The 72,089-nt window shown below is 37.4% G+C and overlaps 1 long non-coding RNA gene and 1 pseudogene across 1 annotated transcript; one reads left to right on the plus strand and one right to left on the minus strand.

Annotated features, from left to right (window-relative positions):
• The first annotated feature begins 28,431 nt into the window (after positions 1-28,431).
• LOC147492912 (uncharacterized) lies at positions 28,432-29,555 on the plus strand. Its single transcript, XR_015200323.1, has 4 exons — positions 28,432-28,510; positions 28,603-28,653; positions 28,743-28,866; positions 29,447-29,555. It is a non-coding gene; the product is annotated as an uncharacterized LOC147492912 (long non-coding RNA).
• Positions 29,556-31,022: 1,467 nt separating this feature from the next.
• Positions 31,023-36,631, minus strand: LOC147492913 (uncharacterized; annotated as a pseudogene).
• Between the last annotated feature and the right edge of the window lie 35,458 nt (positions 36,632-72,089).

Here is a 72,089-nt window from a genome sequence, read left to right on the forward strand (position 1 = left end):
AAATGCATGCTTTGTCTTCTTGCGTATTCCTGTGATGTTCTGAATGTGACTTTCGTGATGTTATTCCATCTGCTTAGCTTTGTAGGTTTCCCCTGGTAAGAGTTGGTGAGGCTAAGTAGCCAGTGAGCCTGACTGAGCGTCCTACTCTTTAATCGGTCCTACCGTTGTGCTGAGAGAGGACCTGAGAGGGAACTTGCCTGAGAGGTCGAGTGAACGTCTTGCGTGTATAAAGCGCTCTCCATGTCAGAGCGTTCTGCTGAAAGAGGACCTTAGCACGTGCGAGGCACGTGTGGGGATACGAATAGTTGGACTTCCATGTGGCGCGTCGGTTAGAATTTGAAGAGACGGTGAGCCATGTGGCGCGTCGGTTAGAGTTTCAATGTTTTTATGATATGTCTTGGGAAGAGACACAATGGAACATAAGACAAACTTTGGTAAGAAGCTCAGGGGTATTGGCTTTGCATTATCTTCAAGCTGCTTCTCCGAGGTTCTTATGCAAGCATTTTGATCATTTCAGGTTTGTTTTGTGAACTGCTTTTCCCTTTTTTTTTAATAATAAAGGTTGGCCTTCTTGTTAACTTGCTGAACATTGGTTTGTTTGTAGAGTGCATGATGGCCAGGCGATGTGAAAATGCTCATGACGATGGGGGGGGGGGGGGGGAGGTTTCCCCCTTGTGATGGATGAGATGGAATTTATACCTCGTCGTCGGTGTGATCGTGGTAAGCGGAAGGTGGTTGCTTCTAGCTCTAGGAACACCAAACGGTCCAAAGCTAAAGGTCGCTTTACTGCTGGTTCGCGCGAGCGAACTGGTGTGGTGTTCAAGTCTCCTAGTCGTAGGGGTAGGAGCAACCTGAACACGGAGGACTGTGGTGTACTGGGCAAGGGAAAAGGTATTGCTGGTGAGAACGCTGCGACTGGGTCTTTGGGGAAGCATGCTGGCGACCTGGGGAGCGAGTTCTTCTATACTGGGAAGATAGGGAAGAAACGTATGGTGAAACGTTCTGATTGTAGCTTTCACTCGGCACACATAGCGACTTGTCTTTTGGAGGGGGTTGTTTTGGATAGTGACAAAGAAGAGCTTGGGGATGACTCTGGAGACCATGGACATGGCTTGTTGTTTGGTAAGTTCTTCACCTTGGTTGTTTTCTTATTGTTTTAATGGCAAACGTAACATTGATTGTTCTACTTGTATTTCCTTGCTGGGTATGATAAGTTGAAGAAAACCGTCCACCGTGTTGATAATGTCGAGAGTAATGTGGGCAATGCCAAGGAAGAACTGGTGAGCATGTGAGCTACGTGGGAGGCTGATAGAAAGAAACTGATGGCTTTAAGGAAAAAACATTAGAACGTTGTAGATGAGAAGTCATTGCTGGTAAGTTCGATGATTGATTTGCTGAAGAAGCTTGGTGTAGTGATTGAGTACACTAAGCATTGTCAGTCAGTTGCACGAAAGGCTTAGAGGGTGTATGACCGAGTGTGTGAAGACTATGCAATGTTGGAGGAGACATACTTTCACTTAAGAGAGGATCGTGATTGTGGGGCTCTGGGTATAAGTGTGCTTATCGTACCAGGAGATGCGAGTAAAGCTCCTTCGACCAGTGTTGTTCCCGCTGACGATAAGCACATTACTTCTGGTGTTTGACCATGGCTGCTGGATGTCTTCGTCTTTGGTGTAAGTTGTGAAGTATTTTGACTATTTTGTCTATGTTCAATTTTGTAAGCAATTATATAACAATAGAACTGGTATCCTAGGCTTGCCTGGGCGGTTCGCCTTTCTTTATATTGCAAAGATACCGAACGAACTGGTTTCCACGTAAGTGGCAGTTCAATAGTTTCAAAAACTTGTAATCAGACCGATCTGGATTTTTGGGTAGACCCAGTAGATTGGTGGATTTATGAACTGGTTTCCTGAGTTTGTTCAGGCAGTTCAAATTGTGGATGTTATGGAATGCATGTATTTTGCTGATGTCCAACTGCTTGTACATATTGTTTTGTCATTTCGTCGTTTCAGCCTAGGGTTATAGGTCGACAACAAATACGAAATGTAAAGGCTAAGAAGCCTGTGAGCTCGAGTGAGCGTGTTAGCTTAAGAAAATGTGTTGCTCGCGGAGAACATTCTCGCTGAGTTGAGCCTAAAGTTGTAGGTTATCAACTAGTAAGAACTGTAGAGGCTAAGAAGTATATGAGCTCGAGTGAGCGTGTTAGCTTAAGAAAGTGTGTTGCTCGCGGAGAGCGTTCTCGCTGAGTTGAGCCTAGAGTTGTAGGTCATAAACTAGTAAGAACTGTAGAGGCTAAGAAACATATGATCTCGAGTGATCGTGTTAGCTTAAGAATGTGTGTTGCTCGTGGAGAGTGTTCTCGTTGAGTTGAGCCTAGAGTTGTAGATCATCAACTAGTAAGAACTGTAGAGAGCGAGCTGTGCGTGTGTTTGGAGATTGTAATTACCAGTTTTGATACTGAAGAGTCGTTAATACATGGTAACAACAATAATAGTAAAAACACAACGGAAATGAAAAAGAACTTTATTGATAAAATTTCTTTAAAGAGTAAGTGTTCCATGGATGTGGTAATGCTTGACCGTCCTGTGTTTTGATCCAATAGGCACCATTGCCAACAACTCGCTCTACTATGTAAGGGCCTTCCCATGTTGGTGCCAGTTTGGAGTCATCCTTAGTATTTTTCAGGACTAAGTCACCAGGCTGAAAAGATCGGGGGTTGACTCGCTTATTGTATGAATTCTTTAGAGTCTGATGATAAGATGCCACTTTGGTGGTTGCTAGGTCACGATGTTTTTCCAGTAAGTTGACCTCTTGAGTGAGAATGGAGTAATTCTGCCCAGATTCGACGAGCTCTGACCGAGTCGTGGTGACTGTCAGTTTGGTAGGAATGATGGCCTCTATCCCATAGCATAGTGAGAATTGTGATTCACCTGTGCTGAAACGAGCTGTAGTTCGGTGAGCTCATAGGATGTTCTCTAACTGATTTGGCTATTGGCTTTTGTTCTTTTCAATCTTTTTTTTCAAATTTTCCAAGGTTGCTTTGTTTCTAGCCTCTGTTTGGCTATTGCTTTGGGCGTACTGGGGAGTGGAGAATGCATGAATGATCTTCCACTTTGCTAAAAACTCCTTGATTGTTTTTCCCTTGAACTGGGAACCGTTGTCCATTACTAGTGTGTGGGGTAGACCAAATCTGGTGATGATGTGTGTCCAGATGAAGTTTCTGACATGTGACTCTTTGACATGAGCTAAGGGGACCACTTCTACCCACTTAGTGAAGTAATCAGTGGCAGTAAGGATGAATCGAAATGGCCACATATGAATGGTCCCATGATATCTAAGCCCCACATATGAAATGGCCAAGGGCTAGCGATGTTGATTAATTTGCAAGCTGGTTGGATGATACTGTGGCCAAATGTTTGGCATTTGATGCATTTTAGTACGCACTTCTTGGCATCGATCTGCATTCGTGGCCAGAAGTAACCTTGGGAGGTCGCTTTGTGAGCCAAAGAGCGACCTCCAGCATGGTTCCCGCATTTGCCCTTATGGATTTCTGCAAAAATCAGCTAACCTTGTTCTGGGCTTATGCACCTCAAGTGAGGTCTGCTCGCAGACTTTCTGAATAGTTTGTTGTCTACCAGGTAGTAGCGACGTGCCTGATATTGAACTTGTCTGGCTTTGGTACGGTTTTCTGGGGTTGTGCCGTGTTGGATGTATTCTATGATGGGTTGCATCCAAGTTTGACTCATTTGAATGTCAGAGAGTGGGCACAAGTCGCTGATTGCCAGGATGTTCTCATCTTGATAAGCAGGTCGATCCGTTACTTCGATGAGTAATTGTCTAGGGGCGCAGTTCGGTGTTTGAGTAGCCAGATAGGCTAAACTGTCCGCATGGTGATTTTTGTCACGCAAGAAGTAGTGTATGGTGGCTAATAAAAGCCCAAAACTCTAGTTTTAACCCCTTAACAATAATACTTTTAGACCAATTATGCGAGTAATAAATAAGAGTTAATGCTAATTACGTGCTTTTATGTATTTTAGGCATTGAAGTCAATTATGTACAGAAATGTGCCACTTTGGCGAGATAAATGAGCAAGGGTTGGTTGCTAAGAAGTTCTGTGATTAAAGACCAAGATTCAAGGAGAAAAAGCCTTTGTAAAACCCGGTCAGAAGCTGAAAAGTCAGAGTCAACGCGGGCAGAAATAGCACACAAAAGTCAGTAGAACTTTCAAAGACCGTATCTTTGGACTCAGGCCTTGGAATTAGGCGTATCTTATGTCAAAACGACCGGCTTGGAAAAAGCTTTCCAATGGTCTAAACCTTGACCCAATAAAAGGAGAAAAAGTGGACGAAAAGCTTGTTGAAGTCAAAGCCAACTGAAAAGGGCCTTGTGGACTGAAGAAATTGGGCTTTGGGCTCGATTTTCCGGCCCAAAACATGGATCCTCAGCCCATGCACGAAAATGTGGATCTGGTCTCCTCCATTTCCACACACAAGGCTTAGCTCTTAAGTATCATTTAGCTTAGGATAGAAAGTAGCCATTAGAGAATAATCTAGATATAGTTTTGAATTAGTTAAGTAATTAGTTTTCATTCCATGTATTAGTTTCATTCCTTGTTTTAAATTACTTATTGGAATTATTGTTTATCATTCATTAGATAAATAAAATAGTTAGTTCTTAATAATTTTGATTTTGTTATTTAAAATTGCTTAGATCTAATTTCAATTCTTGTTGGTTAATGATTTCTTAGTTGTTAATTTAGATTTCAATTATTATTTAGTTGAATTTAATAAAGTTAGAATCTTTATATTATGTCTTATTCAATTTCATATGGAAATGATAGTTTGATGAAGCAAGGCTAAACCTCCATTAGAGGGGTTTGATGAAGCCTTGATGAAAACTTGATTGTGTAGTGTAGAATCATTGTAAGAGTCTATTCCATTCTAGAAGGTCGTTGATTCGCTATGAGAATGGGTTGGACTTCCTCACATGCTAGTTATGAATTGGTAGAGATACCATGTATAATTAGGGATTAGAACGACCAATTCTTACCGTAAGAACGTAAGAATTGGATTACAATAATCTATGCTAGTTTATTAAGTTGGATTCAAGGTGGATTCAATCCCCCCTAATTCTTTATCCATATTTGATTCATCTATATTTAATTACTTTAGTTAATATTAGTATAAGGTCAATTGATAGTATTATCTCGTAGTATAAATTCACATCCATAATTATTGCTCTCACCATTGTTCCTTGTATTTGTTCAATTGAATTTGTTTAAGTCTTGAGAGTTAAGAGTGGAACGAATCCGTATTCTATATATATTGCATGAATCTATATGTGAGAGTAGGAAATAAATAATTGATACCGTAAGAATAAGGTTAGAGTAATCTAGTTGAGTTTTTACGGGTTATCAGTGGCTGTCTTAAAAGAAGGAAGTAATTGATAAACAACTTGAAGGTATTTAGAAAGGTTACCTTCATGGGTAATGTATTCTTTAGAAATCTGGTGAACAACCAGTTGCGAGTCACTAAAGACTTTTAGCTCCTGGACACTGAGCTATAGTGCCGTTCTAAGTCCCATAATTAGAGCTTCGTACTCGGCCTCATTGTTAGAGGTCACGAAGTCGATGCGAACTACTTTCTCAACCATAGTGCAATCTGGTGACACTAGGACGACTCCGATCCCGCTTCCTCTAGGATTGCTAGAACCATCCACAAAGAGTGACCAAGCTGACTTGTCTAGGCTGTTTGGTGGATGTGATATCTGTTTCTGGCTCCCAGTTCAGGTCGTCAACAGGAAAGTCTGCTAGGAAGTCAACAACGACCTGCACTTTTTGAGAAGTTCGCGAGACGAACTCGATGTGATGTTCCCTGAGCTCTTCTGCCCATACAGCCATGCGAGTTGTCTTGTTGTCCCTAAGAATGATCTTCTTCAGTGGGAGGTTGGTGAGTACTTTGAGTGGATGTGTTTGAAAATAAGGCCTGAACTTCCTTGCAGAGTATAACAATGCGAGTACTCACTACAACAGAAGAGCTCAATTGCAACACCATCTGACGTTGCTACAAGGACGAAAATGTGTTGCAAATGATTAGTGGCAACTCCAATGAGGGCGTCGCAAAGGCGCTGCAAAAAATTGGGTCACAAAAACTAAATTGAGACGGGGCAATTAGCGTAGCAAAAGCTTGAAGGTTATTGCAACGCCTTGATCTGTTACCATTACTGTATTAGCGTTGCAAAAGCATTTTTCCAAATGAAATGATTTTGAAAATATTTGTAACTATTTGCAGCGGTGGGCGTTACAAAAGGTTGGTTTTAACCACACCTTTTAACGTTGCAAAAGGGTTTCTTTTAGCCACACCCTTTGCCTCAAATAAAGAAGAGCATTAGCTGCAACATCTTTGTCGCAAAAGTTTTAAACCATTAGTTGCACCAAGGGCATTGCAAAAAGCGTGCTTTTAGTTGCCCCATTGTTGGCGTCACAAAAGAGTGGTTTTAGACACACCAAATGTGTTGCTAATTGTTTAAACATATTTGCAACATCCTTATTCTTTTACAACGAGCTCGGCGTTGCAAATATATATATATATTAGGTATTGCACATTATTTTGAATAATTTCAATTTATATAAACCTGTCCAATACAATTTATGATAAAACTAAAAACCCCAATCAGAGATATTCATAATAAATCATAGCAAAAATATATTTCATTAATTAAGATCATCCACAAAATTATTTGAGCATCCACAAAATTAGTCTTTGTCAATACACTGAATTACATAATCTTCTAAGCTATAAGCCATCAACTAAATAAAATTAGTTCTTCAAAATAAGATTTTAGCCAAATTCCCGTAGTTCGCCGATTCAAACAGCATCCACCCAAGTTTTCCTTATCAATCTACCACCAACCAATCGGCTAATCTGGTACAAACAACGAATTTAAAAAAAGACGTAAGTATACTTATCCAAAAGAAGACTAAAGTAAAATGCAAGTAAGCAATGCATGTGAATATTTTAAGAAGTCCAAATATTGTGCCATCAACGACATAGAGATACCTCACGCAAATAATACCTAAATAAAAATAAAGCTCAAGTCAGAAGTTTTCTTATAATTAGCTTAAGATCTTGACTCACTTTCGCTCTTTAGCACCTTATTAGAGGATACTCAGTATACCAATTTCACACCAAATCGTGTTATGCTTACATAGTTTATAGTATCCACAACTGTGTGACTCACAATCTAGCATGTAGCTTTCAAGTATATATCGTAAAGTGAAACAGATTCTCTTGAGACTAGAGGTTCACATTTAAGAAACTTCCTCCTGACCCTTAATGAAATAGTTGTTTTTCACAAAAAATAAAGTGTTTCACTATAAGGTTCAGGCAGCCTTAGCACAAAAACAACAAATGAAATATGTATCTCAATATATGTATATCCAAATGGCTCGAACTAGGGAGCTGCCGGCGAGTGCAAATTTGAGGAAAAAATATCGCAATCACTCAATCCATTATCATACTCAAGCTAGTATGAATATTTGAAACTACTATATAAGGACTATTTGAGTTGTTGCATCCACAATATAACTTATATTCCTAGATCCATCACTCTATGACTATATGAGTGCAAATTAATGCACGGTCCAAATGGTTTGAAACCTCTTAGCGGTATATGCCTGTAGGCATGCTCATATCATCTTCCAAATGATTGAGCTATTTTGGTCCACAATATATATATTTAATAAACAAAAATTTAAAAAGCTGAAAAGGAAGAAAGTTTGATCAATGATGCAGTGCTAAGTTGTACATGTTTGCAACAGAGGATCTGTTTTAACTTTACATTACTACTTCTTGTATATGTGTGTTATTGGGGGCTAGGATTAATCCATTTTATATATAAAGCCAAATTTAATCATAAAAGGTAAGACATATGTAAGACACGTATATATCTTATTTATATAGTAGCTCTTCATGACTACTTCTCAAGCTAATCCCTAATTCCTTTTTGATACGCTGGCCAAAACCTATTTGGCAATTGCATCCAACTCTTATCCATTTATGTGTTCCCTACTACGAGATAATAATTGTACATCACAAAATAAGAAAACCCAAACATTTAAACTAACCAAGGACAGTCCATTAACAATCCAACTTCCTACACCACTATTGATAGAAATTAATTTAGGCATGCATATAATAATAATATACGAACAATTACCAGAAATAGTGTGTACTTTAACATTGCATTCAACCAGAATTCAACTGCCCTTAAAATGAATACACATGATAAAAAGATTGAAAATCAACCAAAATCGGAGAAAAAGGGCCAGCAGTCATCACCGTAACTCGGTTATAATACATAAGTCATCTTAGCAAGCATGCACACACATTACGGAAACAAGCAAGCACATAATTCACCCATAATATTTGAAAAAGATTAAAAATATTAGATTGTCTAACCAGAGATGCAAGTTCAAGATCAAGTATTTATGGTTTACCCCTTGTCTGTCCCATTTCCCAACATAAGATGCTTTATTAGTAGCATATACTTATTTTTGTTTGTTTGAGAGGCATGATTAAATGATTTATTGAGCTTGTTTATTGCGTCCTGGATGGTTTGATTGTTATTGGTTCGTTAAAACGATGAAATTACCAATTTACTTATGCTTACATTGGAAAATATTGCCAGTTTTTTTTCAATAGTTATGGCATTTGATTAGATTTTCAACTTTTTCAATCAAAATATAAATAGTGAAATTAAATACACTACAATAGAGGAAATCTCATTGTATGTAACTAAACCAAGTGCATAATAAGAGTCTGTTGTGGTGGAGATACAAGTGCAAGTGCAAAAGGGGATTTAGTGACGTCATGTTCGAATCTCACTCCTTAGGTTCTTATAAGAACAAAACTGAGAGGACATCAGATGATCCTACAAGCATCAAATGCTTGTAGCTGATGATCCCATTAGCTAAAAAAAAAAAAAATCCATCAAGTATGATACAAAATAACATAATTACAAATACTAAAACTTAGGTTTGCCTAAAAAATACGAGCAAGAGGATTCGGTTACATGGTATGTGACAATGAAAACCAATGAACAATTTTCTACACCAATAACCTGGCATACTTGAAGTAAAATGAATTTAACGAATATAAAGTAAGGAGAATCAAACAAAGAATTCAATAATGAAAAACCAAACACCCAACGAAATAATCATACAACAAAACAATGACAAAAAATCAATCATACTCATAAATTAACGAAAATATTACAAAGAAATTTATTAGAACATGAAACACTGCGGGAATTGTGTATAGAAACAGTGGAGAGAACCTCAATTCCTGTAGATAAACACTAAAAAAAGGTAAATAAATTACGACTAGGGGATAAGAGAGAATGGAGTATATATGAAATAGAATAAACCATTACCAAATATTCGAGTTTGAAGTAATAACCAAAGCTTCAAACTTTAATTCCAAAAAATACAAAACCAAAAATCAGAACTTGATGTATATAAGTCAGGATATTTTCTAAATTTAAAGAACATACCAGTCGAGAATCAGTAACCAAAGAAGCTTTGACATTGTTGATTCACCAGATTTAAGCTAAAATAAGACCAATGGTCTAAGATTAATGGACGAAATCAGTAAGAGAAAAATAGAAAGAAAAAAAAACGATGATGAAAAAAATGGCTTTTAGCAATTTGAAGAAGAGATTATCTTAAAAATCCTTATTTACAATTTTTGTGGTACACTCGGCCTCCTCAGTCGATGAAGAATGGGGGTTTTTTTTTTATCCTTTTTTTATGAGTAGCGGTAGTTTCTTTTCTAGGGTTTCTTTTGGTTTCCCAAATTGTTAGCGCATGCAATACGAATTACTACTTGTTTGTGAAGTACCATGGTATTGGGAGGTGGGCATGGCACCTAGTGTCAGAAAGCGAGAGTGACCGCCAAAACAATTCCCAACTAAAATCATCCCGCCCAATACCCTTACGTAACACCAATGGGACTGCAATTACAATCGTATAGAAAAATAGAAATTGGGTGAAAAAAAGAAATTGTAATATTAAATTTATTAAAGACGCCAAAGGCGTTGCCAAAGGAAAAATACTTTTTTGCGGTCACTACGTCGTAGCTGGTGCCCAATTTTTTCATTAAAAATGAAATTTCACTTAAACAAAAATTTTAAACAAATGCTTTTGCAACGCCAGCTAGATATCCCAATCAGGTGGTGCTTATAAGACAGAAATGTTTGAGCAGTGCCATTAGGCGTTGCAAATGCTATGCTTTACCAATGAAAAGTAGGCGCTGTAAAAGGGTGCGTTGCAACAGATCCCTTCTGTTGTAGTGAATGCTTTTTCAATGTAAGAGTATTTCTTTTCAGCTGGTGTTAGCATCTTGCTTGTGAAGTAGATTGGCTTTTCTGACCTTTGGTCCTCCTTGAAGAGAACTGAACTGATAGCAAAGTCAGAGACCGCGAGGTAGAGTCCCAATGTTTCACCATCTGTTCGTTTTGCCAGGACAGGTGGTGTTGTTAGGTACTCTTTTAGAGTAGAGAATGCTTGCTGGCATTGGTCGCTTCAGCATTTGTTTGACGCCTTTGATATAAATCGGTTGAGAGCTGCCACCATTCCTGATAGTTTTTGTATTTACTTCTTTGTCTTTGGATCGGGCATTTCCAAGAACGCTTGGATCTGGTCTGGATTGACTTCGATTCCTCGTTATGACACCTGATACCCAATTTTTTTTTCGGAGGACACTCCAAAAAGGCATTTTTCGAGATTCAGCTTCATCTGAGTTCGGCATAATCTGGAGAACGCCTGCTCGAGGTGAGTGAGGTGATCAACCGCTTTCTTGCTCTTGACCACCATGTCGTCTATATAGACTTCCATGGTGTCACCTAACATGTCCTGGAACATGCCAGTGACGAGCCGTTGGTAGGTCGCGCCAGCGTTTTTGAGGCCGAACGGGAGGACGTTGTAGAGTAGATCCCTTGCTCTGTGATGAATGAAGTTTTCTCTTTCTTCTTCTGCGAGTGGGATCTTGTTGTACCCACTGTATGTATCCATAAATGACAGGAGCTCGTGGCCACAGGTCTGGTCCACGAGTCGGTCGATTCTTAGCAAGGGGAAACTATCTTTAGGCGTTTATTGGTTGAGATTGGTGAAGTTTACGCAAAAACAAATTGTACCATTTTTTTTGGGACTGCTACTATGTTAGTGATCCACTCTGGGTAGTCTACCTTTCTGATGAAGCCTACTTTTTTGAGTTTATCGACCTTATCATTAATTGCTTTTTGAAATCATAGGGATAGCTTCCTAGGTCGCTGACGAACTGGCCTAGCATTGGGGTTGACATTTAAATTATGACGTGCAATACTAGGATCTATGCCAGGTACATCGATGTACGACCAAGCGAAAGCTTTTTTATTCAATGATAAAAATTTCACAAGCTGTGCCTTGAGAGTAGGGTCAAGGTTAGCCCCTACATAGACAAACTTGGGATCGTCCTCAGTTCCTAGGTTCACTCGCTCTTTTTTTTTAGTTTGAACTGCTGCTTTAGAAGCGGAAGCGACCTCAGTGGAGCTGGTCGCGGGTGATGCTTTGGCAACTGGAGGAATGGAGGTCTGGGCAACAGGAGTTGGTGCAACTTCTGTGGTCATGACAACAGGGGCAGGTGCGACCTCTGTGGTCATGACAACAGGGGCTGGGGCGACCTCTGGGGTCCTGATTGGTGGAGTGACTTTTTTGACAAAGCCCCAAGCGTTCTCCTTTGGTGTTTTGGGTTTGACCTCAGCGATTAAGTCTTTGGCCATCGTGATGCTGGTGAGCTCACTCTTGGTTCAGATGGAAGCCCCAGTGGCCATGTTCACTGAGAGGATTTGATTGCAGTGGTAAGCCTCGAGCTGCTTGCTGCGAAGCTCCATCATATCTCTGGGGCTGGGAAAGCGGAGTACCTGATAGAGTGTTGATGGTATTGCTTGCATTTGATGGATCCAGTTGACCTTGTCTTCTCGAGATCCAATGGAGACGGGTAGTACGATGTCGCCAATTGGATCTGCTCGAGAGCCATTGAATCCATAGAGTGGGACTATTGGATCTATGAAGACCAATCTGGGCAAGTTCATCTCTTTGATGGTCTGATAGAACAAGATGTCACATGAACTACCTGGGTCTACCAGGACATGTTTGACTGTCCAGTTGCTGATTTTGACGTAGACAGCTAGGGCATCATTATGGGGGAGGCAAACCTTGTTGAGGTCGGCTTCCGTGAAAGTTATGTCGCCTGAATTGCAACCTGAACTGCGTGGGGCAGGTGCTTCCTGGGAGGAGAATTGGTAGACTTCCTGGAGAGCGCTTATGCGTCTTTTTTTTTTCTCTAGTGGATGTAACAAAATCATCCTGGAACGTGATCATGTTGATCGTCCTGTTGTTATCTCTGTCAGATGAGTGTTGACGACGGTCATGACGGGAACGGTCGTTGGGGCATCCTTTGCTTCGGGAGCGAGCTTGACCATTGTGGCGAGCTGGAGATCTGCTACGCTCTCTGCAAGCCATAAGCTTATGGCGCAAGTCGCCATTGGTGATATTGGTATAATGCTTGGTATGACCTGACTTGACGAGGTCTTGGAGGTAGTGCTTGAGCCTCCATCACTTGTTAGTATCATGACATTTTGCTCTATGGAAGGCACAGTAGGGCTTGCCTGGTCGATCCTCTGGCTGCCGCACTTCAGGTTGGTAATACACAACTTTCTTGATATTTTATAGTATGTAACTGGGAGATCGAGTGAGTACAGCGAACTCACGGCTGTTGGGCGTTCTGTTTCCAGATTTTTGTTCTTGTTGTCTAGGTCACTTTTTTAAAGGTGGGGCATCTTCAGAGATTGCTGCCACTTGTTGTTCTTCTGTTAGGCCTTCACATTTCATGCCTTCTTGCAACTTGATATACTTGTCTACTCGAGCATATAACTCAGATAAAGTTTCTAGACGTTCTTTCAAGAGCTATCTGAAGAGCTCTGTGTTGCGTACACGACAGGCGTTGGTGAATGCCAATGTGGCAAATGACTCTTTGAGGCCGCTCTCCATGCATAACAGTTCGGTTTTGAAGCAACCTAAGAAGGCACAGATGGTTTCATCTTTGCTTTGTGAGAGCTGGAAAAGTGAATCTAGGTCTGCTTTTTTACGCATGTTGTGGACGTACTGGCTAGCAAATAGATCGGTGAGATTCTCGAAGTTCTTTATCAAGTCTGGCTCGAGTGAAAAGAACTAATCGAGAGCGCCATCTTTAAGGCTGACAGGAAACAAACGATAGTGGAGAGTTGAACTCCTGGGCACTATAAAGTGCGAGGCTCTGAATGTAGCGAGCCATGTGTTGACCGGGACATGTGCTGCCATCGTACATTGCAAAGCATGGTTGGATGAAATTCGGAGGGGAAGGTTTACTGAGTACCTCAGTAGTAAAAGGGGACGCTCGGTACGTTTTTAACATCTTTTGAACGATCTGAGTGGTGTCCTTCTTGACTGCACTCTGATCGATTATTTACGACAGCTCGTTAATATGATGTTTAACTTCGTTGATACCGTCCTCTGCTATGGCCCCAGGTGGATTTTGTGCGTCCACTTGTGCACATAATGCAACATTCTCCTGCCTGAGCAGGGTGATGTGCTCGTTCATTGTACCTAGTTGACTTGCTAAGCTCTGGATTTGAGCTTCGAGGCTTGCCATGCTTCGTGGGCTTGAGGAGTTTTCTTATTGAGTGATTTGTGAAAGTTGCGAAAGTTTCTCAAGAAATCGAGATCACAGACGGTGCCAATGTAAATGGGTTAATTAGTTTGGGCTTTACAACTATGATTAAGGTGGAGGAGAAGGGGATTGTAGATTTGAAAGATCGAGTTTGTTGAAAGCGAACTGCCTACGTATCTATCTCTCGTTTCTGTGGAGAGAATAGAATCAGTCTGGTGTAGTTCATACAGGTGGTATTATAGTTGTTGAGCGTGAAGATCCACTCGACACGTGTACTGACAAGCATAGATGTATGGTTGAGATTGAGAAGGAGTGCATGGATGGTGTTGGTATGAATTCTGTAATAATGGGGAGTGGTTACAGTGGTTCGTATTTTGCGATAATGGATTGTGTAAGTATGACTTTGGTAATAATTGCATTTAGAAGATGGATGATGTCATTAGATGGAACGTTTTGCGTGAGAATGTGCAAGCTGAGCCACTCTGGAGCGATCTAGTAGATTGGATGCGCGAGCTGATGATGTGAGTCACTCTGAAACCAGCTCGGAGGACGAGGGCATGAGGTCGGTATGGTATTTCTGTTATGCTGGACACGTGCATGATATACCTGAATGAGAATATCATTCCCTCACACGTCGGTATGGTATTTCCGTTATGCTGGACACGTGCATGATATTCCTGAATGAGAATATCATTTCCTCACACGAGTTATTTATGTTCTCATTCTTGTCACCAGTTCGAAAAATCCGCAATAATTTAATAGCGAAACTGTAATCATAGATGAGAAGACAATGTTGCTCTATATTATCAAAAGTAACAGGGGAAAAACCAAACCCTGTAGATCTTGTGATAAAAAATTTCAAGCAATCTATAGCTCCGCATCTGATTGAGATGGACCAATATAAACACGCCACTCTGTGAATAAGCAGGGGGTGATGAATTAATGAAAAATATGCATACTGCACATAGAATATTCATTCACCTTCCACACAAAAAAAATCACTAAAAGTAAGCACATCACAATTACTCTTGCGGTTCTATAGGCATAATAACATAACCTGGTAACGTGGTAAGGGGTTAGAAGTCTGACGAATTAATGCTTCAAAGCTTATGAAGTTGGGGAAGACGAGGAACTCGCCATAAAGATTTCAGATGATCTTTCTCCTTATTTTGATTCATTCCTTTTTAATCTTTGTGTGAGGTTTTTTCTTCGTTTCCGTCTCTTTTTTTGAATGACGTAAGCAATAGATTGGCAACGTGTTAAATTCTTATTGGACAAGGACCCAATGAGCGAACTGCCCAAGAAGCAAATTTTTTCTCAGCAGGTTATGGAGTAATTAATAGGGACTGCGGTGGCGAACGCATAACGCCAATCACAGTAAAGATCTAAGCTGCAGCAGGAAAGCCTAAGAGAAATTTACGAAGGAAAACCCTCGTGACTAAATTATTCTGAAGGTCTTAAAAGTATCCTACTACAGATTTTCAGATCTACTAGTGCTCGTTTCAGGAAAGTTGTAAATGTGGCGCAGCATCTCTTATTAGTTTTGGTATGAACACCATTCTAGACATTCTTTTCTCGTGAAAGAAAAGCTCATAACTAACCAAGCACGATGTAAGGATATGTATGTAAGTACCTTCAGTTTTGTGCTCATGTCACTACAACACATGTGTCCACACCAGGTCGTATCTACACCAGCTCATACCACTTGAACAACACGTCATAACTACCCAATCTCAGGTCGTCCCAAATCTTAGTTACCGCCATATATGGAAGTAAATTATCTAGCGCAATCCTGAAGTTCAGTCAACGTACCAATCAAGGAGACAACGGCCTGAAGCAAATAAGGCAAGTCAACTCAAACATCTATAAGTAGAGAGAGATGAACTACGTAAAACTTGATTCAAGTTTATCCCAAGAAACTTGATTCGTAGACAACTCTTGTTCCAAATAAGAGTGCAGTCATTCCCAATCAAACAGAACATCAGGTCATAGACCCAAAATACCAAACATCTACATTGGCGCCGTATGCCGATTCGTTTCTTTGAGAAAGCACACAAACTACTTTCTCAAGCCCACGAAACTGGTAAAAAAAAACCACCATGGAAGCACAGCTACAAGCCTTAGCAGACCAAATGAAGACTCTCCAAGATTCGTTCATCGCCCTCCAACAAGAAAACCAAACAATGCGCGAGCAAACAACTTCCAACACCAACAACGACACTCCAGACGCAGTGGAGAACAACGCTGTCACAACCCTCACCACCACCACCAATTAACGACTTGAAGACTTCGCCTAGAAATTAGAGAAATCAAACAACAAAACAAACACAATCTAGATCGCTCCAGTCGTATAAGGCATCACCTTTCACCATTGAAATCAGAGACAAATCTATGACTTTGGGTTTTCTTTGTTAAGAAGTTTTATACTTGTGTTGATTTCAGTTCTCAGAAAATTGTTGCGTCGTTGGTTGGAAAGTCAACTTGAGGAGATTGAGGAATGTTCATAATTGGAACATGTCCGATGAGGAGTGAGGACAGAGTTTCTCCCTCACAAATCATCAGGAAAAGAAGCATTTTAGTTGGTAATTTGGATAAAGTGGTCTCTCGTCAATTTGAGAAAGTAACTTGGTCTAGTTAATGCTAGCAAGATTTATTCTTCCATCTGCTTTCATACTTTCATAGGGACAGGGCCGGTTCTACCCTATAGCAAAATAAGCAGCCGCTTAGGGCCCACTGTCTAAGGGGCCCAATATATCCTAGCCCACCTACAGTCCTAAGTCTATTATTGTTTTATTGTGAAAAAAAAGCTCACTATTTGTTTTTCATTTATTTTAATCCGTTAGATAAACGGTTTTACATTAGAAAATTGGAAATTAGAAAATCGCATTAAACCCCTTCGTTTCCATAGCGTTTTCGCCTTCTCTAATAAATAAACAGGCACGCCTCCATAGCTAATTAAACTTCTTCAACACCCTATGACAATTTATCAAATTGAAGCCAACACTTCGATATTATTTATATCATTCTTTTGCCTTATTTGGTTTTTTTATATTGTTTAATTTAGTGTAGAATTCTCTCTCTCTCTTGTGTCATTCTTTGTTAAATAAATCTATTGAAATTTCAAGTTTGTGACATTGTTGTTTGGCCATGATCTGCTACGATGTTATAGGTGTAGGATATTTTTTTATTCTTCCACTCTTCCTCATGTATGTATGGTGTTTTGTCTTAGATCTCTCTGTGTGTGAGCATCTCCCTCACAACACTTCTATGTTTCTACTTCACTTTGTATTTCTGTTCTTTTTATCAATAAAATTTAATTAAAAAAAAAAGTTTGTGGAGAGACTATTCAAGAAAGAATAATGAAAATGTTAGGATCAATTTTGACAATAATTGTTATCTTCTAAATTTTTTGTTATAAAAAAAAAAAATTGTGGGGGAGACTATTCAAGAAAGAAAAAAGAAAATGTTAGGATCAATTTTTACAATAATTGTTATCTTCTAAATTTTTTGTTATAAAAAAAAATGTTTGTGGGGGAGAATATTCAAGAAAGAAAAAAAAAATGTTAGGGTCAATTTTTACAATAATTGTTATCTTCTAAATTTTTTGTTATAAAAAAAAAATGTTTGTGGAGGATACTATTCAAGAAAGAAAAAAGAAAATGTTAGGATCAATTTTTACAATAATTGTTATCTTCTAAATTTTTTGTTAAATAAACTAAGCGTTTGCATTTATATAAAATAACGTAAACAAATCATATCGATCTATAAGATATAACAATTTTATTGGGACTTTGCTTAGGGCCCCCGATTGCCTTGAGCCGCTCCTGCATAGGGATTAGATAATTGTTTCCTCTGGCAACGAGTGTTTAGTGTTGCATCTTTGAGTGAATTTGAACTGCTGGCAATAGTCTGTGGTTTTCCACTAGACACCAATCCTACGTAAACAAATAGTAATAAAGATTCTCGAAAAAAAAAGAATAAATATAGGGTAACATTTGTTTGGTTTTGGTTGTAATTGGACGTTTACATTATGGATCTCTTCTAGGGTTTGATGAATTGTAGTGCAATATATCAAAATTGGCATATTAAACTTTTAGAGCGATTCTCAAAGTAATGACATTTGTACAATGGATGGAACTACTTTTTTTGTCTTGTTAGGCAGAAATTTAGCAAATGACATAAATAGATAAGTATTGTTTGGGGTATGGATGTATAGTGATTTCATCATAATCTCAAATTAGTGAAATTACAAAAAACCAACTTTAAGGTTGATTTGATGGGCACAGGGGCGGCTCAAGGCAATCGGGGGCCCTAAGCAAAGTCCCAATAAAATTGTTACATCTTATAGATCGATATGATTTGTTTACGTTATTTTATATAAATGCAAATGCTTAGTTTATTTAACAAAAAATTTAAAAGATAACAATTATTGTAAAAATTGATCCTAACATTTTCTTTTTTCTTTCTTGAATAGTCTCCTCCACAAACATTTTTTTTTATAACAAAAAATTTAGAAGATAACAATTATTGTAAAAATTCACCCGAACATTTTCTTTTTTCTTTCTTGAATATTCTCCCCCACAAACATTTTTTTTATAACAAAAAATTTAGAAGATAACAATTATTGTAAAAATTGATCCTAACATTTTCTTTTTTCTTTCTTGAATAGTCTCCCCCACAATTTATTTATTTATTTATTTTTTTTTTTTTTTTTTTTTTATTTTTTTTATATAACAAAAACTTTAGAAGATAACAATTATTGTCAAAATTGATCCTAACATTTTCATTATTCTTTCTTGAATAGTCTCTCCACAAACTTTTTTTTTAATTAAATTTTATTGATAAAAAGAACAGAAATACAAAGTGAAGTAGAAACATAGGAGTGTTGTGAGGGAGATGCTCATATACAGAGAGATCTAAGACAAAACACCATAAATACATGAGGAAGAGTGGAAGAATAAAAAAATATCCTACACTTATAACATCATAGCAGATCATGGCCAAACAACAATGTCACAAACTTGAAATTTCAATAGATTTATTTAACAAAGAATGACACAAGAGAGAGAGAGAGAATTCTACACTAAATTAAACAATATAAAAAAACCAAATAAGGCAAAAGAATGATATAAATAATATCGAAATGTTGGCTTCAATTTGATAAATTGTCATAGGGTGTTGAAGAAGTTTAATTAGCTATGGAGGCGTGCCTGTTTATTTATTAGAGAAGGCGAAAACGCTATGGAAACGAAGGGGTTTAATGTGATTTTTTAATTTCCAATTTTCTAATGTAAAACCGTTTATCTAACGGATTAAAATAAATGAAAAACAAATAGTGAGCTTTTTTTTCACAATAAAACAATAATAGACTTAGGAAAACAATAATAGACTTAGGATTGTAGGTGGGCTAGGATATATTGGGCCCCTTAGACAGTGGGCCCTAAGCGGCTGCTTATTTTACTATAGGGTAGAACCGACCCTGATTGATGGCAAAACTTAATCGTGGGTATGGATTCAATGAAGTAGTTTTTTCATTTGATATTTATTTTGGTGGTGATGTGGTCGGATGTGTGTTCTTCCCACAAGTAAAATCTTATGATTAGCCAGGTTTGGAAATCTATCATCTGCGTCCCCGCTGAAATTAAACATTGTAATGCTCTAAGATGGCTAAGGGTACATTACGCCATAGTACAAAATATCCCGATATATCGCGATATTTTGGGATATCTATCCATATTTCAGAAAAAGATATATAAATATCATGATATGTTTAGAGATATATACGACTGCAAATATCAGTGATATTTCGATAATATTTGAGATATTTGTGATATTTGGGGATATTTTGCGATATTTGGAGATATTTGGCGATATTTTGTATATATAACAAATTTATTTAATATTTACCATTATATTTCAAATAAATATAAATAATGTATCATGATATATCAAGAAATATTCACAATATCCACAATATTTGTCGATATTTTGGATATATCCACGATATTTGTATGTGAAATAATGTCAAATATCCCCAAAGAGGGGGATATATCCACGATGCATATCCAGAAATTGAATATCGATAAATACTCATATCTTGATATTTTGTACTATGCATTACGCTGCATGATATGACACCCATACTCTGTTGATGCATCACTTTGGTCTCTCGTCAATTTGAGAAAGTAACTTGGTCTAGTTACTGCTAACCAGAATTTGCCACTAGTCACCACTCCTAAGTTAATAGGTGGAAATATGTACAATAACTATGTGTAGGTCTTTTATGTGATTCTTAGTTAGGGTTTCATTTTTCTTTTTGATATATATAATTATGGAATTTCTATCAAATCTTCCCATAAGGGGTTCCTGAAATGAGACAAATGTATGTCCTTGAACTCTTGTTGCAGTACATTATTGTGCCAATATCAATTCTTACATAGTTGTTTGAGTTCTAATATTTTTCTTATTTGATTGGTTTTTTTCAGGCAAAGGCAAAATCACAAAGCAAGGCAGAGGCTAAAGCTCACCATTGAAAGATGTATGAACTCTTTGGTTGATAGAAAATAGTATATGAAATTAGTTTCAGGAGACGTCTTTGCAAACGTTTAGTAGACACTAGATTTTTGGATCCATTCAACGAACGGGGACCTTTTTTTATAAATTTTATTATTATGTATCAAAAATATTATTTCCAAAGTATATTGAAACTCATATAGTAAAACTCAAGGAAGGTGGGTTCACGCAATGGAATGGTCTAGTCAGAAGGATTTTTTTGGCTAGTTATATCATTTACAGAAGCCTAGCTCTCAGAAGTTTCTCTTTGCTTGCTTATATGCTTCACCTTACAAATTCTATCGGGTTGTACTTTGTTTTATTGTTTTTTTCAAGTTCAGTTGCAGTTTGTAGCCCTATCTTCTTTCCCTAACAATTCACTGAACGGGTGCTGTTATTATTTAATTTTAGTAAATAAATTTTGAAAAAAAAAAAAAAAAAAAAAAAAACTTGAAATTTTTTTTTTTAATTAAAATGCAAATTAGGGAAAAACAGAGAGTGGTTAGTATGTTGATAGTGTCGGTGTAGGTGTGTACTCGTGTAAGTAAAAAAGAGTGACATTGCCTCATGAATTCTACTGTCAATGACAATTAGCACAATACTTATTATAGAACATTCTCAACCCTATATTTATGAGTCCCTCATATATATTGGTGCTTTATACAAAATTAGAAATCATACACGTCCAAGTACATAATACTTGTATTTAAGTAAAATCTAATGAAAGATTGTTAAAATAAATAATTAATTTCATCTTGACTGGTTCTAAGCTTTTAAATAAGTCCATGCCTACAGATCAATGTAACTCTTCAGGAGAACTCGTTAACAACATCAAGTCATCAACGACATCCATCCCTTTGACCTGTATTCCAAAAATAATCTAAATATATAAACGTGACGAAAAAAAAAACCAATGATGAAAATAATTGGGTACCCAAAATAATTATATTTGCAAATAAAAAACCTATAGCGTGCAAATCAATAAAACAATCATTCAACGCTATTATATAGGATACCAAATTTTTTTGCTAAGAACATGGCAAAGATAAAAGCATTAAGGTAGCATGTACTACTTACGAAATAAAGAAAAAAAAAACTAAGGTAGCACAATGGGGGGAGTATAATATGCAACTAATGGGACTCCTCCGAGCTCATTTGGTTACATGTCTGCAATTGTATATGAAATTGGTTCCTTCAAGAGTCTTGACTCATATTCCCAATCAATTAAAGTGTAAGCAATACTATTCACCTCAACGATGTTATTTCCAAATGCCATCTTCTATCCTTCATCATTTCACTTCATAGCTTATCCATTTTATAACTTACCACGTCCTTCAAATGTATTATTAAGTCCATCATATGATCCAATATTATCATATCCAAGAGATATAAGACCTTTAACAAAATATTCAAACTATATATATATATATATATATATTATTAAGTCCATTCAAACTATATCCATTCTACAACTTGCCATTCATTTTGCTTACATTTCCATATGTATTATTAAGTCCATCCATATTTCCTAAAGAAAACTTTAAAACAAAAGAATGGCAAAATGAATTGAACTCACATATGGAAATGTAAGCAAAAGAGAGTGCCTCATTAACACTTTCTTTCACAATTCCATTAGTATCTTTTATGCATAGACTAACCAAAAGTCCTTTTTGTTTGGGCAGAAATGGTCAGGTCAATTATCCTAGTTTGTGATTGTAGTTATATTGAGTATTGATTGTAGCTATTTAGCAATATAAAAACGGGTATGCACCTCCATTTGGTACAAAAATTATTGTTAGAAACTAATACATGAAACTAATAAGTTGCAAAATAAAAATCATCTTAGCATCCTAATAGAAATATTAATTGCACATTAGTGGATATAAAGATAACCTGTTAGGGATGAGACATGGATTTTTTTTTAAATGTATGAAAACATAACTATCCTTAACATCTTTGTTTTAGTCGACAATTGTGTATTCTTAAATTCAAGTTCAAGCGTCCACTCCAAGTGTAAGGTGTCCACCTTAGATAATAACTCATACCAAAAGCAATATCTTGCTTCAATAATGTGCCGTGTCTAGTGCTTAATCAAACTTACAAATGTAAAACTATTACAGGAAAAGTCGATCAAGTTGGTTGAACAACCGGTTGTATTGTGGAGGAGTTGGCTTGTACTAATTTATGTAGTTTTTGGCTTGTTGAAATAAACAAAAAAGGGATCAATTATGGATAGGACCTTGGTGGATTTGAACCACCATCTCTTGAGATGTATTTACACACTCAAGTGCTCTTCCATTGAGTTAAAGATCCACTTTAAGACACTCAGAAGCATAATATGCAAGATAACAAACTTAAAATAGGAACCACCCCACTCTTAATTCATGACAACAATAAACCAAAACAATATAAAAGGAACAGTTTTCTCTTATCATGCAACCATTTCCTATTTAACCTATAAGTAACCAACACCTTATAAGAAACGAGTATGGTAACCGTTTCTTATTTCCTATGAGTTATGCATTTCAATCATTTCCTAAACCCTTAATAAGAGACATGACAAACATAACTCGTAACCTCAAATGAGAGCGCTAGTGACTTAAGGCCTCCAGAACCCTCATATCACTACACCGAACACTTAAAACAAAGAAGTGCTAAATATATCAAGATTAATAGTGCCCAAAAAATTTGAAGTAGTAGTACTTTGACTAAAGTGGTTAGTCGACTAAAATCAATACCTTTTACACCTAACTGGATAAGGATTTGCAGTGGTGATCACCAAATCAATTCATCTAAGAAACACAGACTTAGTGACTGCTAATTAGTGAACAACTCACATTTAAAAAAGAAGTGAGATGACCTAATACCAAACAGATAGACTCATTATTACGAAGGAATATTGGAATGATTTCTAGTCAAATTAATCGGTCTTAAGTCTAATGAGAGTTTTACGAGGGGAATTCTATTCTACGAGGTGAATTAAATTAACAAGTTACGAATAATGAAAAGAGAGAATGCTAAGGGTTTAAATATAGATAAAGAATTAAAGGGAATTGAATCCACCTTAATGTGACTTAATCCTACTAACAAAGACTCGTCGTGATCCAAATTGAATGGTTAGCATATCAAAATAGTAATCCTAATCCCTAATTATACATGGCATTTTTACCAATTCATAACTAGCATGTGAGCGATTAAACCCATTCTCATGGTGAATTAATCGTTTCTAGAGTGGAATAATTATCACGACGATTCCTAGGTTTAACAAAGATCAAGCGTCATCAAGGCTTCTTCAACCCCTTTAATGGAGGTTTAGCCTTGATTCATACCACTATCATTTCACATTGATTTAAAACTAAACATCATACCAAAATTATAATTGGCTAATTTAACTAACAATACTTCAATCTAATTTAACAACTCAGAAATGATACTCAACAAGAATTAAAATTAGATCTATAAATTGAAATGACAAAAATCGAAATTAACAAACTAGCTATTTTATTTATCAATACTAATGAAGAACAATGATTCTAAGAGTTTAATCTAAAACAAGAATTGAATTTAAAGTAAACTTAATTTAATTAATGAAAACTAGATCTAGAATTATCTATTGTTTTAGGTCTAACTAGCTACTATTAACAAAGAGCTAAGCTTTGGTTTTTATATGTTTAGATCCAAAAATCGTGCATGGGCTTGGATTCATGTTTTGGGCCAGAGAATTAGGCCCAAAACCTAATTCTTTTAGTCCAAAAAGGCCTCTTCAGCTGCAGTTGGCTTCAATAGACTTTTCATCCACTTCTGCTCCTCTGATTGGGTCAAGGCTTAGACCATTGGAAAGCTCTTTCCGAGCCGGTCGTTTTGACATAAGGTAAGCCCAATTCCGAGGTCTGAGTCCAAAGATACGGCCTTCGGAAGTTCTGCTGACTTTGAGTGCTGTTTCTGCCCGCGTTGACTTTTCAACTTTTGACCGGGCTTTAGAAAGGCTTTGTCTTCTTGAACCTTGACCTTTAATCACAGAACTCCTTAGCAACTGACCTTTGCTCCTTTATCTCACTAAAGTGGCACATTTCTGCACATAATGGACTTTGAAGCCTGAAATGCATAAAAACACGTAATCAGTATTAACTCTTAATTATTACTCACATAATTGGTCTAAAAGTATGACTGTTACAGGGTTAAAACTATAGTTTTGGGCTCTTATCAAATATACATGAGATTGACGTCGCTATCTTTATAGCCGAATCAACAACACTTTAAGTCGAAATCAAAAACACTTAAAAAGGCATGAAAGTGAAAATCAAGAGATTACAAAGTTACTACTGAACCCTAGCTTACATATATATAAAATTAAAAGTACTATACTTTCAAACCAATTACTTGGGATGCAGTTTTGGTACTCTTCTCCCCACCATTATTGAAAAACAAATGCCCATCTTTAACAAAAGTCACATCCTCTTGTAATACTTTCCAGTAAGAGACAGTAATGAATGATAAATATCTCACATCTCTTTGCTTGGGCAAAGAAAAAAGCTTGTAAATTTTTTTTTTCTTTTAAAAAAGGCCCCCTGTACTCATACTTGGTAAAACTAACTCTTTCTATTTTACTCTTTGTACTCATATTTGCCTAAAACGCAAAGAATAAAAAAATTGTGAAAGCTTGATATAAATAATAACATGAACAACCTCACAAAACACAAAATGAAGCCAATACCATATACCTGCATAAATTTGTATTGCCATTTCACCTTTTTATCTCTCACCAAATCAAACTTGAATTCAGCAAAGCCAGCAACAAAACCTGGTCAATTCCTAGCAATAAAACCAAACATTGTATTGTTAATTTGAAAATGAACAATCAAAATTAAAAATTTGTCTCAACGTATGATTAATTACTATGAAAATGACAACAGATACTTTGGATTTCCACGACCAATAGATATCTGGTGTATTGATGTTAGAACTTCGAATGGTAAACAAATGATGTTAGGGGGATTTCAGCTTTGACTTCTACACTATGGATACTTGGTATACAAAATTAAGGAACTTTGTAGGCCAAAATAAAGTAAAAATGAGATGTTATGCAGGAATTAATGTTATCTAGCGTTGGAAAAGATGCATGCTAGAGAGATAGATGAGTGAACATCACTCTTTCACAGTGAACTTATATATATATTTTTACCGTCTAAGGGAGCCATTTAACAAAGCGTTAAGACGTCAAAAAACAAAAAGAAGTAATACTATGATAGTATTATTATTACAATAATCTTCGTGTTTAGGTAGCACTAATGGCTATGGAGGGATTGGAGGCATGCCCAAAATCTCTTTGGAAGGTAGATCATATTAGGAGTCCAAGAAACAATTTTACTAATTCCAAATCCAAGCAATTAGCAAACTAATCGATGTTCATTGCCAAACCCACTGTAAACGTTATATGTGCCTAATAGAATGTAAATATGGCAACATGCAGAGTTCTTTTGAGATGTGGATAAGAATATAGAGAATCTTACTTGAGAGTCAATAGACCCCAAAAAATAGGGTAGAAGATCTTAAGAATTGTTTCAAACCACGGGGAGTGCCCACTGGTATATCGTATAGCAATCAAGCTAATATACAACACTGAAAAAGAAGTACACTAATCCTTTAAAAAAAAAAAAACCATCAAATGCACCCTAAAACCACATGTAGTTAGTGGCAAAAAATAATTACCTTATCATTACGCAATTGTCACCTTTGAGCCTTTGTGTAGTAACCTAACATCCAGGAAAATCAATATATCTTCAACCTCCAAACCTATAACTCAACAAAAGAATTATAGTAAATATATTTTTAGTAAGTTAATTCAATACTTCAAATAAATAAGGGTTTCAACCATTGTCATACACTGTGGCATAGTAGCTTTGGAAAACATATAGCAAATATAAAGTAAGACAGTGGAGGTTTTCAAGTTGTCCAATGCCTTCACCAAATAAACAAATATAAATAATAAGTAGTTCATAACTGAATTAAATATATACAAACAATGGCAATACCTATAACACTCTATGTGGATTGTGAATTTAATATAAAGAACTCAGTCTGAGGCCTTAGGCAACCTTAAGCTATTATTATCGGGGGGAAAAAGGCAACCTTAAGCTATGCCTAGCTGGTCTTCTCATTCCATGCAATCCCATTAAACTCATTTTACCCTATTTTGGCTTTATTTCTTCAATATACTCGATAACATCTTAAAACAAATGCAATCATAATTTAAAATTGTTAAATCTCTAAGTTTATACTGAATATGGTCAGACATAGTAAGAACGTAGAAACATAAATATTACTGGATGTATAGGTCAAGTTGGCCCGGGTTTAAATTAAAGATCATTTGAAGCCAAAACAAATTTAGATTGAGTTTGCATGTTGGGTTTGGAGGAGATGTTGAACTTCATTTACATCTGGAAAACCAAATTCCATTGCTATTACACAATACATTGAAATACACATAGAAAGGGAATATCTCACTGCACAAAAGGTTGCAGGAAATTACATCAATCGTTAGGCTCAAGATTATACAAACCTAACCTGTGCGTGCTCTAAACGTAACAGTAGTAATTACTGTGGAACCAAACTAAGGGGGTGTTTGTTTTCTGCTTTTTGCAAGTGCTTACTACTTATTCTTTGGTTGTTTGTTTTTCAGTTATTTATAAGTGGTAAACCTTTTTTTTTTTGGGTATATTTTTGCTACTTATAAGTACCAAAAGTGTAAGTAGGCCGGACTTGTTAAAATTAGTTGTTAGAAAAAGTCATATTTTCTTCTAAATTAAATTGTAATAGTCTGAGCAAGACATCATACTCCATTCATTTCCATCTTCCATAAATTAACTTCATTATTTATAACATGGATATATAGCATCGAAGAGTCTCATCTATATCACGTGCTAATAAATATGTTCATCCTTGCAGATTTCAATGTAGTGGTGATTCAATAAAGGCAGTGAAACACCAAGCAATGACAATAAAATTATATAATTATTATATAAACACACATAACAATGGATTCTAGTGGATTAATTTGATCTTCATAATTTTAAATTTCATTCTAGTGGATTAGTGGTACATACCTCAGGATATACATCATTATTTGGTCGTAATTCAATGCAGATTCGGTGTTAATAGCCCATTGGATTTCCCTCTTACAATTGTCATCACACCTGCAAGCAAGTATTAAGTCTTAATATCCAAGTGTTGGCTTAAAATCCAAAAATCTAGATACCCAATATAATATGGCTGGGCAAAGTCACTCCACTAACACCAACATAAAAATCCCAGTAAATTACCTAAAATTGGAGTAGAGGTCTTGGTTGGTACACCATCTTCGCTGCAAGAGTGAATTGAAGAAATAAATGAAAACTTTTCATCCAAAAAATAAGATGAAACCATGAGAAGAAATCTGAGAGCAAACTGTAAGCATTAGTGACAAATAATATACGTAGTGACCTGGAAACACAATCCACATACTTAACCTTTGATTTTTAATTGTTATTTTTTCTTTGTATACTTTCTCTAAGTATCTCTCTTACTTAAGTATTTGGTTTATGAGGATTTGGAATAGGGATCTCAATTGGTCTTGTGATTGGCTATTTTTTCTTTGTATACTTTCAACCTAGTGATGTTAAGGTCAGTTTCTCTCTCTTTTCAACATAATCATGTTTTGTTGTTTATATTATATGAATGGGATTATGTTTTGGAATTGTTTAGAAGTCATATTAGAAGCTGTTTCACTTTTAGGAGTTGATATTGTCTTTGGATTGAGAAGGCAGTCTCTAACTTTAAATAACTTGAAGTAAGATGTTAGTGATGTAAATGCACTTCCTTTACATAGTTAGAGATAATACACCGGTATTTCTCAGGGGAAAGGCTATGCTAACATAAACTTATCTGTACAGTAATTATTGCCGGTCTATATTTGGATTTTTGTGTCATCCCGTCAAAACTTTCTTCTACGGATACATCTTGAGGGAAGCATCATCTAGTTATTCATTTTATAAAAGTTATTATAAGTGTGGTTTGTGTTGTAACTATTTTGTTTAAGCTGCATAGTATCAATGACAATGATGGTTGAATTGATCGGGATCAACAATTAGATCCACTGGGTTGAGCAAGATTCTAAAACTTTGCAGCGGATTCTTCCAGAGATTCCTTTCTGGGTGAAGAATCCATATTATGATCGTGTATGTCTCTAGTACTTATGTCTACTTTCTATATTGAAACTTAGATTGATTCCTGATAATTATCTGCATATTGTTTTTTTTTTCCATTAAAGGTTGATTGGCTCAATAGATTTATTGAACTCATGTGGCCTTATCTGGACAAGGTGTGTGCTAAATCTTATAAAATTATTAATCATGCAAGTGTCTTCTAATACTCTTTTTGATGGGTTAATTGTTGACGTTTGTTGTTTAGGCCATCTGCAAGACTGCAAAGAATATTGCAAAGCCCATTATAGCTGAGCAAATTCCAAAATATAAAATTGATTCAGTGGAGTTTGAAGAACTTACTTTGGGCTGCCTGCCTCCAACTTTTCAAGGTTAGTGATGCTACTCTTTAAGTGGTAGTTTCTACTGATAAATCATCTTATTTGTATTGGGTTTACAGTAGGTCATCGTGAATGCTAGTTTGAGCTCTCAAATTAGAGTGTGGGTTGAATTAGGAGTAAATACCATAAGAGCGTGCACTACCTTAAGATATGGGCTTGAGTAGGGTGTTTAGCAAATTTTGTGTAGGTGGTGAGTGGTGACAGGTACATAGGATAAAGCATGTAAAAAATGTGTGTACACATATGATGGTGTCTGACATGGACATTTATTGTAACTCTGGATTGCCACGTTTGCAATACTGCATGTCAAATTCATCTGCAAAAAGTTTATGGACAAACCTGGGGCCTTGGATGCATACTTATAGCTAAAGTTGTTTTAAAGATGACATTTTCTTTTAAATCCCACGATTCAATTGGTAAGAAGAACCAAAGTGGAGTATCTTATCTTGTTGTTAGACTTCATCATCCAATTTAGTCATTACTAATCTTAAACTCCATTTATATGCCTGTTGATGAAATACTAGTTACTTACTTTTCTTTATTCTGATGCTTTATAAATTTCATTCCATAGGTTTGGGATACAAGGCAACGTACTTGCTGCAATTCTTTTGACGCCCATGAAAAGTACATTTATGATATGACTTATGTGGCGGATTCATTGAAACTTTTGGGAATGAGGTAGATCTATTTTCTTTCATATTTATGATATTACGTCGTTCTTTTATGCAACTCTGGCTTGCATATATGTTTCTTATTGAGGAATGGATAAATTAATTCATGATGACAAGGGCAATGCTACTATTTCTAATGATGGTGCTACTATTATGAAACTTCTTGATGTTGTTCATCCTATTGCTAAAATTCTTGTCGATATTGCCAAGTCTCAAGATTCTAAGGTATACAATAGAAAACAAATTTACTAATTTTAGTGATTGGCTGACTAAAAGAGTGAAATTTTTATGCTAAAGTTTATATTTATCTTAGAGTGGGTTATGATGGTTGCATTACTACAACATTTAACAGCTTATACTTTAGAGAAGATAATGACATTAACAAGGACATTGTCTCAGAAAAAGTTGAGAGGGTATCATTAATAATTGTATTGGTTAGGTTTTAGGGATAAATTTGGAATTCACTTGTAATTTTAATGACCGGATTTATTGTCTACAGGTGGGTGATGGAACCACTAGAGTAGTTCTTTTTGCGGGAGAGTTTTTAAAGGAGGCCAAACCTTTCATTGAAGATGGTGTCCACTCAAAGTCTTATACGTAGTTTTCGAGCTGCTTCCAATTTGGTAAGGAATTTGGATCTTTTGGTTTGATTGGATGGATATGCTCATGACAAATTGTTCTAGAAGCCATGAGTTTGCTACTTGTATTTCAGGCAATTATCAAAATTAAGGAACTTGCTGCGAGTATAGAGGGGAAAAGTATAGAAGAAAAGAAGAGTTTGTTCGCAAAGTGTGCTACTACCACACTCTCTTCAATTTTTATTTATTTATTTTTTTTTTTATAGGAAAGACCTCACTCTTTCCAAAGCTGATTGGTGGTGAAAAAGAATTTTTAACATCTATGGTTGTGGACTCAGTTATTTCAATTGGCAATTATGATACATTGTTTATTGTATTCTTGTATTCATTGTTTATTGTAGGTTTAGCTGGTCTCGCTACAAAATATGAGATTTTTTTTTTTTATTAGCAACCCATCAGCAACGGTTTATAACCGTTACAAATGAATTTTAAATTATTTTTTTAAAATTAACTAACAACTTTGCAACGGTTACAAACCGTTGGTAAAATTTTTAACAAATTACCAACGCTTAAAAAGCGTTTGTAAAATAAAAAACCGTTCCAAAGGTTTTAAATTTGTGCACAAAATAGTTATAATAAGCGTTGGAAAGTTCTGTTTGCAACGGTCAATAACCGTTGGAAATTTCTGTTTGCAATGCTTTTTAAGCGTTGCAAATATTTCCAACACTTTACCCACGCTATATTTGCAACGCTTAAAAAGCGTTGCAAAAAGTATTAGCAACACTTTTTTGCCATTGCAAATAGCCTGTTATGGTGTAGTGCAGAGATAGAGGAAATGGCACTAATAGTAAGTAGTAAGCCAGCTTTCTACTAATAACAAGACAGGGAAGCGATATCTTCATGTCGAAAGGAGGATGGCCTTCGTTTTCCTCGGGTCTCCGCTAGGAATACTACTATAAAGATTTATCAGCATTGGCTGGCCTTCTCTTGAATAAAAGCGAGAACCTGGTAAGGGGAAGGGTGATTGGCAAGTGTCGTTAGGACGCTTTAGCCTATTACAAGGAAGATCATCTCTATCATCAAACTGAGAGCAAGGGCGAGAACTTGAGAACATTCTTTCTCTTATGAATTCAGGGGCCATTTTTCCAACATATCCAGTATATGCGTACCCACGGCCTCTGTCAATATCTATATGAACTGGTGGCTCTACTAGGAGCTGGCAAGCGGATGGATCGGCCTATTGATAAACACCGATCAGGTCGTAACCATATTTAACCATATTCTAAAGCTTTGGCGCTATTTACCCTAGCTGTGATCCTATACCCTTAGTCAAGTAGAAGCCGGCTCCGCTCTCGTTTTTGCAGCAAGCCAAACTTTCTTTGCTTTAGGACCGTTCAGTCCCCTTACCTAAGGGTACTCTATTGTTCTTTCTCTATTATATCAATCTGGAGGTTTTGTTTTCTTTGAATTGAATCTTCTTTTCTTACGTCAATTTGACTTTCACTTTAAGGTTGGAGGTTTCTCTCAGCTGCAAGAAGATCAACTGCATTGCCAAGCTCCAACTCTGCTTTTAGCTTTAGTCGGCTGAGCAACTTTCCTCCTGGAGTTCGGAATCGGCAAGAGATAAGAGGGACGTACTTAACATCAAGGAAGTGGAATCAATCCCGTTTGCTACTAGAAAAAGTAAAATCTCAGTTTGAAACCCCAATACTTCAGCAGAGGCATCTTCCTGGCTTAGAAAAGATCCGCTAGAGATTCCCTCTCACTCCTAGTCGAGATCTTCTCTTTCTCCAATCCCGGTAGACGGGCGAGCAGCTCCTAACCTTAAGAAGTGAGTTTTCAAGAGAAGGAGTACTGCTCTTCAACTCCGCTCCATTCCAGTGATGTTTAGCCGTGATAGATCGTGGCTTTCGGGGCCTTCTTTGCAGGTCTTATCGTCTACTTGCTCTCAATCCCGTAATGCCCTTGTTATAGAAGCCCGCACATTTCAAGTGAGAGCTAGCCGGCTTTCAAGCCTTTTATTTTAGTACCCTAACGATAAGCTAAGACCAAACTAAACTGATGTGACCCACCAGCCGCCCCTTCTTACGCCCTTTCATTAAAAAGAAAGCATGTAAGGTAAAGGTCAGCTGAACGAAGCCAGCTAAGGAATAAGAGCTGGGGAAGAGCAGGAGAGCAAGACCCTCTGAAAGAAAAAGCCCAGAGAGAAGCGGGTGCTATAGCTAATTGTCCACCCTTCCAAGTTTTCTATGTTACTATGTTTTCTGACACAACTACAGCTGTCAGGGAACATTGTAGATCTTCTATGGGAATGCCGACTACAGAAACTAAAAGACTACGACTACAAGCCAGCCGGAAGTGAGTCGCTTCTATTCTCGTTGGGGCTGATCCTACCCCAATTAGACTTCCTAAGTAATACGTTATAAAGCGCTTGGCATTCCTTCCAGTTCAAAAGCTGACACCCCGCCTAGATCAAAAGCAAATAAGCCCATCATTTCTCTTATATGACTTAAATGAAACAACTCATCCTAGCTTGAAGCAGAGCATCATATATTATTATGTAGTGACTCCAATTTCCACACTCATATACAACTAAATGGTATTCATGCCAGTAGAGACCTAACTTTCTGAATTATCTTTCTAGGTTCTTTTTAACCATTGAATGACAGTACCAGATTCACTTATCTGCTTTGGTCAGTTATAAGGACTTGGCATGCATGGTACTTCTGAGACACTCTGATCTCATACAATAAGCAAGGAGATGACATGGATTAGAGAGAGACAATGGGTAGAGGTTAATAATACTACGAGAGAATTGAAAACATATCTATTATCAGCCAATCGTCATACGTAATTCACTGTTTTCAACATAGAAACAGAAAGAAAGCAAAAAAAAAAAACAATTATAAGCAGAAATTCAGTGTTAAAATAATATACCTGAAATTCATCAGTCAATCTCGATTTAACAAACTTGTTCCAATATTCTTGGCTGATATATTTTTCGTATATTTTGGGAGGTTTTCTAAGCAATTCGAGTTGGTCTTTAAATGGTGTGATGTAGAACCTGGGCAGCCTACTCTTGAATTCTCTCCATTTCTCACCGATATCTTGCAAAGTACCTTTCATTTCGTGGTCTTCCAAGTTGAATTTCCCCTTAAACACATGCAAGAGATTTTGAAACTAGCAAAGAATTAAGACTATCTAATTAAGTAATTTTATTTTCGAACTTTTTACCTTTATAAATTTCCATAATATGTCTCTCGCTTCTCCTTTGACATCATGCCAATTGTCATAAGTAGCAATGGAACCTCGAGAAGCAGCCAGCAAACCTGAGTAGCTAGCCAAATCTTTCACACCTTCACCAATACGTTGACCATTTTGATTGAATACAACATCCACACGTTCATTCTCTTTCATCTTTGTAAGACGCGAGCATACAACTGCTCCTCTACCTTTCCTTTTCTCTCTAGTACGTTGTGTTACATTTTCTTCCATGTTTGAGTCGGGAGTCTCGTCAACTTCCGTGTTAGAATTGAAGTTTTCTTTTGGATCCATGTTTGAGTCAAGAGTCTCGTCAACTTCCGTGTTAGGATTGAAGTTTTCTTCTGGATCCATGTTAAATTCCTGTAGAGTGTAGACATGAATAAAAACACATGAAGCCAAATAAGATAGCAACTATAACTTCTAAAATGATTACACAATTTTACTTAAGCAGAAGATAACAAATCAAAATAAATCCAAATAAATTTTATTGTGGAAACAAATTAACGAAACAAACTTTTCTTAGTGATAAACTAAAATGAAAAAATATCCAGTACAAGATAAACCAACTCCTTTGGAAGGAAAGAAAATATGTTTTAGGTCGAATCGACCCATATCCCCTCACAATTTGCACGAGCATAAGAATCCAAAGAGTCAACTTCTGGCAAACTTTTACTGTTTGTATGGTCAATAGAGCAACCAACGTTGATCTCATCCTCATTCTCCTCCTCATGGTAGTCTCTTTCAGGAGCCCTCAATGTTATTGACCATCTTGGGTCGAGCTGGTCGGGTACATAAAATACTTGCTTGGCTTGGGAGGCCATAACAAAAGATTCTGATTTATGGCCTATTCTACCAAGATCAACAGATGTGAAACCTAATTCATCCACTTTGACGCCATTTCTGCTGTCAACCCAATCACACTTGAATACTGGGACCTTAAGCGTCGTATAGTCAAGCAACCATATTTCTTGAATAACACCGTAATAACACATCTCCGAAATGACTGGGTGTGGCACTAGCAATTTGCACTGTTAAAGCCACTAAGCTTACACCACTATTCTGGTTTACTAGTGAAGCTTCATGAGCCTTTGTATGAAAGCGAAACCTGCCAATAGCATAGCCAGAGCATTTTATAACGTCTCGATGAGGTCCTTGAGCTACGACTTTCAAGATGTCTGAGAGATCGTTCCCGGGAATCATTTCCTCTTCCTCAACCTGCTTATGCAGGTTTTGGGAACTTGTTAGTCACATTTATAATATGGTATTAAATGTGATGCAAGTTCAATCAGTATACCGTTTTACGAAGCCAGTAAATAAAGGTGTGGTGGTGCTCATCTTGTAGCCATTTCTCTGACCTAAAGGGATTACTACGTCTTAGGTGCTCCATATGCTTCCTACAAAGACATAATTAGGAAAATACAGTAACCATCAAACTGTCCAAATTAAGCAAGAAACTTTCATAGTTTCTTGTAGACGACATTGTTAGGTATAATTAATGCCGACTTACTCAATATAAAGTTGTACGTCATCTGTGTTTTGCAAAACACACTGATGCGCTTGCTCCCAAGAGTATTAATTGTTCCACTCCAACAACCTTCATACCACCAAGAGGTTTCCCATTGGATATTGTATCTTTTTTTTCTTTGTTGTTGGTATCCATGTTTCTTCCTAAAGGAACTCCCACGGTTTGCAGACTTGATAAGTACTCAGTAAGAAACTCTACAGCTTCCCCAACAAGATAATTTTCTGCAATGCATCCTTCTGGACGATTTTGATTTCGAACGTGTCCCTTCAATATCTTCATGAATCTAAAATTTAGTATATATAAGAGTTAGAGAGAGAGAGAGAGAGAGAGAGAGAGAGAGAGACTTCCAATAAATGATGCTTCGTTGAATTATATAAAAATATAAGAAATTAGCTTGTACTTGCCTCTCAAACGGATACATCCACCGGAAGAATACTGGACCACAAAGCTCGACCTCATGTACAAGATGAATTGTGAGATGCACCATAATGTCAAAAAATGATGGTGGAAAGTACATTTCCAGCAAACACAATGTAACCGCCAAATTGTCTTGGATTTCCTGCAACTTAGACACATCCACCACTTTGACACAAAGAGAACTGAAGAAGAAACACAGCCTAATGATGGCATATCTCACATGCTTTTGCAACACTGATCGTATAGCCACTGGAAGATGCTGTATCATGAGACTTGAGACCATACAATTTCAAATCTTGTATGACAGTCATGAGACTTGAGACCATGCAATTTCAAATCTTGCACTGACATGCGATGGCTGAAATTCGAACAATATCCATCTGACACTTTCAGCTCAAGCAAAGTATTGCAAACTTTTGCTTTCTCCTCTCTAGTTAATGTATGGCATGCTGGTGGAAGGTAAGTTCGATTTACTCTTGTTTCTGGTGCTAGTTCCTTCCTAATATTCATCTCAACAAGGTCAAGATGACTTTTAAGGTCATCATTCATTTTATATTTCATGTTGAGGAGTGTGCCAATAATACTATCACAAACATTCTTCTCAGTATGCATAACATCCAAGTTGTACCGTACAAGCATAAATTCCCAATATTCGAGCTCAAAAATATGGACTTCTTCTTCCAACAAGTTCTACTTTCGCTTTCATTAGTCGGGGCAAGCCGTTTTCTCTTTCGTGTATCTGACTTTTCATTGGATGCCTTCGACTTCCTTTTTGATGCTTTTGGCTTTGGAATCACCAAATTTTTTTTTCCCCATTTGACTTGGATCCCCTTGACCTTTCCTAAAATCTTCTTCCCAGTTAACAGCTTTGGACTTGATCGACATTCTTGCTGCTCATTAAACCCTTTTCTTTGCTTCCTAAATCGATGGTTTTTTGGAAGCCACTTTTGATGTGCTTGATATATGTTTTTATTCGAATGTTTCAATCTAATGGAATCTGTTTCTTCACTGCAAACTGGACAAGCAAAATATCCCTTGACGCTACAACCAGCTAAATTTCCTAACACAGGAAAATCATTAATTGTTCACATTAGTACAACCCTCAATGTAAAAGATTGCTGCTTGTAGGCATCAAAAACCTCAACACCAGGACCCCACAGAGTCTGTAAATCTTCAATCAAAGTTTTGAGGTAAATGTTAATATCATTACCCGGCTATTGTGGACCTGATATCAACATTGTCAACATCAAAAAAATTCTCTTCATCCACAACAATGGTGGAAGATTGTAAGTGACCAACATAACGGGCCAACAACTATGCCTACTGCTAAGGTTACTATGTGGATTGATTCTATCTGTCGAAAGAGCTAGTCGTAGATTCCTTGGATCTGAAGCAAAAGTTGGCCACAACTTATCGATCTCTTTCCACGCAGGGAGAATCGATGGGGATGACGATTTGACCATCAATTACTTCTCTCTCATTTGCATGCCATACCAAATCTTTTTCTTTATCGAGCCGATTGAAACATCTTTACAAATCTTGGGATAGGTGAAAAGTACCACAATACTTTTGCAGTAGCTTTACCATTGTTTTCTTGGTATCTTGACTCCACAAAGTCGGACAAGTAGTTCTAGACTTGTACTCCTTACCTCTATAAAGTATACAATCATTGGGACATGCATCTATTTTCTCAGATCGCATTCCAAACGTAGAAAAAATATCTCTAGCGTTGGACATGGATTTTGGCAACTCATTAATTTCCGGAAGGGCTTTTCCGAACAACTTCAATAAAAGACTAAAACTCTTGTCTGACCACCCGCTTCTTGCTTTCATATTGAACATTTCGACAAGGAATGACAACTTTGTAAATGTTGTGCAACCTTTGTACAGAGGCTTCTCCGCACCTTCAAGAAACTTACAAAGCTTTTCAGGATCCCCAGTGAAATGCTCATATGCATCCTCAACCATTCTAGTTGTGTCTGCAAAATCATCAGGGGTCTCAAAATCTTGAGAAAGAGGTTGACATGTACTACCACTTCGCGGCTGATCACTAGGAGAATCTTCCCCATGCAATATCCATGTTGTATAGGTTTCTTCAAAACCGTTTTCATATAGATGATTTTTTATCTCCACCAAAGTCTGGTGCTGATTATTCCCACAAATAGAGCATGGGCATCTTATCCAATGAAGCATCTTCGGGCCTACACTCTTTTCATCACATTTAAGAAAGTACAAGACCCCTACTTTGAATTCGTTCGTTACTCTATCCATAGTCATCCAGGACCTATCCATTCTTATTCCTATTGCAAGTAAACAAAAACCTAAAACCCCATAAAGATAAGTCATTTTAAACACCGTAACCACAAAATAAAAGCAAGCATGTAACATACTACATGGAGCTACAGAAAAGTACAAAGAAAAGTTCAGAGAACTGAATGCAGAAAACAATACCTAGCAAGAATATTGGTTTCCACTCAAGTCCTTACACATACTATTCTCAAGAACTCCAAGAGCTTTCCCAAGAATCTGCATGACAAAGGAAGAATGTTTACAATAACTCTCAAGTTACTTACTGCAATTACTACTTTGGCAATCTCAAATCAAGCTTATAACTTAAAGTGGTCTAACAGTAGAGTTCAGAAATTTTGTCCCATACAAATTAAATGTCTCTTTTTGGTATCGAATTAAATTCTACTATCAAATTAGAAAAACAAACGCCATTAGCATTACTTTGCATATTCACTTAATTGAAACATCAAAGGAAAAAAGGAAGAAAAAAAAAGTATCACAGAAGAAGACTTTTTTACCACCGAACAATACTTTGCAGATGCACAAATTAAATTGCAAGAAATTGAACAAGAAAGAATATAGAGAAAACCCATCTAAACCAAAATATTTCACCTTTAGCAAGCAATGGCCAATAAAACAATACCAAGCTGAACATCTTTAGTAGGAGATTATAATCTTTAATTATCTTTAGTAATTAACATTATTATGATGTTTATTAGATGCCAAAATAAGTTTTACATCTGTTTGTTGTACAAAAAGTGGAAGGGTGATCAAGACTTTGAGAGTGACAAACAAATTTATCATTCTTTAGTTAAAACGTTGTAATACTCGGTGCTTCATCTAGGTTTGTATCTAAATTTTTTTGTAATTTATCTATAATGACTTCAAACCTCACTGCAGTAGCCATTCTTCCTCCCCTACGTTCTGACAAAGGTTAAGAATAAAAAATGCCTCAAGATTTTGAAGAAAACCGTTTTGAAGAAAGAATATAGAACCGAGAAATCAAAATCTATATGAAAACATTAGATTATATACTAGGTAGTGAGAAGAAAGCAAAGTAAATGCATTCCCGACCCCCTTAAAAGAGGGGCACTATCGAGTACGGTTTTGTTTTCCATCGATTAGAGATGGGCTGTCTAGCTCAAAGGAGATAGGCTCGAGTGGAGATCTTTCTTTAAATTATAGAATAGTCCAGATAGGGCTTCATCTCTCAACAATTACAAGTGAAGGAGAGAAACGGTGTAAATACGAGATAACTCTAGCTGTAGGGGCGGGCAACTATAAAGAGTTTGTTTGAAAACCCTTGCCGTGCCGTGAAGGTGTACTATCCTATTGGTCAAATCAATGCGTTTTCAAAGCATAAGCCTTTTTTTTTTAACAAAATTTGAATAGAGAATTCCGATTATCGCTTGGATAGCCCGGGGTTTATGGCATGGAAGGTGTTTCATGTGGGAAAACATGCCCATTTGACGACAAAAAACAAGCAAAAAACACGGTGTTTCATTACTTTTCTCAAATTGAGATTCCCTGTATGAAAGGAATTTTACTTTAAGCCATTTTTACGGGGGGAGATGTTAAGTTGCATGATTGAATTCCCATTTATTAAAGGAATTTGAGTCACAGCCAAATATTCCGAGGGTTGATGAAAGTTGCACTATTTTGATGTCTCGTATGATATGCCATTTTGACTGGGAAAACAGAAAAAGTCCTATTGGAATTGATGTAGCTCACGAGGAAGAGGCTGTTGCAAGCAAGTAGGAGTCCCATTTCGTTTCAGGTCAAGATCGAGTTTAGTTATATTGATTCAAAGTGAGCACTATTGATTAGTTTAAGTCATAATCAAAATGCGAGCTAGCAGTCTTCAAGTTCCCTCAGGCAGAAGAAGAAGGGGCTAATAGGAAGGGAATTGGCTCAATATCTCACTATTTAGGAAAGCTCAAGATCTCAGTCTAGTGTAAGTAAACTTACCTCTGCTTAAATGACATAATAATCCGATCTGACATAATATACTTAAATTTGAATTCCCCTTTATTATCCGTATACGAGGCTATAAGCACCAGAGCAAGCACCAATAGCAGTTGATCGGGAAGTATATCCAGTAGTAGATCCGGATGGATATTCTGTTAGGTTCTTCTTAGTAGCAGCCGACAACCCTATCTTCTTTTACTTCACTCTACAATCTCTTCTTTCGATCCAACAGTGGAGATAGAGACAGAGGCAGATGCATTTGACCAAGTAGAGACAGTTGTGGAAGCAGCAATCCCTTGCCTCCTAGAGGAGAGATTAAGTAAGTAGGTCCGCGGGAAGAGCAAACTAGTCCCATCTTCTCTTTCTCTCAACTCAATAGTATAGATGCATCAGTCGACTCTGTGGATTCTGTTTATTTCGTTTCTTTCGAATAGAGATCTTTTCCTTTCGTCAAATCATGTCTATGCGGGAATAAAGCTTTTCAAAGCACCCGCAGGAAGGAAGGAAATAGAGACGAAAAAAAAGTATACATTGGAGGTTTGGAACCTACCTCTTGGGTGGTAAAATGTCCTACCTTTTCTTATACGCATTCTAGGTTCAAAGACATCCTCCTCTACGAAGAAATCTCCCGCTATCGGTGAATCCCCTATGTACCAATGGTCCCTGTCCCAATATGCACTGAATTCATGAAATTCATATTCCTGCCTACCATAGACAAAGACAAAAGAAGGGTCGTGTTCCCTCCTGGGTCCCAGGGTTCAAAGACGTGGTTTGAGCTCTACCCCGCTGCCTTAGCCTCAACGGAATTGGTAACTCGACTCACTGTCCTATCTGTCTCGGCCTCTGCTTGTGAGGGGGTAGGGTGGTGATGCACCAGTCCCATTTTTTTCCAAAGTAAGATTCTAAAAGCAAATGCCTTCACCAACATATTTCATTGCTAAGCTTTTCTGCTTGATCATATAGATTGTAATGGAGGTAATTGTGAAGTAGCAGGTTTAGAAGTGTTTCCTGCATCACCACCAAAATCTTAGTGATATACTCTGAGGTGCTTCACCAAAATAGCAGCTATTTCTAATATACACACCTGACCCAACTCATCATGGAACAATGTAGCAATCCGATGCAAGGCAAGAAGGTTTCTGGTGAGAAAAAAACAACCAAGTAACCCAAGTTTGAGGAGATTTAGGAACACATCAACAATTGTGGATCATGTATGCTATAGCAATTAAAAATTAAATATAAAGGCTCACTTGTATACAACTTACCCTTGAATTTCAACAAGATCACCCGTTAATTCATAACTGAGTGAGTAATAGAAGAACAGTCTGAATGCTAAAACATCAACTGTTCTCCTGCTCATATTCCTTAAGCGAGCAATGCTTGCTGAAGAACAAGCTTTAGCCTGAAAGAAAAACAAAACCAGCCACGAAAAAATAAGATAGTTGGGCAAAACTGAAACACGAGAAACAAATTGAAATAATTTTAGGAAACAAAAACATAAGAGAAATGAAACATAATGAATTTAACTAAAAAATTTGGAAGAGTTGCAGATTTTCTCCTCACTCAACCTCTTCCGATCAATTAGAAAAATCAATACAAGCAAGTAGCAATAAATCTCGAACTCAGGCAAGGATTGCTTCACTGAAGTTGCGGATGTTGCAATATCGACTTCCATATCCTGCTCATCATCCTGCAACATAACAATATATATTAAACTATAAATTCGAGCTTAACAGTTAGCAGAGGGCCTGCAACAAATTTCCAAGGCTTGTTTATAATAGTTTTGTCTAAGGTCACTTGGAAATACCAGTTTAGTCAAAGTAGTTATGAGAAACGATCTTGTGAGATGTTAAGTATTAGGTATTATATATTTCCCTTTTCCAAAATGAAATTCCAAATATATATACCGATAATTTGAAGCGCCTCATTCTTTATTGGTCAAGAAAGAAGTTTTTCTTAAGCCTTCCTAGTTAGAAGAAATGTGGGCACCCACTTAGTTACCCCTTTTGTACTCCTCAAAATCCAACCTGGTCTATGCATCATTGATAAGCACAAACGGATAATCGTCTAGACACAAGCCTTATCTAAATCCTTCCAAGGTGATATCCAAGAAATACCACAAGTAATTGTCCAATTAATATTGCAAAGCATGCATGTCTTTGTTTCCGTCACATCCCTAAAGTATGTAAGCAGTGAGACTACAAAACGGCATGCAAATATGCATGTGAAGATGCAGGAAACTTGACTAACGGTTAACAAAGATGTAAACCTTGCCATAAGAAGTTGTACATATAGATGTGTTTAAGAGTGTCATAACTAAATGTGTTACTCTCCAATCGTAATAATCTACACACTCCGTGGACTCACTAAGATATAGATGTGGAGTTTTTCTACTTGACATTGCATAACATATATACTAATTAAGCATGCATGAAAATAATACACAAGAAAATGAAGGGAAGAAATAAAGATACCTTTGGAAGGTAAGCTGACAAACGAGTATGGGCTTCAGAACCGAGAATCAAAGCATAATTAAGGAATGCATGAAGAAGAGATGGTTTCAACTTGTTTCTCAAAGCAATGGTGAAATTAAACGAATTGCACGAACAATTTTGCGAACCTCCTTCTCCTAAGTTCCATTTTCAATTAAAGATGTTATCTCCTTCAATTCTATTTCAATAATCAAAATAGAGAGAGAGAGAGAGAGAGAGAGAGAGAGAGAGAGAGAGAGAGAGAGAGAGAGAGAGAGAGAGAGAGAGAGAGAGAGAGAGAGAGAGAGAGAGATGTTATCGGGCAGTGTTTGTTTTCGTTCTTGATTGGTGGCAAATCACGATTGTCGTGGCAAAATTTACTTACCTCCCCCCAGAGTAAATTTTGGCACCAAAATCATGGCAAATAACAACTTGTGGCAAATTCAAAAAAAATTTGCCATGACTCAAAAAACACATCAAACAGTGGCAAACAAGTGAATAATGCCATTTATTTGCATTTGCCATGGCAAATGGGGCTATCAAACACAGCCTAGAAAATCAGTGCTACACGACACAATTTAAGTCTCTCTCTGATTCTGCAGATGCGTTGGGGAGGGAGTTTAAAAGAAGAGCTCATGGCCTCAGCAAAAGAACCACACAGACAATTATACTTCATAGTCTGAAATACTGCAACGAATCATAAACGGAAAACTATAAATTCAGTGTCATATGAAAGAAAGATTAAGGCCAACATTTTCTCTTTCTGCAAACACGGATTAAAAGAGCTCATCAGCACAACAAAAGTTTCATGGATAACTCTACACTAGTATATAACTTAATTAATGTACTTCGAGGTCTCGGACTGCACCAAAAATTAGCACTATCCCTAAAGCACTTGAGTGCTACTAGTCTATCCCCCACAAGGTGCCTTCAAATTCAACTCAGATGGCATTTCAAAAGGAAATCCTGGCCTGACATCTTAGGGTGGGGAGAAAGGGTTAAGATATCAGAATGTACAAATACTGGACTCTAGAATTGGTGGTCTTGGGTAATTATTCATGGCATTGGGTGGATGAAAATCTGTATATGGTGTAAATACGGCCACCCTTTACTTTATTCCAATTCCCAATATCAACCACAATGAGGAGTTTCACATAGTAAATTTAGATAGTTAGACAGAAGGGTCCTTGTTTACATTCAACGCAACACGCTATGTGAGTTGCATGAATGAAACACCTAAACTTTAGCAATTCATAAACTGATATTAACACCTTTTCGAAAGGTCTTTAAAGTTCCAAAACCTAACCATTAATTAATGACAACCTTTTCTATTCACTAACAATACATTTTAAAGTTCACAAGGTTCTATGAGTTGATAAAGTATGAAAATAGGAACAACGAAAACTTTATTTCAATATTACTTGACGACAAATATTGGTGCATTCAATAACCATGAGCTATGTGCCAAAAAAGACCCTATCGTTTGGCAAGTAACTTGTTTCGATTTCTTGTACTTCTAGCCAGTCCTTTCCAACCTACTTTCTGATTTCAATATTTCCCACCCAAGTCTTTGTTCCCAATTCAACATTGCTTCTAATTAAAATTAGTAAAAGTCGAATAACATCTTCCTATATTATTTTCCAACTCTCAATCTCTCATAGCAAAATTTTGGGAATAACTTGGGTAAATTGTTCTGCTAATCTATAAGGCAAACTTCCTATATTCCCTCTCTTTCATTCCTATTCCTTTATGGTCTCTCTTTCCTATTCCAAACAAATAACTAGAGTGGTGAAAAACACCAATACTCCACAACAAACAGATAAACATACACAAAAGGGCGAACATGAGATAGTAAGCTTCCACTAACTAAGAAAAAACAAAGTGAACTGATTGTACTAAAAAACGATATCATTATGGGAATATTAATATAAGAATAATCCACCATCTATTGACACACCAACAATTGTTCTTCACTCTCCCAAAAAAAACTAATTAATCAATAGCAACTCCAATTAGACAAAAAAAAAGAAAGAATTTAAATAGTGGTGTCTCATTACCAAAACTATCAAAACAATAGTAAACCGCTATATGATATAGAAAATTGGGAAAACCACAAGGTATTTGTTTACCACTCAATCTCTAAATCGGGTTCAATTAATTTGTTGCTAAGGTTGCAGCTGTATTGGGACAGTCTCTTGCATAGTGGCCATCAACCTCCTTACCGTTGTAGCATTGGTTTTCGCCACTTGTGTTGCCACCATTGCGTCTAGCATCGCCATTGTTCTCATTAAAACACTCCCTAGCCTAATGGCCATACCCACCACAAGAATAACACGCGCCTCTTCCCCTGCAATTATTATTATTACAGTCTCAGGCAAAGTGACCAAAATCGCCACAGTTATAACAACCTTTGCCTTGGCCATCAGCACTTTCCTTTGCAGTGCACTCCCTAGCTCTATGGCCAGGATTCCCGCAATTATAACAAGAAACATCGTGAGTCATATAACCTCCATTATTACTATTAGCACCAGCAGTAGCATTATTATTCTCTTGACAATCCCTAGCTCTATGCCTATGCTGACATGTAACAAGAACAAACGCTCTCTAACTTCAAGTAATAGTATTATTGCAGTTCATGTAAGAATATCAGTGTTATCTTCAGTAGTACTTTGTAGATATTTCGTTTATTTCTAGCACTAATTATACATGCAATTCAATGATGCAACCGTAAATAAAACACTGCTGAATTTTACAATGCTAGGTTCAAGCAGATATTATTAACTTGTACAAAACACAACATTCATACGGAGGAACACATGAGATCTACTTTAATAAGAATGAAGACAATATAAATGTTCTGGCAAAGGTAATAAATAGGTACCTCTGTTTGGAAAACATCATATGCGCCATCCCTAACCCCATCTTGTTGCGGTATATATCCACCCATGAAAATGAGGAGCAAAATCCTCACATTTTTGCTGCCATAAGACATCATGAAGAAATCCTAGATTTAAACCATATAATTTAGAATCGCAATGACTTCTAGATTACATTCATCAGAATTAACACATACAAGTTTATGTTTCCTTCAAAACATAACCAAGCCCTACCCCTAAAGAAAACAAATAAACATATTTAAAGAAAGAGTATAACCTGTATCGTGGGTTGAGGAGGATTCCCTCTCTCCCCTTCCTCCCGCCCTTCGACATAAGCTACAAGATTCAAACCTAATTACTACCAATAGCTTGAAGATAGATATATGCTCTATCCTTAGTGATAAGTGCTCAAAAAGTGTTATTTAACCCTCGATTATGCCTCTTGTTTAGCCATCTTAGTGGACTAATAGTGTTTATAAGTTGTGTTTTAAGATTCTACAGGTGAAAAAGAGAGTTTTGTAGAATATTAGAGAAAACGGGTAAAACGGGCAATTCGAGCATTAAGGATCACATGGGAGGCCCGTGGACAATCATGGAGAAGGCCAAGGAATTGAGCTGTTAAAGATGCGACTTGGACCTATTTTAAAGTCTATTTGGAAGCCCAAGGCCAAAGGATTCGTTGTTTGGACCAAAGCCGACAAAAGAGGATAGAAGGATAGAGCGAAGAGATCGGCTTATGCGTGCACGACGATGTATCGAAAGCGCCCGAGACGCGATTGAGTGCGTCTGGGACGATAAATCGAGCGTCGGACGCATTGATTAAGTCTGGGACGCATGAATAATGCGTCCGGCGCATGAATCATTTCTTGTAGCCAATTCCTTCTCGGTTTGAAGACGGTTTCGGACTCTGGAAGAAGTCTATTTGTATTAGGAAACAAATGACGGTTTGGAATGCTTCTAGAGCTCATTGTAACCCCTATAAATAGAGGACCTAAGTGCCTCATGTAATTGGCCAATTCACTTATATTCTTGTCTCCAGAACTTGAGGCAGAGAGAGATTAATAATAAAAGATCGGTTTTAACTAGCTGAGTCTTAATAAATTAGTCTTTCTAGTCTTATGTTCTTCAACGATTCTTCTTGTTGTTCTTCCTTCTTTATGGAAGGCTAATCTTCTCCTTCAAGGGAGAAGATGAAGCCAGTGCTTAAGGTTTAATGATTCTTCTGGTTCATGGTGTTCTTCAATCAGGTTAGTTCTTTATGTTTGTAGTTATTAGTTCCATTGCCCACACCAGGGGATGGAAGTATAAAATAGGGTTTATGTTTTGCAATATTAATATCATGCTAGTGTTCTTTACTTTTCTTCTAGTAGTATAGTTCTTTAGAGTTAGGGAAGTATTCTTTGTGTTGCCTTAGGAGGGGTAGCTCAAGGAGTGGCTGCCTAGGGGAAGTATTCTTTGTGTTTGCCTTAAGTGGTGATTCATTGAATGGCCGCCCTATTAGGAAGTACTCCTTGATGTTGCTCTTGGTAATACATTGAATGCCTGCCCAAGCTTACATAAAAGGAAAGAAGATATTAATAGCATAAACATAGGAACAACCTTAAGTAGAGTTAATTGTTAACGATGTTTCATCCAAGAGGGCATCGACACTCGCTCGATTGCCTAATTGTAGTCTACTTGTAAGAACAACCATGAAGCAGAAGGTCATAGATCAAAATTATTGGTGGATTCTAATCTCTTGAATTCCCTCTCTTATAAATTCTCAACAGTTTAGTTAGTTTAGCTTAGTTTAGCATTAGAATCTACAATCTCTACAATATTAGTTTTTAATCCCTCAAACCCCCTTTCTAGTCCTGTCCTTCACATAACATACACTTAAAAGTGGAACGATACCCTACTCATCCTTTACTTATTGAGGAATAATTAGGTTTTGATACGCTTCTATTTGTTCAAACGATCATCATCTATCTACATCACCCATCATCTCATCTACACACGAAAAAAGAAAAGAGTGGCAAATGGCCGCCGCTTTAAGTTGTCTATGTTTAACGTTTTCTTTCAAGATTAGAATTTTGGATCTTGAGGTAATTTTAGCCGCATCATCCATCCTTTTAAGAAAGAAAGAAGCTTGAAGGACATCTCGAAGACAAGATCTACCATCCATGTTAGTCGAATCTTCATTCTTTTTATTGCTTTCTTAGTATAGTTGCATCATAGTTTAGTTTTATTGCTTTCTAGTATAATTGCATTTAGGACCTTTTCAACAATTGAAGTTGTAAGCCAACACAGCGAAAAATCAAACTCTAGTGTTTCTTGTTTGAATCTTGACAAACGGACTATCGTCTGTGGGCAGTGGTACTTAAGCAATCCAAGTGATTCACCATAACCCTAGAAGAGACAACTTTAGACAACGGGCGAGATACTAGCTGCAAAGCCCAACCCAGTTGAAGAAAAGTAGTTTTACATTCTAGTATAATTTAGAATAGTTGCATAGTAGGATAGTTTTTTGTTATTTTCGCATAGAATTTTCTAGTGTATGCCCTGTCGTCCATATCATCGTCCAAAGAAGAACACAACAAATGAGACAAGGTTTAACAACCGACTCACAAGAATACTAGACGAGATTGATACAATGGTCGCATTACAATGATATAGGTGTTTTGGACACCAATAATCCTGAAGCTATCCCACCCATGCAAGCAATAACAGAGGAAGAAGTCGAAATGATTTCTATTCACCAATCATTGGAGACCTACCCAAAGAAGATTGTTTTTCCGAGACGAAGCTAATCGGTTTGAACTTAGAGCATCGGTAATCTCTATGCTTCCAAAGTTCAATGGTTCGATAATGTTCACCTTTATATTCACATGAACAAATTTCTATCGATCCTCGAAACTTTCAAGAACCAGAATATCGGGGATGAGAGTATCAAGTTAATTCTTTTTCCACTCTCACTTTCGAAGGTAAAGCATCCGAATGGTTAATTGCACACCGATCAATTCAATCAACAACCGGGAGAAGTTGAGAACAAAGTTTATGAACAAGTTCTACCCACCCCGTAAGATGATGCCATGCAGCAAGCCATCGTCGAATTTCAAAGGGAAGGTGATCAAGAATATCATCAAAGCCGGGAGAAATTCAATAATCTGCTAGTCTCATGTCCACATCATGGTTATGATAAGAGCACAATCGCTCATTTTTTCTTCGAGGACTTTATACTATGAACAAGCGATGATACCAATGCATCAAGATAAGTTTACATCATTGGATGGAGAGGAAGCCTACAACTTTCTCGAGAATTTAGCTGAAGACACTCAACAATGGAGTACTAGCAACGAGGACGTAGCTAGAGTGGAGGGGGTGCCGAAGAAATTTGGCAACCAAATTCAAGAAGACCCAAATCAAGCAATGCTATCAAATATGGCAAGCCTATCAACAGGACTTGAAAATCTGAACAAGAAGTTTGATCAGTTCTCCATGAATCCTCCAAAACCAAACAATTTCCAACCTAAACCTCAGCCATCCAAGCCTTGTGGATATATTGCCCCTACCCCTCAGTCGAGCAAAGCAGTTATCCCACATCTGGAAGAAGCTATCACCACCATTGTCAATGAGCTGAAACAGACAAATCAAAGAACCCAGAAGTTGGAGAATAACTTTAGTGTCATTCAAGGCCAGATAGGGCAAATCGCTGCCGCCTTGACAGAGAGATCAAAAGGAGCATTACCAAGCCGGTAGGGCCAAATCCGAAAGGAAGAGGTGTCCTACAGTGGATAACACGGAGATTACTCGATCGAATGCCCAAAGTTAATTCGTCACCACTCGAGGTCGGGCAAGAAAGTTGATAACGAGGATTGTCTATGAACCAGAAAAGATTCTCATGGAGCCTAAGGTAACTTATGTCCCCACCATCCCACCCAGTTCTAACATTCCGGATATATCTAGTGTTGTGGAACCTCTTTGAAGAAACCGTTGCAAAAGAAGTTGAAGGAACTACTTGTGGAATTAAGTAAGAAGAAGCCATCACGAGTGACTCCACCTGTCACTCCACTATTTGTTACCAAGCCAACCGAAGCCGAAAAAGAACCGATATTGAAGAATCCGCCAAAGACCGTTTCCTTCAAACTAGTGAATACCGAAAAAGATGACCGGTAAGGAGATTTGCGATGTATTTCAGAATTTACTGATTAATATCCCATTTAAATTTGCCCATCAAGCAAGTTCCCTCATATGCCAAGTTCCCCGAAAGATCTAGTAAAGAAGAAGACCAACATTCGAAGAAGATTTTATCGCTCAAAGATGTTCATCGCATCTACTGAGAATCTATCGGTTGTGAAAATGAAAGATCCCGGAAGTCCAACTGTTACATGCGAATGGAGATTCTTTAGAGGAACAAGCTTTATTAGATTTGGGTGCCGGTGTGAATCTTCTACCATATTTCGCCTCACGAAGTTGGGCTTGAAGGATCTAAAACCGACTGATGTTACTTTACAGTTGGCAGATAGATCAGTGAAGATACCTAGAGGACTCATTGAAGACGTCATAGTCAAGATCGAAGACTTCTATTATCCGGTTGATTTCATAGTACTAGACACAGAACCTACATCTGGTAGGCAGATACCAATCATTCTAGGCAGACCATTCTTGGCCACTGCAAATGCACTCATCAACTGTCGAAACGGTAATATGATGTTATCCTTTGGTAATATGAGAGTCGAAACCAATATTTTCCATACTTTACAGCAACCACAGGAGGTGTGTGCTGTGAACGAGGTTTGTATGATTGAAGCGTTAATACAGGATTATCAGACTCATTCATATCCTGCTGATGAAGTGTTGAAAGCTCTAACAGACTCAGACTATGAGGAACTTAGTGTTGAGGCAATGCCTAATGGACCATATAAAGAGTTTAAGAAGGAGCCGCCTAAGCTAGAATTGAAGCCTTTGCCGTCTACACTCAAGTATGTTTTCTTGGGAGATTTGGGAACCTACCCAGTAGTCATTGCATCAGATTTGACTGAGGAGTAGGAATCCAAGTTATTAGCACTTTTAAAGGAACACAAGTCAGCTATAGGTTGGACAATTGATGATATCAAAGGGATCAGCCCTATGATAGTTCAACATAGGATTCATTTGGAAGAGGATTCCAATACTTCTAAGCAACCACAGAGGAGGCTTAATCCGAAGATGAAGGAAATAGTTCGAGAAGAGGATGTCAAACTCCTTGATGCCAGCATTATCTACCCTATTTCTGATAGTCAATGGGTTAGTCCAGTTCAAGATGTGCCAAAGAAGTCCGAAACCACAGTGATCGAGAACGAGAACAATGAGTTGATTCCAACCAGGATTCAGACTGGATGGAGAGTTTGCATCGATTACAGGAAGTTGAATAGCGCATCGAGGAAAGATCATTTTCCATTGCCTTTCATCGATCAGATATTTGAAAGATTAGCTGGACAAGCTTCCTACCGCTTTCTTGATGGTTACTCAGGATACTTTCAGATCCATATTCACCCTGAGGACCAAGAGAAGACATTCACATGTCCTTTTGAGGATTGTCTGCATCATCTCTCCTTAGTCCTTAAACGTTGTTGCGATACCAACTTAGTTCTGAACTGGGAAAAGTGTCACTTCATGGTAAAGGAAGGGATACTGCTGGAAGGAATTCTAGTAGATCGAGCGAAAATGTCTACAGGAAGTAAGCATGTTGTCGAAAGATCAGTTTTGAGATGGAAACCTAAGTATTCCCCACCTGTTAGTTTATGGGATTTACTCCCTGTTGACCTTCAAAGGAAGATTATTTGTATGGCTTGTGTAGGGTTCGGTAAAAGTCCATTTGCATATAAGAGGAGAGTGCGTAACCTAGGTTGCTGTAAGAATTGCCATTCTGAAACTTGTCCTGGGTTACAGCCATTAAGAGAAAATTGTTGGTACAAGGTATACTTTTGTCAATCACATGCCGAGAGAGATCGAGAATTCCTACAAAGTGGAACCGAGTGGGTGGGAGTACTAGTCTTGAGGATCTGACTATAAAGGACTCAAAAAGTCTTGAGGATCTGACTTTAAAAGACTCACATTATGTCTTGAGGATATGACTTTAAAAGACTCACATTACGCCTTGGGGATCCGACGTAAAAGACCTAAAAATTTGTTTCTTGAACTAATTACGATATTCGCATCAATGGTAATATCCTACCTTTTTTCTCATCCATTTTATTTACTTCTTTATACATTGAGGTCAATGCATGCATAAGTAGGGGGAGGGTGTACTTGAGAAATGAATTTCGAAAATTAGTTTTCAAAACAAAAATATTTTTGTTTCTATATCAGTAGCATGAGAAAAATGAATTTTAATGATTAGTCTGGGATATATATTCTATACTGCTTAGTGTTGAGTTTGATAGATAGTTGATATTATTGATTTCATTACCGCTTAGACTATTTATTATGCTCGGACATAGTTCTTATTGATAGAATTCTTTATCAAGGCACCACCATAGTACTTGGTCAGTTTTGTGTACTTTTGCTAGAAGAGAGATTTAAACCCCTAGTAAACTGGAAGTAGAATTTTTAGACTTAGCCTGTGAGACTTGAGCTTTATACCCATTTTTTGGAGAGTTCTTACGAGAAAAATCCGAGTCTTAGTGACTCAACATCTTTCAGTTCTTTATGTCGTTGTAATATAGTCTCATTATTTGTTGATTTGGTTAATCACGAAGTGACATCAACTGGGGAGATAGCCATTAGGTCTTGTAGTCTATTCGAAACAGAGTATCATACTGATAAGTCAAGTAGTAAACCCATTCAGCCTTTATCCCACCTAGTAGGACCATCATGTTAAACCCTTTTGCGCCTTACAATAAGCCATTTTCTTTCATAAAACCCCCTACCCTTTACCCAACTCCAGACAAGGAGTATAGCCAAAATCTTTATCACCCATACCCATATGTTTTTGAGAATACGAGGGGCACAAGGAGAAAGAAAGAGCACAAAAGGAAGATTACAAGGAAATATCAGAGAGATATAATGAAGACCATCATTCTATTCAAAGTGAAAGAAGCTAGTGGAAAACAAGTATATCCAGTATTAATCAAGGATATACCACTGAAAAAAAAAAAAAAAAAAAAAAAAAAAAGTTGAACAGAATGGATGGAAAAGCTAAGACAAAGGAATAATTTTCTCTGCAATACAGAATTTAAAGAAATCTTCCAAAGAAAGAAGCAAAACCCTTAGTGTTTTTCAGAAACAACCTTAGAATCCTTTTTACCTTTTCTTCATAAACCAATACCCAAACCAAGTTACAACCCATGACTTATCACTACAATATGGTACGAAGTCTAGAATAGGTGAGAGGATGCTAAAGTGAAGGACCCGACACTTCATATGTGATTGACATTCTTTCCATGAGACTACTTTTATTCAGAAGTCTATTTTTCAAGGTAGTATGTGGGATGTTCGTATGCATTATTCTTTTCCCCACATACATGAGGTAAAATAGTAGACCATCTTCTGAGAGATTCTTTGTTGAGAGTATGACTAGTGAGGATTGAAAGTCGAGATTATCTACCTATAGTAAACTAGGGATTCCGTTTCTTGGATAGGAGAGTATAGGAGATTGACTAAGTACACACATAAGCCTTGATTGAGAATTTTGTCAATTTTTACTATCTCCCATCATAATCTATGAGTCTTTGCAGCAATGTAGTTAGCAATGGATACCGTCTGTTGGAGTAAGCACTAAGTGGGTAAGGAATTTCTCTCTCTGAAAAATACTATCATTCTTGAACATGCTATTGATTGATTTTGTGGGTATATCACCTGAAAACCCTCACGAGACTATAACTCGTCCTTTTTGGGGAACATAAAGGTTTAAATCCTTGTTGCATATGGTAAATGCAATCGCGATGCCTGCGAAAATGAGTTAGGATTTTATTAGGATATGATTTTGATCACTTATCTATTTTTTTATCTTATTTGCTAAGAGACTAGCAAAAGGCTAGTTGGGAGTTGTGATAAGTGCTCAAAAAGTGCTATTTAACCCTCGATTATGCCTCTTGTTTAGCCATCTTAGTGGACTAATAGTGTTTATAAGTTGTGTTTTAAGATTCTACAGGTGAAAAAGAGAGTTTTGTAGAATATTAGAGAAAATGGGGTAAAACGAAGCAATTCGGAGCATTAAGGATCACATGGGAGGCCCGTGGACAATCATGGAGAAGGCCAAGGAATTGGAGCTGTTAAAGATGCGACTTGGACCTATTTTAAAGTCTATTTGGAAGCCCAAGGCCAAAGGATTCGTTGTTTGGACCAAAGCCCACAAAAGAGGATAGAAGGATAGAGCAGAAGAGAGAAAATCGGCATATGCGTCTGGGACGCATGTATCGAGTGTCCAGACGCATTGAGTGCGTATGGGATGCATAAATCGAGGCCCGTGACGCATTGATTAAGTCCGGGACGATGAATCGACATCGAATCGATGCCAATTCCTTCTCCTCGTTTTGAAGACGAAGTCGGGACTCGAAGAAGTCTATTTGTATTAGGAATCAAATAACGGTTTGGAATGCTTCTAGAGCTCATTGTAACCCCTATAAATAGAGGACCTAAGTGCCTCATGTAATTGGCCAATTCACTTATATTCTTGTCTCCTTAACTTGAGGCGAGAGAGATTAATAATAAAAGATCGGTTTTAACTAGTCGAAGTCTTAATAAATTAGTCTTTCTAGTCTTATGTTCTTCAACTCTTCTTCTTGTTGTTCTTCCTTCTTTATGGAAGGCTAATCTTCTCCTTCAAGGGAGAAGATGAAGCCAGATTAAGGTTTAATGATTCTTCCGGTTCATGGTGTTCTTCAATCAGTTAGTTCTTTATGTTTGTAGTTATTAGTTCCATTGCCCACACCAGGGGATGGAAGTATAGAATAGGGTTTATGTTTTGCAATATTAATATCATGCTAGTGTTCTTTACTTTTCTTCTAGTAGTATAGTTCTTTAGAGTTAGGGAAGTATTCTTTGTGTTGCCTTAGAAGGGGTAGCTCAGGGAGTGGCTGCCTAGGGAAAGTATTCTTTGTGTTTGCCTTAAGTGGTGATTCATTGAATGGCTGCCCTATTAGGAAGTACTCCTTGATGTTGCTCTTGGTAATACATTGAATGGCTGCCCAAGGTTACATAAAAGGAAAGAAGATATTAATAGCATAAACATAGGAACAACCTTAAGTAGAGTTAATTGTTAACGATGTTTCGTCCAAGAGGGCATCGGCACTCGCTCGATTGCCTAATTGTAGTCTACGTACTTGTAAGAACAACCATGAAGCAGAAGGTCATAGATCAAAAGTATTGGTGGATTCTAATCTCTTGAATTCCCTCTCTTATAAATTCTCAACAGTTTAGTTAGTTTAGCTTAGTTTTGCATTAGAATCTACAATCTCTACAATATTAGTTTTTAATCCCTCAAACCCCCTTTCCAGTCCTGTCCTTCACATAACATACACTTAAAAGTGGAACGATGCCCTACTCATCCTTTACTTATTGAGGGATAATTAGGTTTTGATACGCTTCTATTTGTTCAAACGATCATCATCTATCTACATCACCCATCATCTCATCTACACACACGAAAAGAGGTAGTGTCACTTAGCCAATGCCACTAAACTCACCAACATTAATGTCTACTCCAAGAGGTCTTTGGTTCATCCAAGGAGAAGGTGTTTGCTGCACAAACAATAAATGAATTTCAAATCTTAATGGTCAATGCTAGAAACTACTAACAAAAACAGCCCAACTTAATAGCTTTAAAAACTTACCATATATGGACTAGGCATCCTAGGTTTCACCTCATTCGGAGTAACACTCTCATGTCCACTACTATAATCATTAGGTGTGGGAAGCCGATACATCGAATTCTCCCCACTTCCTGGCAACGGCGTCTGTACAGTTCCAGGTAAAGGCATATGAGCCGTCCCTAGTAATAGCGTTTGCATTGGAGTCTGTAGTGGCGTCTAAAATCCAAAATCCAAAACCCAATTCCTAATCAACTAACAACCTAAAACTAACTAAAAACTCATAAATAAAATTAACTTTAAGGTCGTTACTGGTGGATAGAGCATCTCGGCAGTGGGCATTTCGTACACTTTAATGGTCTCATAAGGTACATTAAGATCATGAACAGGTGTAGGACCAACACCACGTGCCCCATTAGTAGGTAATTTAGGTACAGTTGATCTTTCTATTCGTCCTAGCTCCCATCATTAACACCACATCATTAACATACCGGCAAACTTGAGTTCTGCAATTGAAAAGAGGTGGTGACACTCAAATATAATGTGATATAAAATAGATAGTAAATGCACCCATATACAAGGTAACCAAGTAAGCAACACATGGACAAATTATATATAAGAATCAAAGTAAAAGTAAAGCATCGATGTGATATTTGACTGCAAAATATATAAACACCTAGTAGAATGAATAAAGACAATATATAATTTTTTCCAAAGCATAGGTGGTGCAGAAGATTAGCGAGCAATCAATTCGAATCTTAATATGAATACCAATGTTTAAGATTCATATCCAGCTGTAAGCACACAAACTGAAATGGAATATATAGTTCAAGCAAACATGGGAGAAGGGACATGTTTGAAGGAAAAAATAGGTGCTAATATGAGAGTAAAGCCCAAACAAGTTATAGCTGGTAAGCACTAGTCATACTGCTACATATGCCACCTGCAACTAACAATTATATGCCCCTACATTATTGTTTTAGACATCTGATGTGTTGACTACAAAGACATCTTAAGCTTAAGCTTCAGCATACAAGGACAACTAGACTAACAAATCTGTCATGAGACACCTTAAACTTCTAAGGCAGGCTCATTTTGTAGTTTTCCTAGATATACCACGCTCAAGGAAATAAAAAACATAAAACTTAACATGCTCAAGGGGTCTACTATTTTAGTTTTGCTAGTTATCCATCCAACCATTGATAAATGTATCAATGCATTGGACAATGCTCTACTACGATAGACCGATGTTAGAACACCCCCAAGATCTCACTAACCACCCACATACAGATCAAATATCCATCCTTATATAACCCCATATTCCAACTTCTACCAAGTCCGAGCATTTCCACACAAGGCAATTACACTTCCCCATCTTAGTTTCATATGATTAGATATATACTATACATTAGTGCGGGTTGTGAAACGCACCTTCATTAATTACAGATTTAGTTTTCTCCCTTGTCTCTTCTTCTCTATCTATGGTCTCCTTTTCACTTTCTTGTATAGAACAAAAAGTACTTATCATTTTTCTCTTTTCTTTCTTGCTTCCTTTCCTCCCCCTTCACTCTTTTCACCATTGTAAACGGGCTAATTGTGACTTTTCACTTCTGTATTTCGTCCCAAATAAGAGGTTCTTCCGTCATAATCGGGTAACCTTCTGCTTCTTGAAGATGTTGTCGCCCCTCCTCTTGAAATTGTGGTTCTTCTATCACTGAGGCACCTCCTTGTTGCAGATAATCCATAAGTTCGGTGGGTACTTCCACTGGAATCGAGTTTGTACTGAGACATTTAGCACGAGATTCATCTGCAGGAGTATCGAATTTGGGGATGTCATGATCCATCAAACCTCCATCTCCCACATTCGCACCTGTTTCACCCAAATAATTTTCTTTCCTCTCCTTTTCAATTTCTGGTTCTTCCATCATTGGGTCACTATCATTTTGTTGCAAATTAACCACAATTTGGGTAGATCCTTCCATCAGTGTGGAGTTTGTATCGGGGAATTCATCATGAGTATCTGTGCTAGGGATATCATCATCCATGAAACCTCCCTCTTCCATGTGCCCACATGTTTGACCAGAATCATACTCCTTGCTCCATTTTGTTTCAATCAACTCAAGATAATTTTTCCAAAGTCGCACATTCTCAGCTCGGGGCTTTACCAATTTTCTCCTCCATATCTCTAATGTAGTCTCAGTCTCTTTCGGTTCACACAATCGGGTTAGAAGGATTTGTTCATCATCAGTGATATCTCTGAGCTCCTTACTAATTTTCAAGGGAATTTTAGCCTGAAAGGACACTTAAATTCAATTAAGAAGTTCAAATTACATACTCCACAACTACATCCCATTATTTATCATGACTAACATATAATCCATAATTTTATTGATATATGCCATATTATTGGTATAATAATTTATGTTGCGATTGATTGCATAAATGTGCAACTACAACTAAATCAACCACCAAAAGAGTGATCTTTCACACAAGACAAAAGTTCCAACAAATAACTCAAGCATTAAACCCAATCAACAATATCAACAAACAAGCTTAAACTAGTGTAGAGACTATGTAAAGAACTTACTCACACAAGAGGAGGATTAATCGTGGTTTGGCAATGTGCCTACATGCACATGGCGAGATCAATGATTTACTAGATGAACAAGATAGAGGATTACAAAGAGGATCTCTCACTTCACTCACTTGGAATGATCTCTCTCACTCACAAAAAATGCTCTCACAAATCTCTCTTTTGTTCTCTCTCAAGGAAACCCTAGAAAAGTTTACTTTAACTTTCTCACATAGAAAGAGTTATTTCACTCTCTATCTTTATCCCTTATATAGTGCATGGGTTAGAAAACTGACTTACAATTTACAATTCAAGTTATCAACTTACATGCTCATCTTTAGGTGCTAACTTATCAAATACAAAACTTATCTTTGCTTTACTCTTTTTGTCCAGCCCCTCACCTACTACTTGTGGGAACTTGTGATTGAGCACACTCAGATCCCACTTTGCGCACCTAGGGTATTGCGTTTCATAATCCTTGACCGGTGAGATGAAGTCCACCGTATGCTCGCAAAACTAGTACTATCATTGAAAAAAATGAAATAAAAAAAACACAGTTATTATTCAATCACTAAATAATAAAACCTATAATACCACTAAAGTGAGTTAAATACTTATAAGTAGTTGTACCACACATGTAGCAGTGCTCATTGGGCTTTTAGCACTGTGTTTTCTAATCTGCTTCATCATGTGGGAGGAGATTGTTGTTGCCCATGACACCTTATTCATTTCTTCGAAACTGTAGACGTAGTACACGTATGCTGAAGCCAGACTAAAATTTGATTTGGTGAAGAAGACGGAGTTGAGCATAAACAACACCATCAGCTTGGCAAAGTCGGCTATTGACTCCTTATCTTCTTTCTTCACAACTCCTTCTAGTGCACTTCGAATTTCATAAGTGGTGATGATGCTAGCGTTAAAGTATTTCACTTTAAAATCAAGTGCATCCCCACTCAACAACTTCTTGTCTGGTTTAGAAGATGGTTCAACAACATTCTTGCCCTGCTTTGGTAGCCCAAAAGTCAGGCTCACATCCTCTGGAGTTAGTCTAACACTAACTCCGTGTATTACGAAACACCCTTCCTCTGCGTTGAATGCTTCAATGATAGTCTTGATGACTTGACTAGACTTCGAAACCATCTTTTCGGTCAGCTTCGAATCATAGCAACATTTGAACAGTGGGAAGAAAGGGGTGTCCTTCATCTCTTCCAAGTGACACTCTTTGATTGTACTTTTAAAAGAGTGTTCACCCCATAAGCTTCACCAAAGACGACATTCCACTCCGGAATGGAGTTACTTTTCTCTTTTTGTTCCTCACTACCTCTTGCTCATTTGCTTTGTCTTTCCCTCTAGATTTGTCCTTTCTCAGTTCCTGATATAAAATATTTGTTGTGAACAATGTAATGGAAGACATAAGACATGGGATAGTTTTGTAAAAACATTGTATACTACATAAGATAATATATACACATGGCATAATATGTTATGGATTCCTTTTAATTTTTGTGGTCTAATAAAGAATTCCAATATGTTATATTATGAAACTCAGTATATACCGCACTCTGCTAGAATTGTTACTATTTTTTCTCTTTTCTAATGGACACCTCACGCTTAGCACATGCATGTTTTGGAGTGAGGGAGAAAATCAACCTAGTTTTGGTTTCTTTTAATTGGTGAAAAGGGAATATGTATGGCTCAGGCTTCTGAGCCTTCAGTGCACATCATTACTCATGTGATTGTATGGTATTAGAGTTGGTATCCTATAGTGGTAGAGTTGGTATCCAGGAAAATGGCCGGAAGCGAATGAGGATGAGTTTTAGCTATGTTCGGACCCCTCCAATTTAATTTATGAGTCTTACCTTTTTAATTTATGAAAAGAAATTGAAGTTTGTTTTCTTAGTGCACTCAAAAAATTAATTGAAGTTTTTTTTTTATTATTATTATCTTTTTTTGCAATGTTTGATAGTTTATTGTACATTTTGGAATTTGTTGGGAAGATGGAAATGTTGTACGTAGGCAGGCTGTGTAAATTTTGTTATGTAGGTTCGGTTTTTAAGTGGAAGACTGTTACTAGCATTATTATTAAATATATATATATATATACCACGGTTTGGCATAAACCGTAGTGTTTAGTATAACTATATACCACGGTATTATAACACATACACTAATGTAAACCACGGTTTCAATAGCTTATATGCCACGGTTCTGTTGACAACCGTGGTATATCATGGGCATACAAACCATGGTTCTTTGAAAAACCGTGGTATCCGTTAAACATATATACTACAGTTTTGCTATTATTATATACCACACCACCTATTGTCACGGTTGCATAACAGTGGTAAATATATTTATATCACACTTAAAAACAGTGGTATAAGTGTCATTCTGTAGTAGTGTATATATTATATTATTTGTTTATCCGGAACCCAATCTTAACCCTTGCCTTTCTCAAGCCTAGCCCAATTCAAACCTTTGCCCTAACCCAACTCCGTAGGGATTTTAAAGATTAGAAAGACTATCAACCAAGCATAAGGATGATGCCCTGAATGACTTTATTTTTATTGCTCGTGACCGCCCTAAGAGAGAGTAATGGATTTGCTTCCAAGGGAACATAGATAAGGATGGAATCATGAACAAAGAACTATTTTGTGTGTTGGTCTATCGATCTCTCCTTAAGTGCGCAACTTACTTATTGTATTGATTTTCTCTTTCTCCATGGATTATTATTTTTTGATTGATCCCTTGATTCATACAGATTAGTAGAAGTGGATGTTGGATTCTAATAAGCAAAGTATTTAATAATCCCTTTACTGAGCTACGGACCTCCTGAACACCTGCCTACATCTGCCTTTGTTGCTGGTTTTAAGGTTGATGGGCTTCCCTGAGCTATGGACTTGAGTTCGGGAACGAATAGATATGAAGTTATTACTTGAACGGGTGAACTACCTACTTTTTTAGACTTCTTAGCTCCTGCGAGAAAGCGAATGATCCCTAACTACATATAATATAACAGCGTCTTCTTCATTTATCTTCCACAAATTCACAAGAAAATGTCACAATGGCTGTTAATGGCATGGATCGTGGAACTAGTCACTTTGGTGGACAAGGACGTGGTCGTCCTCAGTGTGAACACTGTGTCAGATTGGCAATGGTATGAAGACTGACTTCTGGCATGATCCTTGGCACCCTAGGGGAATACTAAGAGATAAATTCTCGCAAGCATTGTTGTACAGATCTGGCTGTAATCTAAGATCAAAAGTAGCGGATTTTATAGAGGATGGAGAATGGGCTTTTCCACAAAATATAAGGGCCCATATGAGAGAGATAATACAGCATATTGAGAATGAAGTGGAGATAATGGGTGTAGAAGACAATATTGTTTGGAATGCAGCAGTGAATGGAGAGTACAACATGAGAGATACCTATGAAAGTTTGAGAGGAATCAGACAAACAGTTCAGTGGAGGCAAATGGTGTGGCATGCGAACAAAATACCACGTCACTCCTTTATTAGTTGGATGGCAATGTGCGGAGGTATAAAGACTTTGCAAAAGATGAAAGAATGGAAAGTGGTTGATTCTTATGTGTGTGTGGATTGTGCTGGCGGGAAATAGAAACAGAGGAGCACCTTTTTTATGCTTACAGCTTCGCGCAAACAGTTTGGAGTATTCTACTTCTTCGAATGGGATATAACAAAAAATCAAATCAACCTGGCAAGGAGAATTACAGCAGATAGAAATGAAGACGAAAGGAAAAGGGCATCAACAACATGCAGTGCGGTTGGTATGGAATGGGTACATGTATTGGATATGGAAAACGAGGAATGAGAGGATTTTCAATAACAAGCAGACGAATGAAACGCAGGTGGCACAAACAGTTATAACAGATGGAAGAATCAAATTAGTGGGAATGGAAATCAGAGCGAATTGAAGCAAGGACCAGAAATGCAAAGCTTTATGGATACTTGGAATATATATGTAAAAGAGAAGATTAGACAGAGGAAGCATTGCTCATGGGAGATGTTTGATGGTGGAACTTTAAATCTTAATACTGATGGTACTATACAAGGACCCAATGGAGGATGGGCTACAGTGATTAGAAATGAAAAAGGGGAAGTAATTGCGGCAAGTAAAGGCAGATCAAGCAAGCACAACATATAGTTGGTTGAGTTACATGCTGCTGAGTGTGGGATAAGGATGGCTATAAGACACAGCATTAAGAAGATAAGAGTACAAACAGATTCACAAAATGTCCTAACCTTTTTCACAAAGGACAAAAAGCATCCGTGGCAAGCAGAGAAAATGATCAGAGGCATTAGAAGGATGAAGGAAGCTTTTGAGTTATTTAGTATCATCCTTGTGTTTAGGGAAGCAAATAAACTAGCTGATGCTTTAGCTAGTAACATACCTACTATTAGCTATATAGAGTTAGTACCTAGTTCATTTCCAAAAGATGTAAAGAAAATAACGTATAATGATGCAAGTGGCAAACAATATGTAAGAGAATGTAACAAGCTATGATTTTATTTAAGAAAAGGGGTAGGGGACTTCTATAAAAACCTCGCTTTCCAACAAAAAAAAAAACTATTATGGGGAGAAGTTACTTTTTGCTGTACTCTGACATTTGGATTGGAGCCAACTACTTGTGCATGGACTACTAACATTTCACATATACATATAACATGTTGACTTGTTCCGATAAATTCCAATTATTTTTGAAGAAACTAGTTTAAATGTAAAAAAAATTATAATCAAACAAACAAACAAACATATATACGATTCCAGAACATGGCATTTCAAGTTGGCCTTTCTGAAATTTATAGAAAATTATTGGATATGCAACAAGATCTTTAAATTTAAAAAAATAAGTTTAAAAGTGATTTTACCTGTGAGTCTTCACATGATTTTCGAGATTTTAAAGAAGCAGAAACTTTCGAGATTTATCTACCTTACGACGCTCCTTGAACCTCAATGCACCTGGGTCGATGACGTCATCTCCCCCCTGCGAAATTGCACTTGCTCTTTTCCTTTTACCCATTCTTCTTCAACAACAATTACTAGAAAATTGTTTTGCAGTGGGGCGCAAGCGGAGTAATTGGCTTCTTCCTTCGTCAAGAAGAACGAAGTAAACCCTACAAGGGGAAAAGCAATAAAAAATAAAAAATGCTAGCGTGACAGTTACTGTGTTGTATATAGATGACAACCCAATGGTGTGTTGCCATGTTGAAACTGGATACTTTGGAAACCGATTGACCCAATTTGTAAAAAGAAAAAAAAAAACGACAACATAAAAGAAGTTTTAAATTCACTTCATTCTCTTCTCCCACATCCCCTCTTCCTCTCTCCAAGCAAAAACACTATTTCTACTCTTTGAAAATTAAAATTGAATGCAAAAATATTTAGACTCAAGAGAAAGAAGATTTAAAACACAAAGAAATGAATAAATTTCACGATTTATAATTTTTTACTACTACAAGGAACTAAATTTCTCTTAATCTTCTTTGATGATTTTTTTTTTTTGTGTGAGTACTTGTGTTTTACGTCAAGTTACAAAACTCATCCATGGATTCTATACTTTTAGGGGAGAAGAATAAACAGGAAACCAAGTTCCCTTTTTATTGTTTATATTTTTTTAATTATTTTTAGTTTTCCGGAATTTCCAGTAAAAAGCAAGAACCAGTTTGAAAAGTATCAAGTTTTCCATGTGCAACGTGGCAACATACTATTGGGTTGTCCTATATATTCAACACAGTAGCTGTCACGCTAGCACGACTCATAAAAAATTATAACCAATATTTAGCCATCAATAAGGCGACAATGAACGCTATAAACCGAATCCAGACTGGTTAGACTCCATCGCCAAATAAACGTCACTAAACTGACGAATACATGAATATAAAATAAATCAGCAACACAAGAATGAAAAAGTATCATAAGAATCAAACTTCTACCACGCCAATTATCCAAAACACCAAGAAAATCTCTATAGAAGCAATCGCATAGGACACCGGTCATAAACAATCATATAGGAGAAGAATTCATGACATGCATTGTCTTCCTCTGCACCAGGGTGGACACCGGCCATATAGTTCTAAAGACTCAAAATGAACAAATTGTTCAACAATTTATTGTCAAATTTACCTAAAATTAGATTGCAACCATTAGATGAATGCGTTTATCTCCTTGGCAAATCAAGTTACAGTATAATAACTACATAGCAGTGGGGAGTGAGCAGAGCCCCCCCCCCCCTCCAGTAACTCTACACTGACACAGGAAATTGACACATTCATTCAACACTACGACATGTCGGAGGATACATGTCATGTATAAACATGATATATGACATGTATCACCCTCTTACACAATGATACATGCCCTAGAAGGCCCCCCCCCGGCCAGAGAACCTTAAAACCAAACACAACCTGAACAGTATCGATATATTAAATTCACATCAATAACTAACAATGCAAGCAAAATCGAAGAAAAAATCACATCAAGAAAAATCGAAGCATAATCAATGCAAGCAAAATCTAAGGTAGAGAAATGAAAAATCATCAATTAAGAGAGATGAAAAACAATTTGTTAACAGTTAATTGAGAGATGACTGAAGTACTCTACTTACCCTAATTTGTTAACAGTTAATTGAGATAGAGTGCGATTTTTGGTTTCCAAATTTAGGCAAATTTTGCAGTTGCTTTGGTTTCCTCTTTCGCACTAAAATTTTGAAATTTGTATTTACAGTATAACTATGACAGTTGAAATTTGACTAAACTGATTTCGTCCAACTGACTCGATTTGGGTCAAAGTCAAACACGGTCGTTTTGAGAACTTGTTTTTTGACCGGATCAAGTTAGACCGGGGTTCAAAGTCTTCCAACCACTAATTTAAATAAAACTAGAGCGGTTATTTGTAAAGTAAAAATCGCGCGCCATTAATTTTGGTACAGCTGATAAGAGCCCAAAACTGTAGTTTTAACCCTTTAACAGTCATACTTTTGGACCAATTATGTGAGTAATAATTAAGAGTTAACACTGATTACGTGTTTTTATGCATTTCAGGCTTCAAAGTCCATTATGTGCGAAATGTGCCACTTTAGTGAGATAAAAAGAGAAAAGGTCGGTTACTAAGGAGTTCCGTGATTAAAGGCCCAGATTCAAGAAGATAAAGCATTCCTAAAGCCCGGTCAAAAGCTGAAAAGTCGACACGGGCTGAAACAGCACACAAGTCAGCAAAACTTCCGAAAGCCGTATCTTTGGACTCAGACCTCGGAATTGGGCCTACCTTACGTAAAAAACGACCTGCTCGGAAAGAGCTTTCCAATGGTCTAAGCCTTGATCCAATCAGAGGAGCAGAAGTGGACAAAAAGTCTGTGGAAGCCAACTGCAGCTGAAGAGGCCTTTTTGAATTTGAGAATTGGGTTTTGGGCACGATTCTCGCCCAAAACATGGCTCCAAGCCCATGCACGATTTTTGGATCTGAAAGTATAAAAACAAAAGCTTAGCTCTTTGTTAATGGTAGCTAGTTAGACCTAAAATATTATAGATAATTCTAGATCTGTTTTCATTAATTAAATTAAGCTTTAGTTTCATTTTCAATTCTTGTTTTTTTAGATTAAGTCTTTGAATCATTGTTCTTGATTGATTAGATAAATAAAATAGTTGTTTTCTCAATTTGGTTGTGTTATTTCAATTTATAGATCTGATTTTAATTCTTGTTGATTATCATTCCGTAGTTTAAATAGATTGAACCATTGTTAGTTAATTTAGTTAAGTTAGAATTTTAATATGATGTGTAGTTATAATGAAATGGGAAATGATGGTTTGATGACTCAAGGCTAAAACCTCCATTAGAGGGGTTGATGAAGCCTTGATGAAAACTTAGTGGTATAGTGTAAAAACATTGTAGAATCTATTCTAATCTAGAAGGTCGTGATTCGCCATGAGAATGGGTGGACGACCTCACATGCTAGTTAGTACTCGGTAGAAATGCCATGAACACTAGGGATTAGAACTCGAATTTCTTGCCGTAAGAATGTAAGAATCGAGATACAAGAATCTATGTTAGGCTATTAAGTTGGATTCGAGGTGGATTCAATTCCCCTCTAATCATTTATCTAGATTCAAAACAATCATATTTCCATAGCATTAGTAGTTTAAAAGTCAAGTAATCAAATTCAGTAAGTATCGTAGTAATCACCTTCGTAAAGCTCTCATTGACTTAAGACCGACTAATTAGATTAGAAAACAATCCATGCTAGAGCACTAGGAGTGGAACGAACTTCTTACTCCACTATATCTCGATAGAATTGAGAGTAGGAAACTTTGATAAATATAAGCATCATAAATAGTTTTAGTTTACTTACATTTTGAGTTTCATCGTTCATTTCGTAGGTAGACTATTCATTTTATCTTTTATCAAATGGCGCCACTGCCATCTTAGTTGCACTTTAGCATTGTTTTCATAGTAGAATTAGTCATTTTTAAGTCCCATTAAACCCACCCACCCTTGTTTGATTCATACTGTGGTTATTCGTTTCAGCGTTGAAAAAATCCCTAAAAATTACCGGGCCTTGATCGATCGCGCTTATAAAGAGGCCTACCTGCCTATAGTCTGGACATTGAGCGCGACCCACCCAAACTTACTGGACTTCGAGCGCGACCCGCCCTCTTACCAAGCACGACCCGCGCTCACTTGCTGGACTAAGAGCGCGACCGCGCCCTCTCCGAGCGCACCTGCGCCCTAAGCAAAATTTTGTGGATTTCTACGAGTTTGTTTGAACCCGATTTTTAAGTTTTTCAGTGTTCTAACTTGTTATTTACACTGAACACGCGTAAACAAGACGCTATTCATAAGCGAAGCAAGGACGCTTTCAGGTATTCCTTTCTTCCATACCTCGCATCTCCAGTTAGAGGTTCATACTAATATATCAAGATTGTTTGGGTTGTTTTCGTGTTTAGACTTAGACTTGCATGAGATTAAGGTCTGGTCGGAGAAAACACCGAACGTAATTAACCGTCAACAAACAAACATATCAAGTATACCAATCATAACACCTCTAACTACTATCCCACCAACCATACCTGACATAATGGGTGAAGAAAGAGAGACTCCTCTCTCCGACTTCTACAAAGCTTTGAGCGATAGCCCTAAATCTTGCATCGTTCTAGCGACCCCGATTGGGGATTTTTTGAATCCCCAAACATATTTAATTTGTTACCCGTTTTTCCATGGTTTAGGCCATGAAAAACCTTACCAACACATGTGTAGGATTGAACAAGTCCTTACAACATTCCATCATCCTACAGTTGGTGCGGAACAAATTAAACTGAGGGTATTTCCCTTCACTTTAGCATATATGGCAGCGTCTTGGTTAACTGCCCAAGTGCCTAACTCTGTGGACTCATGGGCTAAACTTGTTCAGCTATTTATGGAACATTTTTACCCACCCCTAAAGACGGATGAAATGCTTTCCAAGATTCATTTCTTCCGACAGAACCCTCATGAATCATTTTCTGAAGGCTTGGAATCATTTCACCGATCTGCTTATAGAGTGTCAACACCATAACCTAGCAAAAGACACGTTAGTTCGTGCCTTTTCAAAGGACTTCAACATCACCATAAAGAAGTCCTTGACATAATGAATGGGGGTAGTTTCCTAAGTAAAGGAGCCTCAGAGGCTTACAAATTTTTAAAAGAACAAACTAAACGCAATAACAATTGGGGAGTGATGATATCCCCGCTCTGCTAGTTCCTCTTCAACAGCTTAAGGCCACGAATGTTTGAGATGAAACCCGATCCAGAACTTAAAAATTTAATCGAATCACTAACTAAAAAGGTAGAGGCTATTTCTATTCAACAAAAGCCTATTCCCGTCATGAATGTCAACTCCAACCCATGTAATTTCTGTTTGAGTCCTGAGCACCCTGACTCCTATTGTCATCTCGCCTATGAACAACAACAATTAGAGCAAGATAATGTTTGCTCCATTAATAACTATCCTATTCCTAATGCCCCATGGAGACAACATCCCAACTTTAGTTGGCGAAACAATCAACAAGTTACAACTCCAGGCTTTAATAACCAAAATGTTAGGCAAACAAACAATTATAATCAAGCTCAACCTAGACAAGGTCAGGGAAATTATAATAATTATAACAACCAAGCGCAACCACGACAAGGTGTAGCACAAGGTCAGAATAATTATAATAGTTATAATACCAATAGAGGTATCGTTCCGGTTAACAATAGTAACTATCAAAACCCACCCATAAATAATCAACGTGAGATAGTTCCAATCGCACCACCTGTGACTACTACACCTACACAACCGACCGTGATCGGCGCTTTATACAGGTTACCCAACAACTTTTCCAATCAATGACTCAATCAAACCAACAGATATTTAAATCCATAAATCGGGGCATACAACAAGTTAGCCCAAGAGAAAGCCCCAACCAAAGGCGTGTTTCCGGGACAAGCTATACCAAACCCTAAAACAACAAACACGAAATTTGAGGTAAAACGGTAATACTAGTACGGAAACGACAATAGTAGGTGACCTAAATGCCATCACCACTCTCCGCTCTGGAAGAGTGGTTGATAACAAAGTAACTATGCCTATAGTTACCCCATCAGTACTCCCTACACCGGATATCGAACTAGATACCGAAATAGAAACTGAAGAATCTACCACTGTAGAGGTACCAGTTAAACCAAGGTTACACATCAAGTCAAGCTATACACTAAATATAGAGCGAAACCACCATTCCCTAAAAAATTAGCCATGCTAACCAGGGATACAAACTTTGAGGAGATTAGGAACGTTTTCAAGAATCTAACGATAAACCTTCCTTTTCTCGAAGCTATTAAAAAGCTACCTAATCACGCTAAGTTTCTTAAAGAGTTATGCACTACTAGGCATAAGACCAACATACCTAAAGACGCCTTTCTAACTGAACAATTCCCAACTTTATCCGAAAATAATGGAATTGTTAAGTACAAGGACCACAATTAGTCGCCCCTATCAGAAAATGCACCTTAGGAGATTCCCACACGGCGGCCGCTTTATATTAGACACGGTATGAAAGTGTTAACTTACTCCCCGTGATACTTGTATAAACAAATAGGTCTACAGGAAATGCAACCTACAAAAATAACGCGTTGCAATTAGCGGACCGGTCAATTAAGTATCCTAAGGGTGTAGTGGAAAATGTGCTTGTTAAGGTTCGAGATTTCTACTATCCTGCTGATTTTGTTATCCTCGATACGAAGTCGCTAATGACTCAGTCTGATCATCTTTGAAGCCCCTTTTTAGCAACCGCCAACGCACTTATTAATTGCCGCGATGGTAAGATGTCCTTATCTTTTGGCCCATCTCACGGTGAAGGTAAATGTTTTAAAATGATGAAACAATTACCAGATTCGTCTATAGATGGGGAGGTTAGCATGATCGAGAGCTTAGCTCAAGATTATTTTAACAACACGTTTCCTGAGAACAATATGTACAAATTCCTTTCTTTTGGAAAGTCAGATTTTGTAAATGACTCCTACTTAGAGGAAGTCAACACCATCCTTGAGTCCACACAAGTTGTAGACCCTTCGGTTGCTCCTTATACTGAGTATGAAGACTTGCTACCTAAGCAAGTATTCATTATGCAAAATGAGGACCCCGACGAAACATCTATTGATTTTCCTTCCACCCCAGTGCTTAAACCCCTCCCCCCAGAGTTAAAATATATACAACTTGATCCGGATGGTAATCATCCGGTAATTATATCTTCTCTGTTATCTAAGGATGAAGAGACACGTTTAAATCGGGTGATTAGGGAACATCGGTCTGCGATTGGTTGGTCCCTAGCTGACATTAAGGGAATTGACCCTAATGTTTGCACTCATCGTATCCATTTGGAGGATAACGCGAAGACTTCTCGCGAACCTCAGCGTCGCTTGAACCCTGCCATGAAAGAGGTGGTTAGGGAAGAAGTCTTACGATTACTCGATGCGGGTATCATATACCCAATCTCTGATAGCGAATGGGTCAGCCCCATTCATGTAGTTCCTAAGAAATCAGGAGTTACCATGGTTCGTAACGGAAAGGGTGACTATGTTGTCACACAAGGTCCTATGAAATGGAGGATCTGTATTGATTCTGACGCGTTTAAATGGTATGACACGAAAGGATCACTTTCCTTTACCTTTTATAGATCAAATGCTCGAACGCCTAGCTGGTCATGCTTTTTATTATTTTCTGGATGGCTACTCAGGCTATTTTCAGATTATTATTGATATTGATGACCAAGAAAAGACTACCTTCACATGTCCCTTTGGAACGTATGCCTATAAACGAATGCCCTTTGGCCTCTGTAATGCTCCTGGAACCTTCCAAATGCGTGTATGCTTCATATATTTAGTGACATGGTAGAGCTTTATGGAAGTTTTCATGGATGATTTTTCTATCTATGGAGACTCCTTCACGCAATTTGTCTAACCCGTCTAAGGTTTTGACAAGGTGTGAAGAAAGAGCCTCGTTTTAAAGCCGGGAAAAGTGTCATTTCATGGTGAAAAAGGGCATAGTACTAGGTCACATTGTATCTAGTGATGGCATCGAAGTAGATAAGGCCAAACTAGATAAGATAGCGACTCTACCTAAACCACGGATTGTGCGTGATATTAGAGCCTTTCTAGGCCATGCGGTTTTATAGGCGATTTATTAAAGACTTCTCGAAAATAGCTAGGCCTTTAACTAATCTGCTTTTGAAAGATGCAATCTTTGATTTTAATTTTAACCGTAAGCGGGCTTTTGAAACTTTAAAAGCCCCTAACCTCTGCACCAATTATACAGACCTCCCGATTGGTCTAAAACCTTTCGAACTCATGTGTGATGCTAGTGACTATGCAATTTAGTGCGGTCTTGGGACAAAAACTAGATAATAAGTCCACTGTCATTTATTATGCTAGTAAAACATTAAACGATGCTCAACGAAATTATTCAACTACGAGAAAAAGAATTCTTAGCCGTCATTTATGCTTTAGATAAGTTTAGATCCTTATTTGGTTGGTTATAAAACTTTAATTTACACCTTTTAACCATGCAACCCTTAAGTACCTTCTTGCAAAGAAGGATGCTAAGCAGATTAATCCGATGGATCCTTCTCCCGCAAGAGTTCACATTAGAAATAAAGGACAAAAAAGAGGGTCGAAAACGTAGTTGCCGACCACTTATCTAGACTCACAAACGACAATCGATCGATTAAGTCCATACCGGGACTCTTTTCCCCCGATGAGCATCGTATGCCATTTTTCAAAGACCATGGTATCTTTGACATTGTAAATTATCTAGCGGCTGATGTTATACCTTATAATTGGTCAAGGAATTAACGTAAAAGTTTTTGGCCGAGTTAAGTTATACTCTTTGGGATGAGCCCTACCTTTTTTAAGTATTGTGCGGATCAGATTATTCGTCGTTGTATTCCCCAGTGGGAATATAATGAAGTTCTATCGTTCTGCCATGACAAAGAGTGTGGTGGCCATTTTAGTGGGATGAAAATAGCCGCTAAAGTTCTTTAATGTGGATTTTATTGGCCTACCCTTTTTAAGGATGCCCAAGTGCATTGCAAGACGTGTATTCGTTGCCAACAACTTGGGCGAATCACGAAGCGTAATATGATGCCATTAAATCCAATCTTGATAGTAGAAATTTTTGACGTCTGGGGCATTGATTTCATGGGTCCTTTCCCGGTTTCCCACGGTTTCATTTATATTCTAGTTGCCGTGGACTACGTGTCAAAATGGATAGAGGCCCTAGCTTGCCGTAGCAATGACCATAATACCGTTGTATTTTTATTAAAGAATATATTTTCTGTCGGTTTGGCATTCGAAAGCCATCATTAGTGATGGTGGAACACATTTTGCAACAGAGTTGTTGCATCCCTAGTGAAAAAGTATGGAGTTACACACAAAGTAGCAACTCCTTATCATCCACAAACTAGCGGACAAGTAGAAGTTTCTAATAGGAAATCAAAAAGATTTTAGAAACAACTGTAAACCCCCGATAGGAAAGACTGGTCAAAGCGTCTATCGGATGCCTTATGGGCGATAGAACTGCTTTCAAAACTCCTATAGGTATGTCTCCCCTTTAGACTTGTTTTGGGAAACCATGTCATTTGCGGTTGAATTAGAGCACCGTGCTCTCGTGGGCTATAAAAAGCCTTAACTTCAATATTGATGAGGCAGGTGTCAAACGCAAGTTGCAATTGAATGAGCTTGAATAAATCCGTGGCGATTAAATGCGATCTCGCGAAGGATTATAAAGCTAACATGAAACGTGTTCATGATAAGCATATCTTGCGCCAAAGAGTTCGTAGTCGGTCAAAAGGTTTTGCTTTACAACTCCCCGCCTACATGTTTTCCCGTGCAAACTAAAACCCATTGGTCCGGCCCTTTTCTAGTTATCTTGAAGTCACCCCTTACGGGCAATCACCTTGGTAAATCCAAATGACAACAGTACCTTTCAAGTTAATGGTCAACGGTTAAAACATTTTCACGAACTTCTGTCCCCCGATGTAGAGGAAGTCCTTTTACAGGACCCTGTCTATGAGGACTGACCCTTGGCATTTGGTGTACTTACTTTCATTTCCATATACTGATAAGTGCACCATTCAGGTAACCGGGCCCTCCCTATGGAGTGTGTGGTCATAAAGTACCGGATCCTAAGTCCACAGTTCACATAATTCACGTTTTCCACTTTTGCATGTTTTCTCGGTTTTTGAGTCATGTTCCTCTATGGAGTGAATTATGTATTTATTGTTTTT

The sequence above is a fragment of the Coptis chinensis genome, chromosome 6 (genome assembly GCF_015680905.1).
Source record: "Coptis chinensis isolate HL-2020 chromosome 6, ASM1568090v1, whole genome shotgun sequence".
Taxonomy (NCBI): domain Eukaryota; kingdom Viridiplantae; phylum Streptophyta; class Magnoliopsida; order Ranunculales; family Ranunculaceae; genus Coptis; species Coptis chinensis.